General features: G+C 35.2%; 4 protein-coding genes across 7 annotated transcripts; 2 read left to right on the top strand and 2 right to left on the bottom strand.

The window, feature by feature from the left end:
• The first annotated feature begins 33860 nt into the window (after positions 1-33860).
• LOC110648592 (uncharacterized) lies at positions 33861-35234 on the top strand. The gene is made up of 2 exons (XM_021802876.2): positions 33861-34819; positions 34929-35234. The coding sequence occupies exons 1-2, from the start codon at positions 33914-33916 to the stop codon at positions 35082-35084; spliced, it is 1062 nt and encodes a 353-aa protein (XP_021658568.2). The 5' UTR covers positions 33861-33913; the 3' UTR covers positions 35085-35234.
• Positions 35235-39544: 4310 nt separating this feature from the next.
• Positions 39545-44777, top strand: LOC110648594 (transcription factor bHLH79). Its single transcript, XM_021802878.2, has 6 exons — positions 39545-40168; positions 40447-40650; positions 41838-41903; positions 42120-42188; positions 42289-42366; positions 44475-44777. Exons 1-6 carry the CDS (start codon positions 39872-39874, stop codon positions 44541-44543), a joined length of 783 nt encoding a protein of 260 aa, XP_021658570.2. The 5' UTR covers positions 39545-39871; the 3' UTR covers positions 44544-44777.
• Positions 44778-46518: 1741 nt separating this feature from the next.
• Positions 46519-54268, bottom strand: LOC110648593 (transcription factor bHLH81). 4 transcript variants are annotated; one of them, XR_002493602.2, is made up of 6 exons: positions 53610-54268; positions 53216-53359; positions 53044-53109; positions 51815-51893; positions 47189-47257; positions 46519-46984 (listed from the first exon to the last, which is right to left on the bottom strand). XR_002493602.2 is itself a non-coding variant. In XM_021802877.2 (5 exons), the coding sequence occupies exons 1-5, from the start codon at positions 54078-54080 to the stop codon at positions 46937-46939; spliced, it is 798 nt and encodes a 265-aa protein (XP_021658569.2). In that variant the 5' UTR covers positions 54081-54266; the 3' UTR covers positions 46519-46936. The 4 variants fall into 4 exon arrangements, 2 of the variants coding, with proteins under 2 accessions (XP_021658569.2, XP_057994842.1); XR_002493603.2 differs by having other exon boundaries at positions 51815-51878; positions 53610-54267; XM_021802877.2 differs by lacking the exon at positions 51815-51893 and having other exon boundaries at positions 53610-54266.
• A 13248-nt stretch (positions 54269-67516) lies between these two features.
• LOC131174624 (uncharacterized) lies at positions 67517-68580 on the bottom strand. The gene is made up of 2 exons (XM_058138378.1): positions 68166-68580; positions 67517-68061 (listed from the first exon to the last, which is right to left on the bottom strand). Exons 1-2 carry the CDS (start codon positions 68578-68580, stop codon positions 67517-67519), a joined length of 960 nt encoding a protein of 319 aa, XP_057994361.1.
• Positions 68581-72089: the final 3509 nt, after the last annotated feature.

Here is a 72089-nt window from a genome sequence, read left to right as displayed (position 1 = left end):
GAATTAGGAATATGTTAGCTGTTGGAAACTTATGGAATCGAGTAAAATTCTTGAATAAAATATTCATGGGTGATTAGAAAATTACAATTCATTTTACAATAGCCTTATAATATTATTAAGGATCGGGGGGCAAAATTTTAGAATTTTTAGAGCTTGTTTGAGTGGATTTTTGAAAAATGTCAATTATAGGGACTAAAACGTAATTTTTAAGATTTTGAGTATTGTCTGATTTGGAGGGCCGTGAGGGGCCATGTGATATTGATGAGGTGTGATTGTGGGAATTGAGAAATTAGAAGTGTTGTTTGAGCCTTTTTGCAGGTTGGGTAGGTCCCAGGTATAGGGGAAACTCTGCCGGATTTTCGGCATGAATTAGGCTGTCTATTGCCTCTTTAGAGTTTTATCTTAACTTAGTACTAATAAATTTATAATTTAATTATTAGGTGATCGAGGTCAGCTATTTTCTCAGATCCAAAGCCACAATAGTCATCTGTAATCGTGAGTAGAATATTAATTTTAATTGTAATTTCGATATTATTATATGTTCAAGCATGCCCATGCATTACTTATATGCATATATTTATGTAGTTAAACTCTAGGCACGATTTATGTTGCATTCATAACTGTTGATGTGCCATGAATGTTGTTGTGGTAATTTGGAGCAGCAGCGGCGTTGCGCATGCGTGTGATGTGGTGTGGACTATGGATAGGACGGGTAGTCACGCTGAGTAATTCCGGGACCCGATCCTTCGAGGGGTAGTCACGCTTGAGTAATTACCTGGGACCTCGATTTGGTTATTAAGTGGAAGTCCGAGCTTGAGTAATTCACGCACCAGTTGGATTTAAGAGAGTCAGATAGGGATCAGCTCCCATATGTTATGATTGATACTACAGGGTGTGTGAGTGCTCCAAGTTACCTTTTTGATGTTATGATGTGAAAATGTTGTTGATGTTGCATTTCACTCTACAGGGTGCATTAGTTTTAGATAGTTATAGAGATTATGGTTAAAATTGATATTTTATTCTCTGAGTCGAACGCTCACTCCTGTTCAAAAATTTTTCAGTGCACAGAGGAGTTATTTTACAGAGCAACTGCTTTTCTTTCTCGCAGGTTTAACGTCGATTATTTAATTGTATTATTATTCTTTAAATTTGTAATTTAGGACTCGCATGTGCTAGTAGTAGCATTAAGCCTGTCAGGGACTGTATGAATTCAAGTTTGCGTATTAATAAATGAAAAGAAAAATTTTATGAGTTTTAAATGGTTATGAATGAGGTAACAGGGTTGAGCTGGGCTCCCCAAATTTTTGTTTCTGATAATTATTGGGCTAAGTTGGCCCGAATTAAAATTATAACAGTTTAATTTAAATTATTTTATATGCATATTGGGCCTAAATTGTGGGCCTGGTCATGGGTTGAGGAATAGTTAGGCTTACTATGGGCCTCGGGGGCTTTAGGCTGGCCTAGGTCCTAGTGCATGTCTGGCCCAGAGGTTGGGTCGTGACAAAGTTAGTATCAGAGCTTAGGCTCTAGATTCATGGGAAATAATATACTTGAGAGTGTAAAAGGAGTCTTGTTAGGATGTTACGTGCGGAGTATAGGATTCTGTTTATCTTTTTTTGTAATTCTTTGTTTCTAGATTCTGCGTTATACCTTGGGAAATATAAAAGTGCCTCAGTTTGTGTCTTAATTTTCGTGGAGTATATAGAAATGTGAAATAGAGTTGGCAGACATGTTGAGGTCTACCATGAGGATACGTACTCTAAGAAATGCTATGTTTCATGCGTAGGGGTTTAAATGGTGTGCCCATTTCTGCAAGGCACGAGTACATAAAGGTGAGTCTTGAAAGTACAATGTTGCCTAGATAAGGATGAGGATATCATCGCTAGCAATCATCGATGGATGACCCAATGTAATGAGTTTATGATAATAGAAGATTCGAGAGAGATAAGAAATTAGGAGGCCTAGTCGGTCCGGACGTATCGTAGTAACTATACAATGTTCTCGATGTCTGCTCTGTAAGTCGCAGACATGCATCGACATGAGATTATTGTGTAGAGTCGCGTGCATCCCCGTGGTGCTCCATAATGAGGGTGTTTATCGATGGCCTCTGCTTTGGTACAAAGAATACCGCAATGCAGTTCTATATCTGTAGAGGAGTTGGGAACTCCTGGTTAAGAGTCTAGAGCTAGAATATTGAAAGGTCACAGTTGGGTGATAACTAGAGTCAGTGACTCAGTTACCCCATCATGAGCTAGAGTTACAGTAAAAGTTGCCATCAGACCAGAGGTTTCGGACTAGTTGCAAAGTAAAGGTGACACCTATAGAGTGAGACCGTCTAGTCTTCGGTATGGGATTTTGGATGGTTGTTGCAGAATGACAGACGTTTTGCTTAGAACTTAGTGAGAATAGGATACCTTGTGTGTATTAGCAAGGTGTAAAGTGCAACCCTACTACCTAGGGAAGGTCAAAACTATGAATTGATGATTCACAGAGATATGATATGATAGGAGAGTCATTAATTTGACATGGTTTGGGCAAGGTGGTAAATATAGTACCTTTGTTGCAGCAAGTTAGGGTGTAGTCCTATCTTTTCAGAAGAGATCGAAAGTTATTACTAATAATGGTGACCAACCAAATAGTACACTGATGGGACTGTAGAGTGTGGTAGAGAGTAGTTAGCTCAGGTATCCCGCAAAGGATACAAGTTTCATTATAGGAATCATATATAATCAGATCACGATGGATGTAAATCCTTTGAATTGGATGACGGGTTTGGGTGCCCGGAATCTTAAGTTTTGGCAAATTGAGTAAACATGGAAAATAATAATAATAATAATAATAATAATAATAATAATAATAATAATAATAATAATAATAATAATAATAATAATAACAAATAAATAAAATTACAGCAGAATCAGTTCTCGAGGTAGTAAGGGTATTATGTAAGCTAAAGGATAAGAATAGAGAGCATACAATAAAAGTATGACTGTAATTTCCTGAGTTCCTTTCTGACTTCATATTGTTCAAACAGTAGTATAATCTAATTATAATAGTGTTAAAAGTAATAAATTAGCGAAGATAAATCACAGAAGGCTAGTAGATAGAGAAAGTGCAGAATGAAGGCTTGGACAATTGGTGCCAGATGCAATATAATCTAAATGCTAGTGGGAGTACTAGCTAGAGTGGTCAAAGGACCAACCGAGTAACACGGATATGTGATAACGTGGTAGAGACTCGGAAGATATAGTTAGTAGGTACAAATTGTTATGTTAGGAAGAAGAATGGAACCAGGGATAGAATAGTCAAGTTCTATTTTGGGTAAGACAAAGGAAATAAATGAAAGGACAACCTAAAGAGCGCATAATAAAAGGAACAAAGTTAAGATATAGGATAGGCTAAGTGTTATTCTTGGCAAGGAGAATGACAAGGATGGAGAACCCAAAATGGGACCACATTAGTGAGAATAGTGATGGAGGTATGGAATACAATAATAATGAGTAAATGCTAGAAGGTGTGCGATGGTATTGCGGACTATCTAATTAGGTATAGAAAGAGAAGTTATTAAGCAGTAAGTTGAATAAAAGTCAGTCTAAGGGATCAAATAAGTATGATGAGAGGAAAAGAATGATAGATAATGATACATATGCTTAGTTTAGACTTTTGAGATAGTGAGAAGGTAGTTAGACGTTCGTTATGAATGTCAGGCAAACATTGTTAGTGTGATCAACAAAATCACCTTGTAGTGAAGCAATAACGACAAGACAATAGTAGGGGTAGAACGAAAAGTGACAAGTCTGGGTGGTTATAAATCACTAGAAAGTTTAAGGATCAAATTAATGATCATAGATAAGGGTGGAATTAGTGTTGGAAGAATTTATTAGTGAGAGAAATCTTTCAGGAATCAACAAAAGTTAAGGGCACAATATAAATGATGATAGATATGAATCAAAGGTCGAGTATAAGTAAAGTTAATAAATTATAAAATATTATATCAGAAGGATAATGGTACAGTAAAGGGTTCATGCAGATGATATCTTATAGGTAGAGCACAATTGGAGAACACCTCACCAAATTATGATCAAAACTAGGTAAAAATTGGGTTCAAAGATTGGGGCACCAAGCTGTCCCAAAACCAAAATATTCTAAAATTTGCAAAGCTAACTTGGGATGCATTAGACATGCATGTAATGAGTTCTTGGCAGCAATTGAGATTGGTATTGAGGTATTCTATTTGTGTTTTTTCAGTAGAAAAAGAAGTTGGAATGGACAAGGAGAAGTAGGTAACAAGGAAGGAGAATTATTGAAGGTTTGTGCACAACTAACCTTTTCTTCGTTTTTAAACTTGTAAATTGCTTGGAATGTGTTAAATTGAATGAGTTTGCTTTGAACAAGTTTACTTTGACTGAAATATGATTTTTCTCTTGCATTTAAGAAATTTGGGTGCTGCCACCTTTATATGGATATTATGATGAATTTAAATGTGTTTATTGGTTTATAAATGTGATTGTTGAGTGGAAAATTTTTGAAAACTGTTTTGAAATCACAGTTAGCATGACAGTCCCTTTCAGAACTCTCCAGTAGTAGTGGTTACTTGGGATTGATAATTGATAGTGATTATGTCTCCCATTAATAACGGTTAGTGGGGTGAGACTACATGAGTACTCATTAGCTAGCTAGCCCTTCCCTCATTAATAACATTTAATGAGGTTGAGATTGCTTTGTCGTGGTGTACAACACGGCACTGATCGTGAAATTTTGTGTCATGGCCTAAACTGTGTGTTGATATTGGCAACACTAATGCTTTGTGAATTATGATTTATGAAGTGTGATTTCTCATTTGAAATGTTATTCCAATAAATGGCCTTTATGGACTTAGAACTATTGTGAAGTTTTTATGCTTAAGAAAAATGTGATTTGTTATGGTTTGACAAATTGTGTCTTACCTTATTAGTTTGTGCACCACTGAGTGATATACTCAGCGATAGCTTCTTTATGCTGTCGCAGGTAAGGGAAAGGAGAAAGCTGCCGAGTAAGAGACTTGAAAGCAGCATTTTGGTATTGTTTATGGGTATTTACGTTAGGTATACCCTTGTGATTCCTTTGGATATATTTTGTACCTATATGTATGGATGTACGGACATTGAGCAGTTTGTATTTAAAAGCATTGCATTGCTATCACATTTTGAGTTTGTAACTATTTTGTATTTTACTTTGAGACTTATGAAAATGTAACTCTTACCATATTTAGTCTATCATTATTTCCAATGAATGTTTACATGGAATTTTAACTATTCTCATGCAGTTTTCTGCAAAAGAATTGATAAGATAAAAAGCTATGGTTTGTTTTAAAATCCTTTGTAGCATAACTAATGGGTTATCGATAGGTGGAGTTCGGTAATTTATTAGGTATGCTACTGGAACATGTTGTGCCTTACAAGGGATAAGGTGTGACATAGAAAGGTTGTAGTTTCTGTAATCAGAATCATCAGAGTCATTGTCTCCAAAAAAACCTTTATACCATGGACCATGTCCTTCAGGAGATGGTGGGGCAGCACTCTCAATGGCTTCTCGTGCTTCGGTATCCATGGGGTCCTGGGAAACTTGCCAAAGAGGATTGGTCCAATCAATGGGTTCACTATCCAAGGAATGGATGGGGCCAATAGAGGTACAGTTCACATGTGAAGGAACAAGAGGCTGGTAATTATTAATTTCATAGAGGTAATTTCCCAGCTGTCGCCTAAGTGGTCCCATAACATTTTTATTGGTTATAATACCATCATAAGTCCTCCATTCGTATTCTGAGTTTTTTCACTATAAGAGTCCATCGGGCCTTCTGAAAAAGGGCCTATGCATAATGAACATGGACCTGATTGTGCGCTGAGTTCTTATGGGCCTTTCATCTATACCATGTGTGTTTATGATCCTTCTGAGATTGTATTGCCATGCAGTTATGGGCTTAAACCATTCAAGAAATCTTGAAAGGAGGGTCCTGTGATTTGTATTGAGGGTGTACTGATACAATGCCAATAGAGGGAATTCTATGGCGGCAAAATATAGGACCGTCATACACCAGATAAACCATAGCTCTTCAAGGAGAAGATCCTTTTCAGGGTGGAGAATAAAATATGTGAGGAAAGAACTGTCTGGATGAAAGTGAGAGATTGTAGGAATCAGTCCTCTGAGGGTGTTCATAAGACTCTAGTAGTGAAACAGGTGATTTCTGGAGAATTTTATGATTTATGGAATCGGCATGTTTGCAGAGCAGCCTGGTGGAAAACTATCAGGGGTTGGGATAAGAAATCGAGGAGTGTTAGCTGAAGAGGATGAAGCCATTAGTATTAAGGGACAAGAGAAATGAGTGTTTATGGGATGGAGATCTTTAGGTCTTGATAGTAGATCAGGTATCAGGTTGTGTTTCCCTTTGATGTGTTGGACTGTGAATTTATATTTTGCAAACCAGTCTTTTAGCCTTAGCAATTATGGTTTTGGAAGAGCCTAGTTCTTAAAGTCCAGAATTCTCGGGAATGATGAACTGTCCATGAGAACAGTAAAGTGGTGTCCGATAAGATGAAACTCAAACCGTTTGATTCCATTTTTCACGGCTAGGATCTCCTTGTAGACAGAATGGTAATGCTTTTGAGAATTCACCACTTGCATGGCCACAGATATATTTTTCCCCTTGTATTTCTTCAATCAAGATAGCACCCCAATGGGTGTCATTAGCATCTGTCTGAATGATGTGATGTCCCATGCTTGGAATCTTAAGAGGTGGCAGATTATGAGCCACTTTTTTGAGAGCCTTGGCTGCTTTTGTCTGATCCAGACCCTAAGGTGCTGCAGTCTTCTTTAGCATCTTTGAAAGCTGACTGACATGTGTAGCAACATAAGGAAGAAACTTCCTATTGTAATTGACAATTCCCAAAAACTACTGTAGTTGCTTTGTTGTCAAGTTTTTGTCTGGGAATTTCAATAATTCTTCTGCTATGTGTGGACCTGGTTGATACTTTCCTTCTTTAAAGTGCATTCCAAGAAAGTCAATGTCAGTCTGGGCTAAAGAACTCTTCTTTTCAAACAACATTATCCCGTAAGATTCCTCTATGGATTGGAAAGTTGACAATAGCTCCTTGTGGGCTTTTACATCCTTTGAGAACATAAGGATGTCATCAATATATATAAGGGCACTGTAGAGTATGGGTTCAAATATTCTAGTCATGGTCTTTTGGAAAATGGATGGAGCAGTCTTAAGACCAAAAGGGAGAACAGTCCACTGATACTGGGCTGTGGGTATGCAGAAAGTAGTTTTGGGCCTGTCTATGGGCTGAATGCCTAACTGCCAGAAGCCCGCCTTGAGATCAAATTTGGAAAATATGTGGGCTTCATTAAGCTGAGTAAATAAGGCATCAGGTTTCGACAAAGGAAACTTATTGTCTTGAAGAAAGTGGTTGAGAGGCTTATAATCAATCGCGAGCCTTTTCTTGCCCCTTAACTTCTCAGACCTCTTTTCTACGTAAAAGGCCTGGCAAGCCCACGGTGAAGCAGTAGGCTCAATTAAGCCCTGTTGGAGAAGTTGCTTACATTCTTCTTGGGCTAGCACCAAGTCCATAGGATTCATTCCTTGGTGAGAGGATTTAGTAGGATTGACATCCTCATTTAACTTGAATGGCAAGTGGACAAAGAACTCTGAGTTTTTCCATAATGGCAGAGGATGGTGGAAATATGAATGGGAGTCAGCACAGGATTTGAGGAGTTCCTTGTGCTTTTGAAAATCTGACGAGGCATCTATCAAGGAGTACAGCTTAGGGATGTTGGTAAAAGGTTGGAACTGTCTTTTATACTTCAATCCTTTTGGGAGGATCTTCAAATGTTTAGCTTGTTGGTATAAATCAAACCCAATCAATAGATCCTTATCAGGAAGATCAGAACCAATGATCTTGGTCCAAAGAATACAAGTTGGGAAGAACTGAATACCAATTGGGTGCTTGGTAATTAGGTTTGTCTTGAAAATATTTCCATCTGTAGCCTTGAAGTACTCCGTATGTGGAATCCAGCTTGTTGGAGGGAGAATGGCAGGGTTCATCATGCTCTTATGGGCTCCCGTATCTAGAAACCCAATGACATTAATAGGTCGCTCATTTTTGCTGGGCAGAATGTGTAAAGAGATCAAAGGTATAGGAACAATGTTTGGGCCATAAGTAGAGTGGTTGGACTAGATGTTCTAGGCTAGGTAAAAGGGGTAATGGGCCTCATAGTCAGACTCTGAGTCTTCAGAGGATGGGGACTAAAGTTGGTCAAAGTCAACATCATCTGTTCCAAGGGCAAATATTGTTTCTTCATTTGGCCCGTCCTGTTCTGAGAATAGGGATTCAATGTCATCATCATTCAGGGATGTGTGGGAGGCCTGCTAAATATGCTGTATGAGCTTAACTGCCTTATTTGGATTTTTGGGACAATTCTTTGTATAGTGCCTCTATTGCCACAAATATAACATCGATTAGACTTTCTAGTACCCTGTCATTTCTTCCGGAAATATTGAACTGGTTTCTTTCCCTGACGATGCTTAGAAGAATATTTTGAATTTAGATGACTTAGATACTTTTGTCGATGACTCTTCTTTTTCGTTTTACACACACAATTTTTCTCTTTGCATTTGATAGCCAAATGGGACTTCTGACAAACATGTTTCAAGGTTTTACTGTTATTAATAATGTCCCTGAACAACTTTTGCCGTTCACACATCTTTTCTAAGCAGGCTAGTGTCAATTGATGGATTTCACCAATTGAGATAGTGTTCATATCTATTCTGGTTGCTGCAAGAGACTGATGTAACTTTGGTTACAATTCTTCTGGAAGAGAGGCAATGCATGTGTGACGGAGATTAATGTCATTAAATCCATTAAGGAGATAATAACGTTGGACCATTCTCTGATAATGTCTTTCAATATCAGCTCTTTCAATCGAACAACAACGCATGTTAAAAAACTCCTGGCATAGTTGTTTATTATAAAAGGAGGCATCTCCTAAAAATTTACAGAAAAAGGCATTAACTGTTTGCGGAATAGTCAAGTGGCAAAACTGGGCTTGTTGGTAGTCTCCAAGGGAGGCAAACCAATCTTAGAGGGATCCAATTGCTCTTGAAATGAATTCTTTTAGAACAACATGCGAATCAGCTTCCTCTCTGAGCATTTGGACGTCTAACCAAGCTTTGAACTCAGCAAAGCAGTCTCTCCATTTCGATGGAGAGATGTCATCCAAAGTGAACCGCGGACCAGAGCTCAGTTTAGACTGCTGCCGGGTAATTGGGAGCTCAAAATTTAATTCTACTGGCTCATCATCTGGAACTTCCACTTGGGGTTCCCGAGCAGGAGTTGCTATAAATGGGTTTTGTATTTTTTGTGGAGAGAATAGGCTATAAGGAGCAGGTGTTTCAGTTGGTCTATGAAGATCTGCTTCAACTTGGGCTAACTGCTTCTTTAACCTTTTTATCTTTGCTTCTTTATGATTAAACTCCACCCCAAACTTTCTTTGTTCAATTAAGGATCGAAGATCCTTATCTAATTGAGTAATTTTGGCTTGTAAATCCTTGTACATGTTCTGGGCAAACAAGGTGAAAGAATCCACCTTTTGATCAAGAATGTGAGTCCTGGTAAGGACCTGATCAATCTTAGAGTCAATACGCTGCAGTGTTTTCTTCTGTACTGCTGCATTTTTTGTTTGCCAGTTTGTAGACCCTTATTTTGTGATGAGTATGTGCATTGAGGCCGTGGGAAACCCGATGATGAAAAATTATATGACTGTAAGATGTAATTGGAGGCATGGAGCTGAATTATTAATTCCGTGGCATGATCTTGAAAAAATAAAAATAATAATAAAGTTTTGGGGAACTTAATTTAATTAAATTTAAATAAAATTTTATTTTGTTTAAATTTAATATGGGTAGTTCTTAAATGGATCTAATTAAGTTTAATTGGGCTCTATGGGCCTAAGAAAGCCTAGTTAGGAATTTTAAATGGGACCCATTTAATTATTTTCTAAAAATTAAAATAACAAAATATCTCTCTCCTCCTTGGCCCCACTCTCTTCCTCATTCCCTATTGGTGCCTTCCATTTTTTCCTGTCTTCCTATTGGTTGAAACACCTCACCCATATCCCAGTCTTATTCAAATTCTGCAATCGTAGTTGTTTAAGTCATCTAAACTTTATCACCCTAAGACTCCAAATCCTACCACACCTCTTCCTCATTCCCTATTGGTGCCTTCCATTTTTTCCTGTCTTCCTATTGGTTGAAACACCTCACCCATATCCCAGTCTTATTCGAATTCTGCAATCGTAGTTGTTTAAGTCATCTAAACTTTATCACCCTAAGACTCCAAATCCTACCACACCTCTTCCTCATTCCCTATTGGTGCCTTCCATTTTTTCCTGTCTTCCTATTGGTTGAAACACCTCACCCATATCCCAGTCTTATTCGAATTCTGCAATTGTAGTTGTTTAAGTCATTTAAACTTTATCATCCTAAGACTCCAAACCCTATCACACCTCTCTCTCAAAACCCTATAAATACCCTACTAGAGAAGAGAAGAAGGGGAGGATGGGAGGAAAGAAGTAGAGAAAATTCAGAGCTATAAGAAATTTAGAGATATTTAAGACTCTTTGAGTTCTTCCTTATTATTTTTTTTTTCTTCAAGAAGATTTTCATACAAGATTTCTGGAAGGTCAGTTTTTATTGTTTTCTTTTCAAGATCTATGCCACACAATATTTTAATTCTATGCTCTTTGTCTTCAATTTATTTTATATGTTCATATAGATCATGTAATCATGTTTAATTTGAGGGGATACACAACTCTGCACATATTTAGTTTCTATCTCTCGTACTTTTATTATTTTTCTTTATTTTCTTTATTTTTTTATTTACAAACAAAATTGGTAAGTAGCCCTAAGGTAAGTACCAAAGAGGGCATTTGCGCGGAGCTTATATGGAGCTAAACGGGAGTAAGCGTGGATATCATTGCCATACTAGAAGAGAAGACCCTTTTTAAGGGTAGCTTGCCCTAATGGCAACCGCATTTACCAACAAGTAAGTAGCTCTAAACTTCTAATAACCATTGGCATGAAATTGTAGTAATAATAGAACTTTCATTGGGTAAATTAAAAAATAACTTTGTTTTTAATTTAACTGACTTTTGTATGTAATTAATTTAAATAAATACTTTGTAAATTAAAATTATTCTTGTTTGTAAATTAAACTAATATTGGCATGTAAAATAAATTTAATTTAATACTTGGTAATTGTAAAATAAATTTGCTTGATAGGAATCTTTATTAGGTTGTGATTGTTTAGGCCTTATGTGATATTAAAATAAATTACACATGTACATAATTAACTTAGTTCAATTATCCTTAGGGTAACGTGGTAAAAATTAATTAATTAGGTTAAATAGAAACATAGGATTATTTAAAATTGAATTTATTTATAAATTAAATTCTCAATAATAAATTAATTTAGTCATCTGGTAAATATCATTTAAATAATTAGCAACCCCATAGATAGGAATTACTTGTGAATGAAAATTGTGTGTAAACAACAACCCTTTTGTGAATTACTTATGTGTGTAGGATTAGAATTGCTTTGTTTAGGATAAAGTTTAATAAAGGAATAATAAACAAGACTTTTAGAAACATTAGTAGATGACTAGCACTCGAATTAACGGGGTTAGAACAAGCGTAAGGGGTGCCTAACACCTTCCCCTTACGTACCCACTATCCCGAACCTAGACATTGGGCTATGGTAATGACTGCCAGGAAACTCGCAAGGAGTAAGTTGCCATCCATGACCCTCGGAAGAAACATCGAATATGTCCGGTTATTACCCGTGGCGACTCTGTCTATCTATGCCTTCGTGGCATAAATCCTTAGTACCGTGGTAGTGTTATGGGAAGACAGATTTACCAGTGGTTTGATTCTATTAGGATTGTATGAAGTGCATGTCTAGGAAATCTTTGTCTAAGGAGGTGGTACTTAAGTGAGACCATTGTGACTCCACCATCTTTCCTGGGCATTACCTGGTGCATTTTATATAATTCTAATAGATGATATTTCGCCTCACGCCCCCCCCTCCTACAGTTTGGCGACTCCACTGGGGATTAAATGGATAGTTACTCCAACATGTTTCTATTAGTCTAATATTATTCCTCTGTTAAACTTTTTGCATTGCACTACACTATCACACGGATCACTCTTACCCTTTTTAGCCCCGTTAGTACTAGCCAAAGAAACCATAGCTCTACTCGAGCTATGACGAATTGGTGAATGCTAGCACCCCATGCCTGTACCTTCGAGTATATAAAAGAGCCATAGCTCTGGCCGTTGTGCTTAATGGACAAGCTCTCGCATGGGTGACCCTTTTCCTACCCAATGAAGTCCATGAGCCATAGATTTCAACCCTAGGTACCCCGTAGATTTTTGTTGTGCTGGATTCGTATCCTTACTGTTCAAACCATAAGTTCTAGTGGTAGTTGAGATGAACCTAGGCCTATGCATAAACCCAATGCATGTATAGGCCCAAGTCCATTTCAAAACCCATGTTAAGCAAGAGGATGCTTACTTATGGTTAAACTTTAAGGATATAAATCCTTTGTTTGTGAGGGAAGGATCGTCCTGGACCACCCCCTGTTGGTGTGTCCAGTGTACCAGAGCCTAGGATAGAATTTTTTCTTACCATGCACGTGAGAGTTGAAGGTATAAGGGGGCGAAGATTCAGTTATGGAGACATTCTTTTCGATTTATCATTTAGTCTTTGGTCCGATTTTAGTTCGGTTTATACAGTTCAGTTTTGGTTGATTTGGTCGATAGTACTGCAGTTCGGTTTTGGCTTTGTAAAGGCAAAGGTAAAAATGAAAGTGCATATTCATGCATTCATGCATTGCATTTGTACATAGCATAAGATGTTAAAACCTTGTATTTTTTTTCTCTTGTAGTAAACATAGCTTTAGAACACATCAGGAAGACTTCTAATCAGGTCACTTGGGTTAGGGAGGGAAAGAGATTGGTAAGAGTTACACCTGCACAAGCTAAAATGGAAGACACTAAGGTCATGTTTAAACAGATGCTTGAAGAAGCTTTGAATGCCAAGATGGCTGAGCTTGAAGGAAAAATCATGGCCAACTTTGAGAAGAAGTTAGAGATGTGTGGGCCTAGTGATGTTCAGGTGAAAAGGCCTGAAGAAGAGACTAGTAAAAAGAAGGCCTTTGATGACGTTTGGGATGAAGAAGATTATCTCCAAGACAAGGCCAAAAAGAAAGAAAAGGGGACAAGTGAGGAGATTAGAGTTGTTACTGAGATGATGGAAAAACTTCAGGCTAGTGTGAAAAAGCAAGCTAAATTTACTGGAATGGGGCTGTTAGATGCAGATGACTTTGACATCCAGTTGGATGGAAATCTACCTGAAAAATTCAAGATGCCTGATTTGGCTAAATTCGATGGTACTGGTGACCCAAAAACCCACCTCAGGTCTTATCTTATAGTCATGAAAGCAACTGGTTTGACTAAGAACCAAGTCACTCAGTTTTTTTCTATGTCACTAGAAGGGGTTGCATCTTCATGGTATCATGGGCTAGAAGCCACTGTGAGAAAAGATTGGGAGGAGCTAGTTAGGAGATTTGTGCAATAATACTCCTATAATACAGCTTTAGATGTTACCCTGAGAGACTTAGAGACCACTAGGCAAAAACCAAATGAAACCTTTTCAGAGTATCTATTGAGATGGAGGAAAAAGGCCATGAAGATGACCAATAGGCCTACTGAAAAGGATCAAGTGCGATTGGTAGTGAAAAGTTTGCAGCCTAGTTATTATGAGAAACTTTGTTATTATCCCTTGGCTACCTTTGAACAGCTATATGATGCTGGGGTATTAGTGGAGGATGTATTGAATAATGAAAAGAAGAGTTATCAGCCCAAGAGGGGAGGATACCAGTCAGCTGGCAACATTACTGGAGAAAACAAAGTCATTGAGGTTCAAACCATGTCCCGCACCCCTAGAAAGTTCTCTCAATTCAACCAACCTCTATCTAAAGTCTTCGAACGACTCAAAGCTCAGGGTCTCCTCGAACCCTTGGCACCTAGACCACCACCAAACCCACTGCCACCCAATTACAATGCTAACCTATATTGCCAATTCCATCAAACTCATGGCCATGACACTGATAGATGTTTTCGGCTAAAACACGAAGTTCAGGACTTGATCGATGCTAAGAAAATAGCTGACCCAGAAAATTGACCCAACACACGCACCAACCCAATGCCCAACCATAATGTTCCACCTCCACCAGGACTTTACATGATTTCCACCACCTCAATTGACCCTGACCAAATTCTCAACCTTATCCAACCTATCCAAAAGCTTGATGAACCTCGATCTGTAATGACAATTGATATTTGGGATAGTTCCAGTGATGAGGAAGGTTTGTTAGATGTTTGGGTTGACTCTGATGGAGAGGAAAAGAGTAGGGTGAGCCACATGACCAAGAGTGGTGGATATTATCCTGATCCACCCATGGAGAAGGACAACATGAGAGGGAAAGCCAAGGTGTTGGCTGAAGAGGACACAGATGAAGAGGATGATCAGTTCCTTAGGCAATTGAAGAGGACTCAGGCTAGTGTAACGGTCTGGGAATTGCTATTGGCATCAGAAAAACACACAACCTCACTGACCAAGGCCCTGAGTGTACTCAAGGTCTCCACGGAGATAACTCCAGAAGAGATTGCCAAAGTTGTGCTTATAGAAGATGGGGGTCATATTACTTTCTCTGATCATGATCTCCCAGCTGAGGGGAGAAACCATAGTAGGGCTCTGTTCGTGACCGCCGAGGTTAGAGGGTGGAAAGTGCCTTATGTGATGATAGATGATGGGTCAGCCATCAACGTATGCCCTCTGAAGATTCTGCCAAAATTACGAATTTCTATGTCTGAACTAACTGGTTACGACCGTTATCGTGGCCTATGATGATTCAAAGAGAAACGTGATAGGGGTATTCAAGACTATGGTTAAGGTGGGGCTGTAGAGACCGGGTTGAGTTCTTGTGCTAAACATCCCCATGACATTCTCCTTCCTGTTGGGTAGAATCTGGTTCCATCCCTTAGGTGGAGTCCCCTCTACACTCCACCAAAAGATCAAGATCCCGTATCAAGATGGTATAATCACCGTCAATGCTGAAAGAGATGGGGAAGTAGCTATGCTGCAAGTGGATGGTTCGGTACCACTATTGTCTGGTTTCCAAGTTGCTAGGATCTATGAAGACTGGATGGACCCTAGGGTGGCCACTATGATGAAAGAAATGAAGTTTTTTCCTGGCATGGGTTTGGGAAAACGAGCTAATGGCTTAGTGACTTTTCCAGAAATAAAGGGGTAAATCACTAGATATGGGCTGGGCTATCAGCAAACTGAAGATGAAGAGGAACTCAAGCCCACCAAGTTTATCAGGGAGGGCGCAATTGCATGGACTGATGACCAGGAGCTGCCGTATGTTGAGGAATTAGAACAAGAGGTCAATGTCATCAAGTTAAGGTCTGCTTGGAAGCCAAGCACTTGGACCTACACCCTTAAGTTTGAGTCTGTCTTTTGTAATGCTCATAATAGTGATACTGATATTGTTATTTCTGATGTACTTGATGATGATTTTGAGGCAAAAATAAATAATATGACTAGTCCTTTTGCTTATTTGTTTGATGTTCTTCCTAATGGCTACACGCATAGCATTCATAATCATTTAGAATCTATTTCTGTTAATGCATTAAAATCAATCTCTATTAATTTGGGTACACCAGATGATCCTAAAGACATTAAGTTAGCTGAAGATTTAACCCAAAAAGAAAGAGATAAATTTGTAGCCTTATTAATAAAGTACCAAGAAGCATTTGCCTGGTCTTATAAAGATATGCCGGGAATTGATCGAGACATAGTACAACACAAGATCCCCACAGACCCTAACATGAGGCCAGTAAAACAAAAGAAACGTCGGCTTAGGCCAGAATGGGAAGAAAAGATAGCTCAAGAGGTGAAAAAGCTTATTGAGGCTGATTTTATTGAGTAATTGAGTATCCCGAGTGGTTAGCCAACATTGTGCCAGTCCCCAAGAAGGATGGGCGAGTTCGGATGTGTGTAGATTATAGGGACCTGAATAAGGCTACTCCTAAGGATGATTTCCCATTGCCTCACATCGATGTGCTTGTTGTGATCTTGCGCTTGCATGGCCATGTACTCTTTCATGGATGGTTTTTTGGGATATAATCAGATCCTCATGGATTTGATAGATAAAGCAAAGACAGCTTTTATCACTGAATGGGGGACTTATTGTTATAAGGTCATGCCTTTTGGGCTAAAAAAATGCTGGTGCAACTTATCAGAGAATGGATACTATGTTGTTTCATGACATGATGCACAAAGAAGTTGAAGTATATGTGGATGACATGGTAGTAAAATCCCCAACTAGGGAGAGACATTTTGAGGCATTAGAGAAGTTCTTTCAGAGAGTCATCAAGTATAAATTGAGACTGAACCCTAGCAAGTGTGTGTTTGGGGTCACTTCAGGCAAACTGTTAGGGCATATGATAAGTAGGAAAGGGATTGAGGTTGACCCAGATAAGGTGAAGGCAATCCAGGAGATGCCAGAAACAGAAAAAGAGATTAGAGGTTTCTTAGGCAAATTACAGTACATCAGTAGGTTCATAGCTAGGCTCACAACTACCTGTGAACCAATTTTTAAGCTACTAAGAAAGAATCAGCCAATGGTGTGGAATGAGCAATGTCAAGAGGCATTTGAAAAGATAAAGCAGTACCTGAGCAATCCACCAATTTTGTCACCACCCATACCTAGCATCCCTCTAATCCTCTACCTATCAGTGGAAAACATGGCCCTGGGGGCAATGTTGGCACAAGAAGTAGAGAATCTGGAGAGAGCCATCTATTACATCAGTAAGAAACTCCTTGCTTATGAGGAGAATTATTCACTTATAGAAAGAACCTGTCTGGCTGTAGTATGGGCAACTAAGAAGTTAGGCATTACTTTCAGACTCATCGAGTTATTGTAGTATCCCGGATGGATCCTTTAAAGTACTTATTTGAAGTACCGACGCTACTTGGAAAATTGGCCAAATGGTTGGTCTTACTGTCTGAATTTGATATTGTGTATGAGACTCAAAAAACCATTAAAGGGCGTGTAGTGGCCGAATTTCTTTCTGAAAATCCAGTTAATGAAGGGGAAGAAGTCGAAACAGCCTTCCCGGATGAGAGTCTCAAGCTAGTAGAGGTCCAGCCATGGAAAATGTACTTTGATGGGGCCATGAATAAGAGCGGAGCCGGTATAGGGGTAGTTTTGGAAGCACCGAATGGAGAACAATTGTTAATATCAAAAAGGCTATGTTTCCCAACCACTAATAATATTGCAAAATATGAGGCTTGCATTTGTGGCCTGGAGGCATTAATAGCTGTTGGGGCTAAAAAAGTGGAGGTGTTCGGAGATTCAATGCTAGTGGTTTCCCATGTTAAAGGTGAATGGGAATTGAAAGAAGAAAAGTTGAGGCCATACCTGGAGTATGCTAAGAAACTATTATTTAGCTTTGAGGAAGTGACAATGAAGCACATGCCTAGAGCTCAGAACCAGATAGCTGATGCTCTAGCCACGCTGGCATCCTTATGGGAGAAGGGTGATCAGAAGCTGACCCAGCCAGTTATCTTGATGAGGAGTAGAATCCCATGCTATGAAGGGTTAATAATAGCACATTTAGATCTAGAAGATGAGATGAAATGGTATGAGGACATAAGAAGATATTTAGAGGTAAGAGAATACCCACAGTCAGCCAATAGTAGGGATAGAGCTACAATTCGTAGATTAGCCACTCAGTTCACTTTGGCTGGGGGGCAACTCTACAAAAGGTTCTTCGAAGGACTATTGCTCTTGTGTGTGACGAAAAAGCAGTCTGAGCAGATAATGGAGGAAGTACATGCAGGAGTGTGTGGTCCTCACATGAACGGAAGGGTATTAGCAGGCAAAATTTTAAGATTGGGCTATTACTGGTCTACCATGGATACTGACTGCGCTAAATTTGTGAAAAGATGCCATGAGTGCCAAATCCATGGGAATTTGAATCACCTACCGTCCAGTGAACTCTACAGCATGACTTCACCGTGGCCATTCTCAATATGGGGCATAGACATTATTGGGAAGATTTCTCCCACGGCTTCTAATGGCCATAGATTTATCACTGTGGCAATTGACTATTTCACCAAGTGGGTTGAAGCTGAATCTTATAAAGTAGTAGGGGCTAAGCAGATAAGTAAGTTTGTGCGAAAGAACTTGATTTGCAGGTTTGGGGTACCCTATGAGATAGTATCAGATAACGGCAACCAGTTCAAAGGTGATTTCTTAGAATTAATTACCGAATTCAAGATTAAGCATCACAAGTCCTCACCATACAGGCCACAGACTAATGGAGCAGTAGAAGCAGCAAATAAGAATGTGAAAACCATTCTGAGAAAAATGGTTGAAACCTATAAGGATTGGCCTGAGAAACTCCCTTATGCTCTTTGGGGTTATCGCACTACTACAAGAACATCCACAGGGGCAACTCCATTCTCTTTAGTGTATGGGACTGAGGCAGTGCTACCCATTGAGCTAGAGGTCAAATCCTTGAGAGTGATGCTAGAAGCTAAGATTCCGAAAAATGAGTGGGCCCAGAAAAGATATGAAGGACTAGCTTTGATTGATGAGAAGAGGATGCGAGCCTTGTATCATATGCAGGCTTATCAAAGGAAGATAGCAAGGGCCTTTAATAAGAAGGTGAAGCCAAGAAAGATCAAAGAGGGAGACATGGTTTTGAAACAAGCTCGGCCCATCCCTTTTGATCCAAGAGGAAAGTTTAAGCCAAACTGGGATGGTCCATACACAGTCAAAAAGATCTTGTTAGGAGGTGCTGTAAGAATATCAGACCTGGATGGGAATGAATTTCAAGAACCAGTCAACTTAGACAAGCTCAAACGGTACTTTGTGTGAGATAGGCCCGCTAGGCTGAAAATTTACAAAAGACGGTCTAGGCAAAAATAAGGGTCAAAGAAAAAAAAAAGAAAAGAAAAGAAAAAAAAATGCTAGATTGAAAACCTGCAAAAGGCAGTCTAGGCAAAAGGAGAGATGAGAGAAGATTTGGATGGAAAACCTAAAAAGGCCATTCGACAGGTTATAAAGCTTATTTCTAACTTTGGAAGGTTAGAAATTTGGCAAAACTAAATGTAAGAGGGAGTGATGGTGTACCTGAATAAATAAGGAAATTTTTATTGCATTGACTAGGAATGGGTTTTATTTAATTATGATCGTGAATGTTTGTGTCTTGAGGGATACATCAAATGATTAAGTAATTGAACTGCGTTGTTTTGATTTAATTTATGTCTTCTGAGCATGACAAGATAGGTACTTGATATGAATGTCCTGGTAATTGTCTAATTTCAAAAAAAAAAAAAAAAAAAAAAAAAGGGAGCTTGCTAGGTGGAAAACCCGGAAGGGCCACTTAGGCAAAAGTTAGAGCAAGCCCGCTGAGATGAAAATCCGAAAGGACATTTCAGGCAAAAGTTAGGGCACAGAGAATGGAGTTCATGGAAGAGAAATGAGTCAAGGCAGAAACCATGGGGGGAGAGAAGAAAAAGAAAAATCAGAGGGAAATTGTATTGTGACCTTAAGGAAGTCTTTTTTGGTGAACAATTCTTCTAAAAAACTTTGAGGCTATAAGAAAGTTTTTGCAAAAAGAGGTCCCCAGAGGACTAAGTTTTTTTAGAATCTCTAGCAAAATCAGCATGTCCATGATAGGAAGCAGCATACAAAAAGCACAAAAATCACAAAAAGAGTTTTGAGACCTAGTCATCTCAATTTTTTCAAATCATGAAATAGATATTTTTTGGTAAGTCCTTAGACGTTGTTTAGGGCGCACGACATAGTTGTGTAAGGCATAGAAGAACATGCATCAACATGTCATCTGTAGGTGTGTAAGGCGTAGAATAACATGCATCACCACAGTTTCAAGTGTCGAACTACGAGGGGGTCTGATTCTTCCTCAGGATAGCGAGGGGGATACGTAGGTAGTTTAGGACCGCGGTCCTAAATACGAACCGACAATATTTCATGACAGATATTTTTTGGTAAGTCCTTAGACGTTGTTTAGGGCATATGGCATAGTTGTGTAAGGCGTAGAAGAACACGCATTAACATGTCACCTGTAGGTGTGTAAGGCGTAGAAGAATATGCATCACCACAGTTTCAAGTGTTGAACTACGAGTGGGTCTGATTCTTCCTCAGGATAATGAGGGGGATACGTAGGTAGTTTAGGACTGCGGTCCTAAATACGAATCCACAATATTTCAAATCACATAGTTATCACTGTTATGAGACCGTAGCTAGTCTCATGACGCAGAGTATATTGACAGAGCAAGATACACTCATTTTTTACATGACACAGTTATTACTGTTATGAGACCGTAGCTAGTCTCATAATATAGAGTATGTCGACCGAGCAAGATATACTTAATTCTCATAGCCAATGTTTCATAGTTATTAGAAATTTGAGTTTCACTTTGACGAAACTTGAGCAATGCTTTCGCATTGATTTCAACTTTCGCCAAAGTGGGGGGCAAACTGTAGACCCTTATTTTGTGATGAGTATATGCATTGAGGCCGTGGGAAACCCGATGATGAAAAATTATATGACTATAAGATGTAATTGGAGGCATGGAGCTGAATTATTAATTCCGTGGCATGATCTTGAAAAAATAAAAATAATAATAAAGTTTTGGGGAACTTAATTTAATTAAATTTAAATAAAATTTTATTTTGTTTAAATTTAATATGGGTAGTTCTTAAATGGATCTAATTAAGTTTAATTGGGCTCTATGGGCCTAAGAAAGCCTAGTTAGGAATTTTAAATGGGACCCATTTAATTATTTTCTAAAAATTAAAATAACAAAATATCTCTTTCCTCCTTGGCCCCACTCTCTTCCTCATTCCCTATTGGTGCCTTCCATTTTTTCCTGTCTTCCTATTGGTTGAAACACCTCACCCATATCCCAGTCTTATTCAAATTCTGCAATCGTAGTTATTTAAGTCATCTAAACTTTATCACCCTAAGACTCCAAATCCTACCACACCTCTTCCTCATTCCCTATTGGTGCCTTCCATTTTTTCCTGTCTTCCTATTGGTTGAAACACCTCACCCATATCCCAGTCTTATTCGACTCGCAATTGTAGTTGTTTAAGTCATCTAAACTTTATCATCCTAAGACTCCAAACCCTATCACACCTCTCTCTCAAAACCCTATAAATACCCTACTAGAGAAGAGAAGAAGGGGAGGATGGGAGGAAAGAAGTAGAGAAAATTCAGAGCTATAAGAAATTTAGAGATATTTAAGACTCTTTGAGTTCTTCCTTATTATTTTTTTTTTCTTCAAGAAGATTTTCATACAAGATTTCTGGAAGGTCAGTTTTTATTGTTTTCTTTTCAAGATCTATGCCACACAATATTTTAATTCTATGCTCTTTGTCTTCAATTTATTTTATATGTTCATATAGATCATGTAATCATGTTTAATTTGAGGGGATACACAACTCTGTACATATTTAGTTTCTATCTCTCGTACTTTTATTATTTTTCTTTATTTTCTTTGTTTTTTTATTTACAAACAAAATTGGTAAGTAGCCCTAAGGTAAGTACCAAAGAGGGCATTTCTTGTGAGCTTATATGGAGCTAAACGGGAGTAAGCCAGGGATATCATTGCCATACTAGAAGAGAAGACCCTTTTTTAAGGGTAGCTTGCCCTAATGGCAACTGCATTTACCAACAAGTAAGTAGCTCTAAACTTCTCGAATAACCATTGGCATGAAATTGTAGTAATAATAGAACTTTCATTTGGTAAATTAAAAATTAACTTTGTTTTTAATTTAACTGACTTTTGCATGTAATTAATTTAAATAAATACTTTGTAAATTAAAATTAATCTTGTTTGTAAATTAAACTAATATTGGCATGTAAAATAAATTTAATTTAATACTTGGTAATTGTAAAATAAATTTGCATGTTAGAAATCTTTATTAGGTTGTGATTGTTTGGGACTTATGTGATATTAGAATAAATTACACATGTACATAATTAACTTAGTTCAATTATCCTTAGGGTAACTTGGTGAAAATTAATTAATTAGGTTAAATAGAAACATAGGGTTATTTGAAATTGAATTTGTTTGTAAATTAAATTCCCAATAATAAATTAATTTTAGTCATCTGGTAAATATCATTTAAATAATTAGCAACCCCATAGATAGGAATTACTTGTGCATGAAAATTGTGTGTAAACAACAACCCTTTTTGTGAATTACTTGCGTGTGTAGGATTAGAATTGCATTTTTTAGGATAAAGTTTAATAAAGGAATAATAAACAAGACTTCTAGAAACATTAGTAGAGGACTGGCACTCGAATTAACGAGGTTAGACCAGGCGTAAGGGGTGCCTAACACCTTCCCCTTACGTACCCACTATCCCGAACCTAGACATTGGGCTATGGTAATGACGGTTGTGGAAACTCTGCAAGGAGTAAGTTGCCATCCATGACCCTCGGAAGAAACACTGAATATGTCCCGGTTATTACTCGGGTGGCGACTCCTGTCTATCTATGCCTTCGTGGCATAAATCCTTAGTACCGTGGTAGTGTTATGGGAAGACGGTACTTACCAGTGGTTTGATTCTATTAGGATTGTATGAAGTGCATGTCTAGGAAATGCTGTCTAAGGAGGTGGTACTTAAGTGAGACCATTGTGACTCCACCATCTTTCCTGGGCATTACCTGGTGCATTTTATATAATTCTAATAGATGATATTTCGCCTCACGCCCCCCCTCCTACACAGTTTAAGACTTCTTCTACCTGAGTTATAGGGACTAGTTGGCCATCAGCATCAACTTTAGTAGATTGTATAAAAGGTCTCGTGGAGATCTTTGTCTGTTGATATGTTTGTTGTGCCAATGGAGGAAAGTCTACCTCATATGAAGTGGGAGAGAACATCATACATGGCTGCACGACTAGTAGTGCGGGAGGTGGAGTGGATTTCAAGACAGGAAAAGAGGGACGAGAAAGTCCCTCCTTTCTGAGTATCTCCAATGCAAGCTCATAGATAGGAAGAGATTTCTTTTGCTTAGTTTCTTCATGAATTCCTATCCAGGGACCACTTTTTGGATGCTCTTGTCTGAAAGGCTACATAGGCTTGCAAGAGACTCTGCTATGTTTCTTTAGTTTCTTCCAATTCTTCTTAGAAAGAGGATGATCATACTCATTTTCCCAAAAGTTTTCACAACAGTCACAATCAGGATCACACATTCCTGATCCTGGGAGATCCCAGGGGCAATGGGATAAACATAATGGTTGTCAGAAGTGAATATCTTGATGGGAAAATACTTCTTTTCTTTTGCTAATGGTTGGATCATCATGGTTTGAAATACAAGTAATGAACTTGTAGAGTGTCTTGGAGGTTGAAATGTAGTTTGCACCATTCCATTTGCATTCCTTCTGAAAGAGGATTCAGTGATCTGGATGGGCTACGAAGTGGTATGTAGCTTGTCATAGTTGGTTAGCCAGACCTTTGGAATGAGTTGTTCAATCTCGTTCCTTGGGAGTTGTTTTGGAATTTGGACAATCGTAGGAGTCGTCTTAGTATCAGCCAATACTAGCAGGGCATCATTGGATACAGAGGCATGTGAAAGATCTATAGCATGATCTTGCAGTCGGTAAATGATCTAGTGATGAAGAGTAGCCATCATAGATGACGCTACTTGCTCAGCTCCAGTGAGTTGTACTTATACTTTCAAAGTAATATAGAGATGTAGATTTCTCAAAGAGAGATTGTAGTTAGGGAAAAACGTAAGTACTACACTCCCAGCATGTAGTGTAGTTAAGCATGTCCCTATTACAGCGTGTTCATACTGCAAGAAACGAGTATCCAGTAATGAGACTCTGGCAGTTACGAGAAGTCCTCTTCTGCAGTGAAGGCTAAGGATAAGTCTGACGGCTCCAAAATAAAGATGAGAGTATCCTTCTTATCTCCATTTAGTGATTAATGGAGGAGGAATCTCTAAGGTGACATATTGCTCAGTAGTGGAGCTCTGGAGTGAACATTGGTCCATCTTAGAAGCTTGGACATATTCTTTGGGAAGAGATCTTCTATTAGAAATGAGAGATCGAATACTTCTTGTAAGAGAACTAGAACGTCTGTAGATATTGTATGGACTAAGCAGTGGAAGAAGAAACTCTCCAACTTAAGCATCCTCAGGTAGAGTAGCTATTTCTACAAGTTTGTCTATACGAGAGGATAAAGTTCTTCGTAGAGGTGATGAGAATGAAAGAGAAAAAGTTAAGTTTACGATTTCTGCAGGGGTTGGTTGTTCAACTATAGTTTGTATGGCTGGAGTAGGTGTGTGGCAAGACATATTTAAAAAAGTTTCTCCTTACTCTCCTTTGAATAATGTATTATACATGTATTTCTAGGACTCTGATACCAAAATAATCAATATTTCAACATTTATTAGGTTATGTTTATATCTTAGTAATATTTTTAAATTTTATGTGAAAATATTAAAAAAATTTAAATTTTAAATGTTTTTATTTTTAAAAATAATAATTATCTTCTTAATATTTATGAAGTATTAATTATATATTAAAAATAAAAAAAAGTAAACATATCATTTTATAAATTTCTTATATTACTAATAAATAAAAAGATAATAGTTAAATAATATTTTATTCATTGACTAAAAAAATTTAAAATTTAAAATATGAAATTTGAAATTTTAAAAAATTTTTAATTTAAAAATTTTTAAATTGTCCCATTCATTAATTCAACGGATTATTGATTCAAACACCAAGTCATCTAATTTTTTACATAATAACTCTTTATCTGATTTAATAAAAGAAGTGCCTTAATTTTATGTTCGGATTACTGATTCATCCAATCAACTCGTTAAATCAATCTGAATTTTATAATACTTCTTTTAATACATCGCAATTTTTTTTTATAAATATTTCAGTTATTTGGATATCACATGCAAAAGATGAATAATGTGGCTGAACAAATGCAAACAATAAATGTCGATATTATAAATGTTTATATTCATAAGTTTTAATAAGCATTTTATAGGTATAGGATTTCACTTCCTGGGAAAATTTTTTGAGAATTTTTTTTTTTGCATATTTTGAGAATTTTTTTGATTGCATGTCACTTTCTTTTCAGTATTGTCCCCACACTTTCATTACATTAACATGCATGCAACCATAAAAATTCAAAAGATTTTTATTAGGTTGAATAAATAAATGCAAACATTTAGAAGCATTTTGAACACACCGTTAGAAATAAATTAAATCGTTATAGATACATGATTAGAAAATATGTGTACCTAAAAATACGCTTGTATCTATTATTTCCTATGAATAATGAAAAACGGAACTGAAAGGGTAGGTTCACAACTCTCAATATCCACAACCTTCAAGTTCTATATGAATTCTATCTGATGTTAAATGGGGTTATCAGAATATATATATATATATATATATATAGGAGTGACAGTTGGGGCCTCTTCTTTAGTGGGCTTATGGATAGCCTGACCCATTACAGGCTTGCCCAATCACGTGACCCAATCCATTTAGATATTGTCAATTACTAAATTTATTATTTGATATCATTATTTAATCTGTTAATGAACCTAACAATTGATTAATGCTAATCCATATCCAGATACAAATAAATAATTCAACAATCTCCCACTTGGATAGCAGTAATCAATTTATTAAACTAAAAGTACAGATTAATAAAATACAAAATAATATCCAATAACAAGTAAGCAATTTAACCTATAAAATCTAGTTAATGTAATGGCAAACAAAATAACATTGAATCCGATAGGGAAAACAATATTATATATATGTGCCAACAAAATCTCAAAAATAAGAAACTGAATTTAAATGGAATATGTGACAAGATATGTCCAAAAACAATGGTCTAAGCATTCCATACAAATGCTAACCCAAGTGTAACATAAAACAGACTCTCACTAAACTAAAGCATCATCAAAAGTTTTCACTACACCCATATGCGCAACATGCTTCTGAAAAACACTAATGGGCAAAGTTTTGGTTAACGGATCCGCAATCATTCGGTCCGTAGTAATATGTTCAATCCGTGTCTATGATTCACGAATCTTCTGTCAAACAAATAGGAATTTGACATCAAAATGTTTAGTTTGACTAGAATTCTTGTGATTTTAAGAGAAGCAAACAGCAAGAGCATTGTCGCAATAAATGGTCAAGGGCCTTGAGATGCTCTCAATAACAAGCATACCAGAAATCAATTTCTTTAACCAAACAGCTTGATAAGTGGCCTCATAACAAGCAACATACTCCGCTTCCATAATGGAGGTAGCGGTAAGTGTCTGTTTGGCACTTTTCCAAGAAATAGCTCCTCCAGACATCATGAAGATGTAACCAGAAGTAGATTTTCTATCATCTACACAGCCTACAAAGTCAGAGTTAGAGTACCCAATGACTTTTAGATTGCCAAATCTTTTGTAAGTCAATATATAATTCTTAGTACCCTGCAAATATCTCATAACTTTCTTTGCAGCTTTCCTGTAATTCCATCCAGGATTACTCAAGTATCTACCAAGGACACTAATAGCAAATGCTATATTAGAATGAGTGCATACTTGAGCATACATCAAGGTCCCAACTGCAGAACTATATGGAATCTTTTCCATTTCAGTCCTTTCCTTGTCATCCTGAGGACACTGAGCTTTAGAGAGTTTCTCACTTGAAAGAATAGGTGCAATAGAAGATGAGCAAGTGTGCATGTTAAATCTCTTACGAACTCGATCAATATAAGTTCCTTGAGACAAACCCAATATGCCTCGTGACCTATCATAGTGAATCTGAATACCCAGAACATATGTGGCCTCACCAAGATCTTTCATGTCAAAATGACTAGAAAGCATGTATTTTGTCTCATTCAAGAGATTGATGCTATTACTAGCAAGAAGAATGTCATCAACATACAACACTAGAATAATGAAATGGCTCCCACTCACCTTCTGAAAGATGCATTGATCTTAAGCATTCTCCTCAAAACCAAGAGAAGTCAAAAATTGATCAAACTTCAGATACCATTGTCTAGAAGCCTGTTTCAACCCATAAATGGATCTTTTCAACTTACACACTAAGTGTTCTTTTCCAGCTTCTATGAAATCGTTAGGTTAAACTATACACATCTTCATACAAGTCCCCATTTAAGAAAGCTATTTTAACATCCATCTGGTGGAGTTCTAAGTCATAATGAGCAACTAAAGCCATAACCATACAAAAGGCATCTTTAGTGGACACTGGGGAAAATGTTTATGTATAATCTATACCTTCCCTCTGATTATAACTTTTTGCTACTAGCCTGGCCTTATACCTTTCTACTTCACCTTTGACTCCACGTTTGGTCTTAAAGACCCATTTACAACCTACAGCTTTACAACCATCTAGTAATTCAACAAGATCCCAGACTTAATTGTGATATATAGAAGATAGTTCATCCTGCATGGCTCTCATCCATTCTAAAGAATTAGGACCATGTATAGCCTCCTGATAAGAAATAGGATCAGAAATATCAGCACCATCAAACTCGTGTTCCTGTAAATAAACCATATAATCATTTGATATAACTGGTCTACGGATCCTTTGAGATCTCTTCAAAGGTACAACTTCGTCAATTGTATCAGGCCCCTCAGCATCTACAACCGGTGGTTCTAAATTGACATCAACAGGATTCTGAACTTCATCATTGCCCTCAGGAGGATTAAAATCTACTAAGGAAGGCAGCAATGGCACAGGAAAGACAACAGTCTCATCTCTAAGATTGACAACACGAGGTATTTGACTCCCATTATCCATCTCATCCTCAAAATAAACTGCACAATCTGATTCAATCACTCTAGTAGAATGAGTTGGACAATAAAATTTACTATCTCTAGAACTTGTACAATAGCCAATAAAGAAACCACTAACAAATTTAGCATCTAGCTTTCTGATCTGAGGGTTATATGGCCTCAACTCTGCCTTACAACCCCATACATGAAAATGTCTCAAACTGAGCTTATTACCAAACATTAACTCACAGGGAGTCTTAGGCACTAATTTACTAGGAACTTGATTAAGAATGTGCACAGCAGTTTTCAAAGCATCACCCCATAAAAATTCTGGTAAAGAAGAATGACTAAGCATACATCTCACCATGTCCATCAAAGAATGATTTCGCCTCTCTGCAACTTCATTTTGTTGTGGAGTCCTAAGCATGGTGCACTGTGCCTCAATCTCACATTCTTGTAAATACAAAGCAAAAATACCAGGATTTCTACCAGTCTCAGTATACTTGCCATAATACTCACCACCCCTTCCCAGTTTTCAGTTCAACTGCAGCCTTAAATGCTTTAAAGGCATCCAAGGAACTAGACTTCTCATAAAGAAGATCAATCCAACCATATCTAGAATAGTCATCAATAAAAGTGATGTAGTATTTAAAACCTCCCATAGCAATAGGAGAAATGGGTCAATAGATATCTATATGAATCACATTCAACACATCTTCACTCCTAATTGCCCCTTTGTTTCTGGCTCTAGCATGAAATTTTCTCTTAATGCAATCAACACATGTATTAAAGTCAGAGAAATCCAGACTATACAAGACACCTTGTTTAACCATCCTTTCTAATCTTTCCCTAGAAATGTGACCCAAACGTTTGTGTCATAACATTGAAGAGTTCTCATTAACTCTTTGACATTTGTGCCCAATAACAACATTGATAAGAACATCAACAAATTGAAAAGGAACTGAATTTAAATCAAACATGTATAAACCATTGCATAAAATAGCGGAACCAACAATATCATATTTAAAATAAATAACAATTTTTCCATTGCCCTGAAGAAACACATAACCACACTTATCAAAAATAGAACTGGAAATTAAATTTCTCCTTGAAGAAAGAACATAAATAATATCATTTAATTCCAACACATGTCTAGAAAATAAATTTAAAGAAACAGTCCCTATGAGTTCTACTACTACTGCAACTCCATTTAATCCTAAAATAGTCTTCTCCTTTTCACTTGGCTTCCTCACGTTTTTGAACCCCTTCCTTCTCGTGCTTCTTCTTAAGCTTAAAACAGTCCTCTAACTTATGGCCAAGCTTCTTGCAATAGTTGCACTTGCCTTTGAAGGGCTTCTTCTTAACTGTTAAATTATAATCATGCTTACCACTATTCTTATTCTCAAATTTAGCTTTAGGTTTCTTGTCCTTCTGAAATTTCTCATTAGTCTGGCTACTAGACCCTTTAAAAATATAATTAACAGAAGAAGTATTCCTTTTCCTCATAGATTCCTCTTCTTGGCACACAATGGCTATCAACTGATCAACTGTCCACTCCCCTTGTTGGGAGTTGTAAGAAGTCTTGAGAATTTTGAATTGGGGTGGAAGAGATTCAAGAATGTGCCAGACCAGAAAACTTTCTCCCTAATTAAGATAAAAAAAACTTGAGCTTGTTGAAATAACTTATAAGTGTCATAATGTGTTCCCGTACACCACTGACACCATCATATTGGGTGAGCTCCAGCAAAGAAAGATAATGACTCTTTTGAGCCTTGTCAAACTTTTTAAACTTTTCAGCAACAGCCTGCAGAAATTCCTTAGCAGTCTCCTTATCAGAAATACCTTGTCTTATGGACTTATCTATAGTATACTTCATCACCATTAAGCAAACCTTATTAGAATTTTGCCACTTCTCATGATAAGTCTTTTTAGCAATAGTGGATTTATTAGTAAGTTCAGCAGGCGCATCAACCCTTAAGACTAAATCCAGTTGGGCTATTGCTAGGTACATGCTCAAAGACTCTTTTCAGTCATCAAAATTGGAGCCATTCAGAGTTTTCACAGTAGAAAATTGCATAGAAATAGCAGCTGGAATAAAACAATAGAGAAAACATGAATTATATATATAACATAATCATAAAACTAAAGTTTCCTTTCAGATCCAGCTAAGTAAGCAATTATAAACAAAACTCTTATTTATTATAATCCCACCTAAGGGTCCCGGACTGCAATAAAATAAAAAAAAAACTCATTGAACTCATCAAATATATATATATATATTTAACACTTTTATACCGATAGAGTATTAAAAAAAATATTAAAGATAATTAACAAATAATGTTACAACTAACAATAACTTATTATATTAATAGTGTTATACCGATAGATATATCCACTATTAATATAATCTAAATAACTCTTGAAATCTATGGAACAAATTTTTAAACAAATTAACAAAACAATTTTATGACTAGTCTCACGATAGGTGAGCTCATAATCATAAAAGTGTTTACCATAATCAGAATTTCTATGGACATTATATTATGAACATAGTAATAATATTACTGCTCATGAATATATTTTCAATATGTCTGAACATAATTAGTCCAACAAAATCAACAACTATTAATAAACACACAATATTACCATAATTAATAAACACATGATCAAACAGAATTATAAATATTTTATGCTTTTGACTTTTGTTAAATTAATTATATGTGACAGTATGCAGGTTTTATATGAGTTATGAAATTCAATCATAATCACTATACGAATATATTATGTACTATTTTGAAAACCAACATATAAATATGTGAATTTTGAAATTCAATATATATATATATATATATATATATATATATATATATATATATATATATATATATATATATATATATATATATATATATAATGTAAAAGAAAAACTGTTTATCAAATGCTTGTCGAGACTAATATTCAAACATATAACAATGAAATTAATCCAAAAAAAAAAATGTAATCCCGAACTAGGCTCTGATACCAATTGTTAGAAATAAATTAAATCGTTATAGATTACATGATTATAGAATATATGTACTTGGAAATACGTTTGTATCCATGATTTCCTATGAACAATAAAGAACGGAAGTGAAAAGATAGGTTCACAACTCTCAATATCCACAGCTTTCAAGTTCTATATAAATTCTATCTTATGTTAAATGGAGTTATCATAATATATATATATATATATATATAGGAGTGAGAGTTGGAGCCTCTTTCTTAGTGGGCTTATGGACAGCCTAACCCATTACAGGCTTGCCCAATCATATGACCCAATCCATACTAAACTTATTATTTAATATCATTATTTAATCTGTCAATGAGCCTAATAATTGATTAATGCTAATCCACATCCAAATACAAATAAATAATTCAACACACACAAGTACACATGACATGTAAATTTAACATGAATAATCTACCATGTAAAATAGGTCGACAAATTTTTTTAAATTCAGCAATTGATGCAGTATTTTCAGATATCATCACCAAAATCAATAGAAAAGCCTTTAAAGGAATGAAATATTCTTCTAAAATATTTTTAATTAACCTAAATATTTTGAAGAGTGTACATTTCTTTAAAGACTCTATAAAAGATAATACCAATGACAAGTTTTTCCAATATCACAAGAAATCAAAACTCAATATCCCACTAAATTCAACAATTTCATAAACTCAATTTTTTTTTCTTAGAATAAGTTGAAATAACTTATTTTCAATTTATTTCTTAAAATCCTTTTAAAATGAGGATTCAAAGCGGTTTGAAAAAAATTACTAAATTTGTAATTTTTTTCTAAAAAAAATGGTAAACACTTACTAATACTAAAAAAAAAGGATATCAGTGATAGATTGACGGATCTGTTGCTAATTTATTATAAAAATATAGATTAACGATAGATCAACAACGAATTCATTGCTGAAATCCATGAGCATCAAGGTTTTCAACAATAATCATAATCTGTTATTAATTTGTAACTAATTCAAAAAATTAACTTTTATCGATGAATTTTAGTCTGTTACTAAATATTAGTGACAAATTAGTGAAGTACCAGCAATAAATTCATTGCTAATCAACATTTTTGTGATAGAAGTTTGATCTGTCACTAAATCCGCTTCTGATAGCCTGATACATATGTTTTCTTGTACTGTAACTTGATAAGTTTTTCAATAATCTTTTCATCAGAATATTTTAAAGACCTGGCGGTTATGAGCCTCCAAATTGCCTGATTTGCATGTACTGTGTATCCACCTTCGGTTCATCTAAATGTCTAATTTGCAAGTGTTTTCTAAATATCCATTACCCGATGCTTCATTCTTTCAGTTTGAACAACTGACCACAATGCTTGTACTTTATTTTCACTTCATTATTTTGCTATAATTTAGTAAAATGCACGGTGAAATATTTAATTTCAGTTTTTTGCCACCTTAGATCGGTTGAGTAGGAGTTGAAGCTTTATTTTTATCATCCTCCAAATTAATAATAATTGATTGAGAGTGTCAGTCTCAATTTGGATAAAAAAATGGGTTTCCCCTGCTAATTTTCACCTTTCCCTTATTGGTTCATGGACGTTTAGATGAACATCTGCTTGATTTTTTTTTTTTGTGTAAATAAAAATTAACTTAAATAAAAAATTAATTAAGAAATTGAGAGAGTGAGAATGACTGAGAGTTAAAAGAATTAGGAGAGTGGGAATTATGTAGAAAGGGAGAGCTGAAAATTTGAGAAACTGGAAATTATGTAAAATTAAGAGAGTTGATAGAATATGAAATGAATTGAAATTGATTGTATTTATAAGAATTTTTTTATTCATGCCTTCGAATTTTTAGTTGTTATTTAACTGTTATTAAGAGTAAAATGGACATTTTCTTTACATTTTCTTTAAATAAAAAAGTAAAAAAATTAATTTAATAAATTTTTAAAGAAGACCGTTGTGCTTAATAGAAAGTGTCACGTGGTACTTTTAGCGGATGTCACATAATGCATATTGATTGAGCCATTTGACGAAAAGTCATATTTATTTTTATTTTATTTATTTAATTTATTTTAAATGAAACTACCAAATTAAGTTATTAATTTTAATTCGATCTGATTCATCAAAAGAAAGAAAATATTGAAATTGACTCTCTTTATTTATAATTTTAGGCCGGTTCGATCTCAAGAATCAATGATCTTTCAAGGTGATTCTTATCTCAAACCGCCGATGGCGGGTCCCTCTCTTACTATATATAGTGTAAAAAAAAAGGTGACAATTCTAAAAAATCTTGATTTATAGGTGAGCATGTGATTAGCTTGTCAATCAAAGTTCACAAGAGGAATATTTATTTTTCTTGTAAATCTTTTATTTTTAACGTGATAACTCAGAATATCACTCGAAAATGTGATAAACAACTCTCTTTGTTGTCGTTTTCTTCTTTCATTTGTGTTATTAATATAATAAGCTAAACGAACTAATTCATAAATTAATAGAAAACAATAGAGATGATTATGATAATATATAATTTGAACATATCAATTTTAATTAAATATAATTTATAATAAATAAAAGGTGAGAGTTAGAATAATTTAAATATAAAAAATAATTAAAAAAATTAAAGAGTTAAGGAAATTAAATTATAGTGATTAATTAATTAATTTTATTAAAAAAAATTAAATAATAATTTAATTAATATTAATAAAAAAAATAATGAAGGGATAAATAATTTAATAAATTAAAAATAAATATATTAAATAGTATATTTTTAAATTAAAATAATTAAATGATTTATTTTAATAAAATATATAAACGGGAGATTTTTTTTTTTTGAAATAAAACGGAGATTGAGAAAGAAAATTATGCAAGTTATCTCTGAACACATTAAGTCAATGGTCAAAGCCTCCATCTCGTCCGCCTCCAGCGCATGTTAGCAAAAGACAACATCAGATCTAACCACACAGGTCTCCATCCACTGAATCCCATCTCCCATAACTACACCAGACAGGCACAAAGCCAAATACTTTTCACCCCATCTTCTTCATCTCCGTATTCCTCATCCCCCTCACCTGCAACACACTCCAAAAATAGTACTATGGCACACCAAACCACCCGCAGGCGCATCTTAGCATCCCCAGAACCGCCTCCCAATCCGTCATCCATGGATCCCACCCTCAAAAATCTCACCAAACCCACCTCAAGCCACCCGACTACCAAAAACCCAGATCACATAATTCCTTCTAAACCTTTCTACATGTCAAACCCCTTGTCAAAACTCAACCCAAATCGTAAACCTAGTACAATTACCCAGAAACCCACCAAGAATCCACCCCCTCCTTGTGTAGACACCCATTTGCAAGCTAAATCCTTGACTCTTTCAGCTGATTTTGATGGCTCCAGGCTTTCAATCATCAAGCCAAAGCACCAGTACCCAAAAAAAATGGAATCAATAGCGGATAAAGAGAGCAGAGTCGAAGCAACAAAGGAAGGTTCTAATGAGAAGATCAAGAAAGTATCATCTATAGGGTCGGTGGACAAGAAGAAATTTCAAGAAATTCTAGTGAAAGAAAAGAAGAATGATAATAAGGAAGTTAAGGATCTAATTGAAGGGCTTGATATTAAGAGGATGACAATTTCATTAGGTGGTGGCAGAAGAAGATCCTTCTGTGGCTCACAAGTGGAGTTGGCTGATTTTCTAGCTCATAATGGGGCTAAAGTTGTCTCAGTTGATATGCCACCATTTATGCAGATCCATGCTGTTGATTGTGCAAGAAAGACTCATGACAGTCTTGAAAAGTTCACCTCCAAGACCCTTGCACTCACTCTTAAGAAGGTAATTATATTAATTACATTGCGATTAGTGAATATTTTATTTCTCTTGCTGGTTTTGTGAGTTTGTTCACTTATAATTAATGAATATCTGTTTTCTCTATCTTCTGCAGGAATTTGATGGGGTTTATGGGCCGGCATGGCACTGCATTGTGGGGACAAGTTTTGGATCCTTCGTGACTCACTCAGTTGGAGGGTTTCTGTATTTCTCAATGGATCAAAAGTTGTACGTTCTCTTGTTTAAAACTACAGTACAAAGAGCAGAGTAAATCATTCAACTGGATGATTTGGAAGTTGAAGCCTTTCTAGAATAGATAGGTTAGTGAAGCTAAAAGACAAAAGCAGTTGTTGTCCCTTTTGCAACTTGTATATTGTTTTTGCTTAGGAAAAGCAGTATATGATATGAAAATTTCACCTTTTCTTCTGTTCAAGAACATCCCTTTTTTCAGTGGTCTAACTTTTCAAGACATCGTTTGGTAACCCAACTGGGTTCTAGGAATATAGAGAGACACATTGGCTAGCCCACATTGCTACCTTTACTTTATTTTGTGCAATACTTCTTGTTTGATCCTCTTATTTCTCTTCTTTTAATGATTAAAAACAATAATAATTGGCTTTTCTTTAATGGGGTGGTCTTGGGATCACCTGGCTTTGGACCTACCTAGAGCTATGCATTAATGGAATGAAGGGATGGCGGATAGTGAACTCTGTTTCTAAGATCTCTTTTAGAGTTACTGTGTCATTCCATTCATGACAAATTGCTACGGCTTGGAATCTGGCGTTCTGTAGTTGGGACCAGAGTCCAGACTTGCAGGACTCTTTAGAGGGCAGTTACCCTGTCACTAGACCATTAATTTCAATGTTTCACTCAAGAGAGTGGGGTAACTTATACTGCAAAGTCAGTTTAAGATATGATGATTGTCTCATTAGAGGGTCCATGGTATTTAACAGAGAACGCAATGTCCATTTCTTTGACCGAGTACTTGCAAATTGTAGTGTTCTTGTTCTCCATTTTTTTTAGCAAGATATAAGGTTTTTTTAAGGTGCATTGATCAGGGTATTCTCCGTCTCGTTTCATGGTTGATGGAAGATTATATCATCCTCGGTCTAATGGTGTCCTGATTAGTTGCTGCACAATACAGTAAATCTCTGTTTTTGCCTAGTGGAAGGTAGGCTGTTTACATTAGAATTGTGGGATTCACCAAACCAATTATGATCAATAATATGCAAATAATCACTTGCCAATTAGTTCAATCATTGATCAAACAACTCCATTAATGAAAGGAAAACCGAAAAAGTTGGACTCATATTTAACTCTACTCGTCTTAAAATTGTCTTCATTAATTAGTTTGATTACTCTTTTTATATTTGTTAAAAGTGCAAGAATAAAAAAGTTTCAAATTTAAGTCTTACAATTAGCAATTCACTCAGATTAAAAGAAAATTTAATTAATTAGAATCATACATGCTAAACTGGGAAGGTAGTGTAATGGCATTCCCTCCAAGCAATTGTCACAAGCTTAGTGACTTCAACCCCAAAACCTGAAATTTGCAATAGCTCTCGCTGGGGGTGTGACGCAATTGTGGCTGTAGTATCACACAGACTCGCACATTGAGGCATTGCAAGTGGGGGTTTGCTTTAAACCTTGTTTGGTCAAAAAGTGGCATTCATATGATACACATGAAATAAATTTTAATTAAGATCTGTGTATGATTGATGACTTGTGAAGGAAACATCATCAAACACTTTTTGCCAGTTCTTGGGTCCTCCCATCTTATTTCCTTGCCCCTGGAGGAATGGGGCCTTCGGGGTTCCATTCTTTCAAGAAGTGGGGGCATTTGTCTCCATTTTTGAAATTTTTGTCCCTAATAAAATGGATCAAGGCATGTTGTCTTCGCACTTCTTTGGGTAATTATCCATCAGGATTTGGCTCATCGCAACATTAGACTGATACCATATGAAAAATTTTTAAATACACTTTTACGAATGGAATTAAAATATCCTTTAAATTCTAATCAATAAATCATCATGTAAATATAATTAAAGTTCATATTCTTTAATTTAAAAATCATAAAGATATATTAATTCAACTCTATAAAATTGAAGTATGTCATGAAATTATCATAATTTTTTTTTTTATAAAATTCAAAAGTAAATAACATATTAAGCTTTTTTTTTTTCTTAGCACAGATGGAACTCCAACACAATTCCATTAGACATTAAGAGGACCACCCCATGTCTCACAATCATCACATTTTCTTTGCTCCGTTTTACGCTACATTAACTGCCCATTGAATTACAAAAATGATTCTGTTTCTAGAAGAATTTATTTGGAATTTTATATCATTAATCTCTGGAATTATTATATTTAGAGTCAGATTTTACTAAATTTTGTAGAATTTCTAAATGAAATTTAAATTAGTTATGCTCAATATCCACTTAAAGTTCAATTTATTCAAATTAATTGACTCTGCAAGTAAATTATATTTTAATCATTAGAATGCTAAAAATGAAATTTTATTTAGGAATAAAATAGATTTTACTTTTATAATAAAATCAAGAAAAAAATAACTATTTATTTATTTATCAAAAGATTTGGGCTCACAATTGTGGTCAATAAGATTAGAAATTAGGTAAACTTTAATAATTATTCTTAAATTTATATGGTTATAACACTACAGTTCTTAAACTTTAAAACGTAACATAAAACCTCCTAAACTTTTAAAGTTTGTACAGTAAAATCCCTTAAACTTTTAATTACTTATTTTTCAGTTGAAAACTGATGTGAACAGCTCCTACATGACTCTTAGTCAATATTTCTCTCTCCTCTCTTATTCAAATTGTAAAATTATTCTCTCTGCATTTGAAAAATCATTTTGTTTATAATGAGAAAAAGGATTCAATTTACACATAACTTGAGAGATAAAAGATAAATATTGACTAAGCTCCATGTTAAAACTATTCAAGTCAGCGCCTAACTGAAAAACTGACAATTAGAAGTTAGATGGATTTTACTGTACAAAATTTGAAAGTTGAAAAGGTTTTATGTTACATTTTTGAATTGAGGGACTATAATATTATACTAGATAAGTTCAGGTAGAGGTGGCCACGGTTCAGGAACCGCCGGTTACGATTTATGAACCGTCGGTTTAAGTTCAATGAAATTATGAACCTGAACCAAACTGCCAGGGGACGGTTTGGAAGATGGTTTCTGAACCGCCGGTTTCGGTTCGAGTCTCGGTGTAAAACGGTTTGAAAGGCGGTTCGAAAAAGAACGGTTCAAGACAGTTTAGAGAACGGTTTAGAAGCGGTTTTATGGATGGTTTAAGGGTAGCTTAGAAAAAAAAAATTAGAGAAAAATTTTATTGATTCAAAATTTAAGTTATATTTGTAAAAATATTTTAATTTTTCTTAGAAATCTTTCAATCAAAATAAAATAAGAAAAAAAAAGAAAGAAAATTATTTATGTTTAAGAAAAATTTAATAAATAAAGACTTGAACCTGATTAAAAAACTAGAGATAAAATTAATTTTTTTTAAAGAAATTAGCAAAAAGTGTATGAATTTAATTTTGTCTAAATATTCCTTTAGTATTTAGAGGAATAAAAATTGTTAGTTCTATTACTTACCTTTTTTTAAAAATTATATAATAATTGATAATTAAAAAGTATAAAAGAGAAAAAAAAATAAAATAGAGAGTATTGGAAATTTGATGAGGATTTAAAGTAATAACAAAGCAATTGAGATAGTATTGAAAATTTCAGCAAGTATATAAAATAATAAAGTAGGAAAATTGAGAGAGTATTGGAAATAAAAATGAGTGTAGAAAATAATTATTAGAGAATTTGAGAAAAATTGAAAAATATGAAGAATTGAAGAAAATGAGAGAATAATTGTGTAGAGAATTAATGATATATATAAATGAATTAGGAGTGAGGTAACATATTTATTAAATTTTTTTATATTTAAATCACCGGTTTAATCCGATTCGAAATCATCAGTTCAATCCGGTTTGGAACCACCAGTTCACGTTCTTAAAAAGTATGAATCTGAATTAAACTGCAAAAAGACGGTTTCAGTCCGGTTCGAAGTAGGTTCCGGTTTTGACTGGTTTTAGTCCGATTTTGACTGAACTGATTTCGATTTGATTCCGGTTCAAAATCAGACCATGGCCAACCCTAAGTTCAGGGACGATTGTCAAAATTTATCAATTAAAAATCTCCCTCAACTCAAAGTAAAGAATTAAATTTTAACAAGCCGCCGCATTTATAATTAAAATTATTTAAAAAATAAAAAATAATATTAAATTATATATATAATATTAAAATTTTGATTTAATACATATATTTTAATTTTATTTTTGAGGAATTAAAATTAAATTAAATTAATAAAATAAATTTATTCAATTTTTATATTTATCATTTGTTTAGATTCATAATTCGTAATTATGTAATAAAAATAAGAGAAATTAAAGAGAAAAAATAAAAAAAAATTAATTTTTTATATTAGTTAGATAAATTATTAAAATAAAAGAAAGAGGAAAAATAACATCTAAATAATTTTAGTATAAATAATATATTTATTTTCATATTTTTTATTTCATTAAAAAAAATTTAAATTAATTAAGAGAATTTGAAAAATAGAATTTTATTTTCATTTTTTTTAATATTTTCTCTATTATGGTCAATTCAAAAAAAAGTTTTTTTTCTTTTTTTTTTTTTTTTTGGGGGGAGGGGGGTATTGTTCGGTTTCGATCATAAACCGTACCCGACCTATCGCGGATAAAATGCGCCGTTGGCGGTAATGCGCCCACCTTCTCCATCCTCGAGTGAAAAATATCACTCTGTGCCGCTGCCTCGCTTCTCTGCTAATCATATCTTCAATAACCCATCATCTAAACCTCAACTCACTGGCTCACTCAAAATTCCTTAAAACCCAGTAAGCGAAAAAAAAAAAGAAAAAAGCTGAATTTGTGCCTCTATAATTCAGAGTCGTCAATTCGGGTCTCGAATTCCCAGGCCCGCCTTCTCGAATGAGCTCGAACTCAGGAGAAGAGTATGGATCCTCCATTGATAAATGACACCTCCTCATCTGCAGCCAATATATCTTCTTACACTTTGGCGGAGATTTGGCAGTTTCCGGCTATTAATGGAGATGCGGCCGTTGGTGGGTTGGGACTCCGAATGGGGAATTTGGGTGGAAGGTCTGGGGAACGAGATGGGTCGGTGGAGGAATCGACGGTGACGGAGCAGAGTATTGGTGGAGGCGGTGGGAATGGAAGGAAGAGGAGAGATTTGAGCTCGGAGGATGAATCATCTAAGATGGTTTCGACTACAAGCAGTGGCAATGAATTGGTAGGTTCTTTATAAAATTCACCGTCTTTGGCTCTTTCTTTTTTTTTTTCCAGCTGACTTTCCATTTGATTTCTGGGAAATTAGAGGAATAGAAGAGAATATTTTTTTTCCTCTGGCTCGAAATGGTAAATTTTCAAAATTTGTTCAGTGACTGAAGAAGAATATGAAAAAAGAGTGTGTGTTTGGATAATCTTCAACTTTATATTTCTGATAAAAAAAAAACTTTAACTTTATAAGTCAAAATTTGCTATAGTGATTCATCTTAATATTTGTGACAGAATAATTCAAATGGTAAGCGGATGAAAGTATCAGGATCCAGAAATGAGCATGTTAATTCAAATGTTGAAATAGAAGCAAGTTCTGTTGCCAAGGACAAGCCGGCTGATCAAAACAGTAAACCATCTGAGCTGCCTAAGCAAGACTACATTCACGTGAGAGCAAGAAGGGGTCAAGCAACTGATAGCCACAGTCTAGCAGAGAGAGTAATTCACTTGAAACCTCTTAAAATTGCAATTTATTTGTTTCTCAGTTCGTAAAATAATGAACAAGGGCTTCATATGGTGAATTGCATTCGGTTAAATAAATTCGGTTTTTTTTTTTTTTTTTGTTCATTAATCTTAGGGATCACCATTAAATCTTATCCAACAGGGAATTCTTCCTTGCAGGTTTGGATGCACAAGGGGGGCATTGGGCCACCGGGAATTTTTTAAAATATAGGGGTATATTGGTTATTGCAAGTAAAAATATTAAATTTAGAAAAAAAATTAAAAGCAGCAGCCCATTAATCCAACAACTATTTTGCTTCTAACTCCTTTAATTTTGAGAAGTTTTCTATTCTACGTAGATTTTTGGTAAATCATTAATAAATATGGAAATTTAGGAAATTGTTTCAATTTTCATATTATAGTTTCAATTCTCAATTCAAATGTGTTGTTAACTTTGAGTTTATACTTATATTGATGAAACATTTTTATATTGATGAAACATTTTTGCAAGTATTGACAGTGAAGTTATTATACAGTACTTTCAATAAATAAATAATAAAAAAAAAGATTATTGTAATATAGTTGTAATTCATTGCTTTTTGCAATAATAATTTTATCAATTTATAAATGTTTTCATTTTATATATGTTTATTTTTAAAGGTGATATAAATTTTTAATTGGGCTCTCCTCTAACTAAAATTTTTGTGTCCTTCACTGCTTCCTTGCTAAAGGTAGTGGGGTGGGTTTAGGCCACCTATTCTGATCTAATTCCGCGTCACTTTAAAAAGTACAGTTTTTATATTGTAATTTTGACATATAAATTGTGAAAATGTGTTTTTCTTTGAATATATATCATTTATTTCTCAATTTTATTAAAATCCCAGAAATACTAATAGTAATATATGAAATGTGTTTTTCCTTGAATATATATTTTCAGATAGGAATTTATTAGTATATAACATTGGGATTGTTAATATTTATAAAATTATAAACAAGAAAATAGGACACTTGTCCCTACTACACATCCATTCTGCACTTCCTTTTCCCTGCCTTGTTCTCGTCCCTGATTTCCTAACCATCCAGGGATTGGTATTGAAAAGGCTCCGTGTCCACCATTCCCCATCTTCTAATATTCAATTCATTCTTGAGACATGCTGCTCACCACATACCCTTTCCGTTGGCAGGCTAGGAGAGCAAAGATAAGTGAGAGGATGAAGATACTCCAGGATTTGGTCCCTGGGTGTAATAAGGTACTCTCTTGTTGGTTTTATCTCTGTCTTGTGACTGTACTGTGTGTGTAAGTTTTGTAAAATTTAGCCTTGGAAGATGTCTGTTGAATCTGATGTCTCTATGCTATATTATATTTCATGTTTTATGTGTTGCTATTGAAATTAATCTGTTATATACATTTGTTAAGTTTCTGATTCAGTCTCATTTCACTTGGACTATTTTCTTTGCACAACCAGGTTATTGGTAAAGCACTTGTTCTTGATGAGATAATCAACTACATCCTGTCATTGCAGCAGCAGGTTGAGGTAGTGTGTCCTTGTCTCTGTTGTCACTTTATGACAATTCAATTTGCCTATTCTGTTAAAGCTGATCTGGATCTATGCCATTTTAACCTGATTTGTGTAGTTCCTGTCAATGAAGCTAGAAGCAGTTAATTCAAGAATGAACATGAACCCCACAATTGAAGGTTTTCACGTAAAAGATGTAAGTTCATTATGCTGATTGGGATACTTGAGAATTTCATCAGCATAGAAGCTATTCAACTATGTAGTGGGCTTAGCTTCTGTTTGATTCTCCATAATTATAATGACTGCTAAGAAAATAAGAGTGTATTTGATGCTGCTAAAAGTTGAATTCAGTTTATTAACATTTGTCATTTTTGGCTGGCAACTTGGATTAGATTTCTAGAAAATATGGATAACGAGTATGACGATGGTATATCTTTTTCTTCTTCTTCTTTTCTTTCTTCTTTTTTTTTTTTTTTTTTTTTTTTTTTTTGTCTAATTAGGATCACACCATTTTTAAAGCACTGATGAGTCTACTGGGGAAAACTGGCATTGATTTAGGTGTTCTCTGCAGAAAATTTCCTATCTTAATATTTCTTTGCGAAAGATACTTGAACTTCTCCTACACCTGGAACACTGATTTTTTTTTTTCAGCACCACATGCATTCCGACAAGATTCATTAGCTCACACATTGTAGATGTGAACAAATTTGCAGCATCATTATTAATTTTTTTGACTAGGCTAACAACAGATATTTGTGATGAAGTATTTCATAAAAAAAGGGGCCCAAGGAATTGACAAACTCTCATCATTATTGCCCCCATTTTCTGGAATGGAGGTTGTGACTTTATATATTAATCAATGCTCTAACCTTAAGGCTCAGTGAACCTTTTCCTGAATATTTACTATGCACATCTCATATTTGTTGGCAATTTGAAAGTTTAGTAAAAGCCAGACTTTTGCCTTGAGTGATTCAAATTTATGAGGAAGTGCTTACCTGGAACAACTGCTAGTTATGAAGTGTACATGTGTGTGTGTGTGTGTGTGCGCGTGAGAGAGAGAGAGAGAGAGAGATTATAGACATTTTCAATTTTCAAATATGATTGAATTGTTAGTAAAAACATGGCAGCATGTCTCAAGCTTCCAATTTCTCTGTACTTATTTACATAAATAATTTTTGGTAGGGTGGGTACTGAATTGTTCTTTCTATAAATTATTATTCAGTAGCAGAATGAATATATATATGATACATCCACAAATTCAAGGTTTAGATATTTTAAGCATTGCTTCTTATTGTAATTATAATCTTTTGATTACAAAATATTTATGTTTTTCTAATCTTTTGATTACAAAATATTTACCTTTTTCTTAGTTACTTCATTAGCTTATATACTTGCAATAAATCAAAATGCAATTTAAGATGCCAGTGGCCAGCAGGTGTGCTCTTTATTTTCCAATTGTCAACATCATATCTAGCACTTCTGCAAGTTATTATCTGACCTCACTGATATTTGCATTTCTCTACCTTCTTGTAGATTTGTTCAGGTTTTTCTTTTATTATAAATTTCCATATATACTATCTTCTCAGTATTCTTTCTTCATTTTACAATTTTTTTAACCGTTTCAGATTGTTCATGCCATGATACAAATGACACTTGAAAATTTCTTATTTTACTCTTGTGCCATTTATCCTTAAGATTCAGAACAGAAATACACTTCATTTGTTGCATAGATTGGCCATAATCAGGTGATGCTTGTTTTCCCACATTGGTTTGGGATAAAATGCTTGTGCTACATATAGGATTTGGGCAAACCTCCTCCCCTTGATCTAGCTTTTGGGATAGAGTTAGGTCCAGTCTATTTCTCTACATGGTATTAAAACCTATCTGCTTTAATATTGGACTACGTGCAAATGTGTTTGCCTGCAAACTTTATGTTTCAGATGTTCATACCTGAGCGTGAAGGAGTGAGTTATCTCACATTAGTTTGGGATAAGATGCTTGTGCTATATATATATATATATATATATATATATATCCTAAGTAATCATCCTCCCCTTGAACTAGCTTCTAGGATGGAGTTAAGCTTGATTTATTTTATTTACAATGCTAGATTGCACATCTATTTGCCACTTCGAAAGTCTGGGTGGATGAAATGCTTTATTCGAAGCCTTGTATGTTCAATTATCTTACATAGAACATGGATTAAAAACCTTTTTACCCCTTCTTTTAATAAGTCAGATTATTCATGTACTGGAAGACAATCTTGATATTATTGTTTCCAACCAGTCAAATTTCTTGTTGTAGCTTGGCGCACAGCCGCTCGATGCTACCGGAATGATGTTTGGGCCTCAAGCAGCGAGAGATTATGCTTAAGCATATCCTAACCAGAATGGTTGAATATGCAGATAGGCAGAAGTTGTGAATGGACAACTCAATCAACTAGCAAGTTTTCTTCTTTTTCTTTCCTTTAAGATAACTTGAATAGGTTTCTGCATCCACTGCACAAATATGTTTCCTACGCAAGTGACTCTGATTGAAGTTCTAATCTCACTTCATTTGTAGAAATTGCATCTGATCTTTATATATATGTAGTGTATCGTTTGACTATTCCTTTCTCTTCTATATTAGGTTCCCTTCTCATAATTCTCCTAGAGTTGATTTAGTTCTCAAAACTGTACCAAAAAAGATTAGGCTTTGTAAAATTTCATTCTAAGTATCATAATTGTCAGAACTGGATTGATCCGTTTGGTTGGATCGATTTAATTGGAACCTGACCATTGACTGGTCTGATTTATGCTAAAAAGTTCTTTTTTTTTTCTTTTGAACCGAGGTTAATCCTATCGTTATGGCTGATAATAGGATTCGAGCCCAGACTAATTGAAGGAATTTGAATGTAGTTGTCATTATTTTGATATTGCTAATTTGATTTTGAAGATAACAAAATTTAATGAAATTATTAAGTGTGCAAAGATTTTTTTGATAAAATTTAATGAAATTATTAAGTGTGCAAAGGTTTATCTGAGCTAATGTGTTAAGTGACTCTGGATTTTGGTGTATCAAGTTAACATGGATTGTAACTGATTTTTACAACTGATTTTGTAATTGATTTGTGATTTCTCCACGAATCAATTATTATTAGTGATCTAAATGTAATTTGAGATATAATCAGTTGCTAAATCAGTCAAATCTCCTTGTACACAAGTGAACATGAATAAAAATAGCATGGGTTTCTCATGTGGTAATGGAAATCGCAGGTAAAGGAATGAGGTTTGTCCGACACCTCCGCATATTCACCAGCTTCTCCTCCAAACCTACCATTTTATCACCTGACCATATATCATAGCATTTTGTAGCATTTTGTACTGCATATGGAAACAGATATCATCTACCCATGTAATCTCTTTGAATATAAAGAGAAGAAATAATCAACACACTTGGCGAAAGTAACTATAATGAAATCATTGTACAGATATTCATCAAAACAAATAGAGGATAAAAAGGTCTTCCATCTGCAATATTTATAGTTCATTGGTAGCATTTATAATTATGCTTGTAATATTATAATTGCACACTAACTTGGGATTTCTCAGTTCTAAGCTAAATTAATTGAGCTTCAGTATATCAATGCCATTCTCTGCACAATTGTTAATGCAAAGTCTAAAGAACTGTTCAAGTGAACAATCATTGAAGAGTGAGAGAGAACAAAAAAGTCTCACAAGCTTGATACAAAGCAAATCAATATCTTTGTTATGATTACATACAAAGCCTGTTTCCAATACTAATTGAGTATGAATATTTAATATACTGAAAAATACTCAGAACAAACAATTACCAGTGCAACAATGCTACAGAATATGTGTATATATATGTGTATATGAGTGGTTATATATACACATAATATCAATGACTTTGGACTAAATTTAAAAATTCACTGGAGACAAACTTAAAATTTTAGTGCGATAAAATATTTATTAAAGTGAAATATCTAAAGAAATAGATGGTTGGTGGAGTAAGATCACTTATGAAGCAAATTTAAAAATTCAATGGGGCAAACCTATAATTTAGTGGAGCAAAATATTATTAAAGTGAAATCTCTAAAGAAATGGGTAGTGTTACTGGGGTAAGAACACTTTGAAAGTAAATTTAAAAATTCAATGAGAGCGAATCTTAAATTTTAGAGGCAAAATACTACTAAAATAATATATCTAAAAAAAAAAAGTGGGGCCAATGGATCCACCGGTAGTAATACTCACCTGAAATACTTGATCTGTTGCCAGATAACAACACAGACTACTAAGAATAATCACCACAAACTGCAATTCTATGCTAGATAAAGTAACGGGAAACCTGTTTGAATCAGTGGACAAAGAATTTATTGATCAAATAACTTCTTGATAATGTAGAGAGATTAACAAAATACAGATTTCTAAATATATCACATGATATGAAAAACAAATATAAATGAATATAGAAGCATGATAAGTACTACCTTGAAAAATATATTATTGTGTACAATATTTTACAACTACAAAGATACCAAGTGAACTTCAGAGAAGAATTTTTCCAAGATGAAGCAGTAAGCCTGGATCATGGACCTTATAATTATGTAACCCTCCTAACAGGTTTTCATCTACTTGTTGCAGAAGGGTGTGACCCAGAAGATGGGAATATTGTAAAAACATGATGGATTTTCAATGAACTGCAGCAAAGCACTTCAAAAATCTGATAATTACAGTAAACAGAGGGTAGCTGTAACCTTGTTGCTGTTATTCTTTAGCAATGCACGTGCATTTCCTTTGATGTTCCGTAAGCTCCTGTCACGTTTCAAGTATTCCAACAATCTCAACTAATTCACTAAATCAATTACAAATACTAACAAATCCCTACTTCGCATTCCAGTTTCCAAAAGAGAAGGAAAAAAAAAATTGGGATATGTTCATCGCTAGGGAGTCACAAAAATAGATTTAAGGCTACAAAAGTTGATTGCTTCACCAGTACCTGAAAAGAATAGGGAATACCTGAATTTGTCTTTGAAGAAACTTAACATACTCTACTGCCTCGTCCAACATATCTGCAGTGTTTGTTTGCTGCAAGTAACAAACAAAATAATCCCAAATCAAATAATGGGAACTAAAGTTTATAAAGAAAATGCTACATTCACCAAAGGTGATTATGGTAAAATAAAATGAAAATGGAAGAAAAAAAGGGTTAATGAATTTGATCGTTTTGTTTTTGTAGGATTTCAGTATGGGATTTTGCATTAAGATTCAAAGCCAAACGAAATGAAGATGAATCTTACTATTATTTTCTCAATATGGGATTTTGCATTTTGGCACAATTAAGAGATGGCATGGTACATAATGAAACACCAACTCAATTTAATTCATCTTGCTATATTCTCTAAGCCTTTGGGTTCAGAAACTACAGAACATTCTTATCCAAAATCATAACTTGTGCAATTGAAAGTTTTCCTTACAGGCAGGACATTTTTGTAAGAATCAAAATCACAACTTGTGCAATTATGTTATTGTACATACTAAACCCCAAATCAATGTAATGAAAAGTAGATTGAATTGCCAAAATAGAGAAGCTCAACCCTGATAAATTGGAGCTACATCTAAGTAAGAAGCATGAAAGAAAAACAAATGGAAGAGCCCCTAACCCCTACCCAAGAAAAAAGAGCCTAAAAGAACTAAAAATCAGACAGAAGGACCCTTTCAGACCAAGTTCGGATCAAGTCAAAGGTTTAATCACATAACATCTCCCCCCACTTGCATTAGCTCCATCTGTGATTGCACGAATAAAAAGCCATTTCATATATGACGCATACTTGCATGCTTGGATCCGGCCATTTGAATGGGTTTGTGACCAAGTGATTTTTTTTTTTTTTTGTGGGCTGGGTGGAAGTGCAGTTGAACACCTCCAGAAATTGTGACAAAAACGTAATTATTTAGAGGTGAATTGTAAACAAGTAAGATTGGATTAATAGGAAAACAAGGTTTATACCTCTAATATGTGGATTAGACGTGGCTATGATACAAAGATTCAAATAATTAATATTTGATGCTTGGTGGGATGCGTAAATGGTGATATTTTGCTTGATCAATTTGTTTTATCTGTTTGTGTGATAGTTATTCTTGAGAATGAATGTCTTTCAATTTTTGGTATTTATTTTAACAAATTTAAGATTTCATGTGTAAATAGCATTCCATATAAGTTAATAAATATTAATCATTAAAGTAAATTCAATAATACAACATACTAAATAGTCCTTTTTTATTTAATTTTTAATATACAACTGTACTTTTTCATTCTTTCAAAAGTTTTAATCCCCCATCCATACTTTTATATATTGTATGGGTAAAAGCCATAAATAAAACTGAAACATTTTGACATTTTGATATAAATTTTTGCATAAAATATGATGATGATGGTGGTAATGATGATGTACCAAGTGGCATTTGTCAAGTGGTAATTTGGGTAGCAAAACTAATTTTGACTAGATTTTGGAGCTTATAGACACTGATGCCAATCTTTCATCAACTCCAATCACTTGCCATACTAGATATTGAAGTTACAAGACAAAGGAATTGAAAAGATAAAGGAAAATATAAGAGGAATAAGTTTAAAGTATGGCCAAGAAAAGCAAGAGGTAGGGGAGGGCACCAAAAAGGAGGTTCTGCAAAATAATCTAAACAAATTGATAGATTTTTGTAGTGCCATTAAGGGTTGCAGTAGTGTAATTAGGGAACAGTCATAGGAGTTGAAGTTACTGGCAGCCTATATTTATGAGAAAACTGAGAAAGGAAAAGAAAAATTCATTGTGTCGTACTAGGTTTTAGTCAAGAGCATGAAAAATGTTGTACGTTACTTTATCAATTGCATTTGAAGAAGTAAAAAATGATATGGATTTATTATATGTTGAAGGATGCTAGATGTTGATGCTGCTCATATTGGGATGTGTTTCTGTTGAAAGTAGGGGAGAGCAGTTTTCGGTTTAAACCGAAAAACCGAACCGAACCGATTAATTCGGTTCAATAGGTTCGGTTTTAAAATTTAATCGGTTCGGTTCGATTTATAATTTTGATAATTTCGGTTAATCGGTTCGGTTCGGTTATTTTCATAAAAAAATTAAAAAAACAAACCGAACCAAAATTATTAAATATATATAGGAAATAAAAAAAAATCGAATCAAATTGAATCGAACCGAATCGAATCAAACCGAAATCAAAGAAAACCGAACCAAACCTTTAGATTTTTGAGTTTTGATTTCTAATTTTTTTTGTTTTTATGTTTTTATTATTTAGATTTAATGTTAAAAATATGAAATTTTATAAATTTCGGTTTGATCGGTTTAAAACCGAACCAAACCGAAATTCATCGGTTCGATTCGGTTCGGTTTTCTCTTCTCAATGGGTTCGGTTCAGTTTTTAAAATTTTTAATTTTCGATTTTCGGTTTTGTCAGTTCGGTTCGGTTCGGAACCGAACCGACCGTTTGCACACCCCTAGTTGAAAGGGGTTAACATGGCAAACAGATGGTAAATAAGAAGACTATCTTATTCTTATGATTTAACATTATCGACTTTTTATTATTTTATTAAATAAGTTCATTATCAGTTACAAGCAAATGAAGAGATTTCTTTTCCATTCTAATGTCACCACACCCCTTGCCAACACCTATGCACTCCCCAATAAAGGCTTGAAAATTTACATTGTCAAAAAGCTTCCTCCAAAGATGTCCATCCTCCAGCTTGGCCAAAAAGTTGGGGAAAAAGATGAAAGCATTCCCCAATGTTAAACCTATATACTTTCTAAAATTCCCTTGCAATACCTTCAAATCTCCCTTGTTCAAAATTGCAGCTTTCATATTCCTCACCATCACTAAATAAGTCCATAATTAACCGAAAAAATGAAGGGTTTTGTCTGTAGTTACAATAATATATTATAATATAAATGAAATATACCTATGAAGTCTAGCTTAACTAGAATACCTAACTGTTGATCAAATAAAAGAGTACCTAATGTACAATCAAAGAGCAAATTACAAGGGAATTAAGTCATTATAAAAGGCAAAACCTATTTCCAAATCTCCAGTTACTACAGCTTTTATAAATGGAAAAACCCATTTCCATGCCCCTGGAAGTTTCAAGTTTTGTCTATGAAGCCCCTAGTCTTCAATTGTGTTTTATTAAGCTTGTGAACTTTCCAATTTAAGGATACTAAAGACATATTTAATAGCGTATATATATAAAAAAGTGATAAATTTGTTAGTGGCAGTTCACAAAGAAAAAAAAAATTGCACTGTTTTTTTATTGTTGAAAATTATGAGGTTAGAGAAAAAAGAAAGACGATTTCCAAACCCATGGGCTTTTCAAGTAACAATGCCCCTTTTTTTTTTTAAAAAAAAAAAAAAAAAAAAAAAAACCTGCCTTTAAGTCCATCCTTAGAATCCTTAGGTTGGAAAATTCGAGAGTATAATAACACACAATTGAAGAATAATGACTCAATAGACTAATCTCAAAAAGTTCAAGGACTTTAATGAAAAGGTTTTTCCTATTATAAAAGATCATCACTTATGACATATTCATCTATAACTGGTACTCCTTTAATAAAATATATATTCAAGGAGAATTTTCTAAAGGGAAAGACTGATCATTGTTTGTAATTATTGTTGAAATCAGTGTTGTTAATGGTGCGCTTGAGGTGCAAGGTGTGCTTGAGGTGCAAGGTGCACCAAGAGCAAACCTCACCGACTCTAAAGGCAAAAGGCGAGTGCCATCACTAAGGCGTGCCTAAAATGCACTCCTCGGACCAGGCACATCACAGCAATGTACCAAGTATGTTCTTTTTTTTTTGGCCTAATCTTATATGTTATCACCCACACCAAATCATACACCAAGGAGCATAAAAGAATCAAAGTTTCTTCCTCATATCATTGTTGGTTGTCTCCAAGGTGGGAAAAAAAAAGAAGATTAAAAGAGAAGATCACATCTGCTATTCCCTCTAGGTTTCAAATTTAAACCAGCTACATAATCTCTCTCTTTCTTCCTTCTGATCTGCTTCTTGTGCTCTCTCTCTCTCTCTCTCTCTCTCTCTCTCTCTCTCTCTCACTTGGGTTTTTCTTAGTAAAAAATTTCTCTCCTCCCTCTCCCCCTCTCCCTCAACCCACTTGGGTTTATTATTATTTTTAAATTTTTCTCGGGACTTCTTTACTACATTTTCAGCAATAACAGGAACATACCATTTTTTTTTTAATTTGCTATGGCCTTCAGTATGCTAGTTAAGGAGCATCTCAAGCTTCCCCTCTCACAAGCACAGGCATTTGTGGATATACCATGCAGCTTAGGTTGTTACACTAATATCTTTGGTGTAGGAGTTAGTTTCATTTTATTAGAATTGCAAAATATTGCTATTTAAATGCTTATTAGTTTACTAGACAGAATTTGGAACATAGAATAGTTTTTAAGACATTAATATATATAACAATTGAATTTTATTTTATTTGGATCGCAAAAATATTTAACCTTTTTTTTCTATGGTTATTAATATGTTGTAGATTGGTAATTTTGATAAGTTTGGTTAAATAGATTTATATTCATGATTATTTGATTTTAATTTTTAACTTTTTTTTTTTTTGCCTCACCTCATTCAAGTGCATGCTTGCTCCTTGCACCTGGGGCCCAGCATCCCTTTGCATATTAGTGCACCTGCGCTTTTAATAACTATGATTGACATATATATTAAATTCATATACTTTAGTAAAAGTAAAATAGAACTAATTAAAGAATTATTAAGATCAAGCTTAATTTCATCTATGGTCACCATAGTTATTACTTAACTTTTGTGTTGTAACATAAATTTAGTTTGTAATATAAAAATCACTCACCTCTAATTTGTAATTCATCAAGTAAATCCATCTGATATGGTTTTACAATTTACAATAGACAACTTTTTTATATGGTTGGCAAATAAAAAAAATAGCTAAATTTCTATGGGTATTTGGCTAAGGAAACCTTGTAAAAACACTAATTATAATGATTTTTATTTACAAATTGACATTTAGTGTCTTAGAATTATTCAGATATTGGTTGTACTAGCGTGGGTTGTGGTTGAGAGGATAGATTGGTGGAATCTCCTCATAGATGTTAGAACATTTTTTGACTCCAATGCGTCGCAATGTTACATTAATATCTATTCCCTGTTAGTAGTTCAAAATTACAAGGTAAAGTGCACTCAACTAGAAATTTTCCCACTTTCTCCATTGATTCACATCATTAAGGAAGTACATTGAAAAAAAAAATTACTTAAGAAAAGAATGGGCCTCTTATGAATGTGGGCTTCTACGAATTCAAGACTATTTCTCAGTGTAAATCTTGTTAAAAGTAACATTTTTGAGAATGTAAACAGATTTTTTGTTGTTCAATTTGGTTTGGGCAGTGGGCACATTACTGTACACATACTTTTGCATATACCATTATTCCATCCTATAAATAGTGCAAACTCGTACTTAAAAATTCTCACATAAATTGATATATAAAACAAATCACAAGATATAAAATATAAAATAGTGAAATATAGAAATCCAATGAGTTCCAGAACTAAAATCTGCAATATATATACTTTTGATTGGCATATGTCTATACTATATATGTATCTGAACCAACCACCCTATAAGATTTAAACTCTAGCCATTGAAACAAGCATCAGAACAATAAATTACTAAAGGCCTAATGACAATAATTTCCCCTGTGAAAATCTGTTAAATTAGTAACTTTTTCCTAGTGAAAATCTGATTGGACCCATCATTATCTAATCTTTTGATATGCACATATCATTCCAAGTAAAAATTTTAATCAAGGACTTATAATTTACCTTATCCATGTTCGGAACTAGTTCCTGCAGCTTCCTTATTCGGTCACTGATTCGAGTTCTTCGAACCTAAATCAGAAAAAGGTTCATTTAAGCTTTATTTAGGACTAAAAGCAAACACCTTAGCTATATACTTCTAGTGTTAAAAATGTAGCAAATAAATTATTCAACTTACCCTCTCTGCAATACTCCGAGGATGTGTGGCACAGCCTCGCTTTGCACGAACCCTACAAGGCACTGAATCCTCCAAAAGCTTCTCCATGTCCATCTCTATCAAGCTAGAGACCCCACCAGGTACCTGTCCACTTTGCTCTCCCTTCTGACGAACCAGAAATCAAAATGGCCACAAATGGGAAACAAACAAATATGGAATAAAATTAGCTAAGACTTCACAAATTATCAGAAAACAAGTAAATTATTTTCCTCTCTCTCATTAAATTGAACGATAATAAGCAAGCTCAACACCATCTTTTTAAGAATCCAGCTCAAAGTTCACAAAATAGCAGATGAAAGAGAACGGAAAGACCCAGTTAAGAATCAATATTAGTAGGAAATTGATGTGTATTTACCGCCAGAGACGGATATTTAGCAGAAGGGTGATGCAAGTCGACCTCTCTAGCCCTTTTACCGGATGGAGACACATCCATACTCGGCGATATGTACTCGTAATTCGAAGGAATTCCAAAGCTAGAAAAGTACCCATCACTCCCGAGGCCAGAGTTACCAATAATATCAGCGGGAGAGCTGTTTTGCCTCTTAAAGCCAGTCGGTTCAAACAAATTCCCAGGCTCAACCGAAGACGAAGAGGAACCAAAAGGCACTGAATTTCTAGTTGAAGTAGTATTAGATGCGAGTAGCTGAGTCAAAGTCTGGTTGGGCTTCAATAGTTCCTCCTCTTCTTCGTCTTCAAGAAGTGCTTCTAACCAAGTGGCAGGAGCTGAGCGAAAGCGGGCAAGCCCACCTCGATTCAGTTCACCACCACCGCCACCACCACCACCACCAGCTCCTCCGCCGCTAGAGTCGGAAGGTGTCGGTTGCATCTGCTTCAAAGCGAATACAGTTGAGAAACTCTGCTGTTCGTTTAAAGCAAGAAACAGAAAGAAAACCTTTTCCTTTTCTGTATATGTTTTCAGTTTTCTCTTTGGTAAGAGCAAGAAACAGAAAGAAAATCTTTTCCTTTTCTGTATATGTTTTCTCTTTGGTAAGCCTAGATACTTCCCTTTCCTTTTTTAAATTTATATACATGGAACAGCTGCAACACCTGCGTACCTAAACCCATCCGATTCTCAAAGATGGACCGTCGGATGAAAACAAGATAATCACGGTATTAAAATAAAGGGTGATTAATCGAGGATAAGGTACGCATTAAGAGGAAAGAGAAAGGGTGACAGAAAGTAGTTGTGGCCCGTGTAAGCTTGAGAGAGAGCTGCAACGTCATCGTTTTCTGGATTTGATTTTCTGTAGAGTCTTGACGGTTAAAAACTTCAAGGGGCAGTTGGAGGGCGGGTGTTGAGAGCGTGGAAGCACGGTCCAATGAGGAGGAAGGAGAGTGGTGTGGAGAATGATAAAGCGCGTGGGAAAAGAGAGCGTGGAGGTGAGAAAGCGGGTATAGATGGGCGTGTAAGGATTGCTTTATGTGGCAAATTTAAGGAGAGAGGTGACCACACAAATGCACATATAAAGAAAAAGTTTGGGGTAAAGGACGATGTCGACAACTGGGCTTATTTATTTATTTATTTTTTTTTTATTTTAACCTCTTTTTAATTAATGTGTTGGCAGTGGAAATTGGGGCCACCGTTTCCTTTGGTTAAAAAAGCTTCGGTTGGTTTTGGAATTTTACTTTTGTGAAGTATATTATTTAAAATAATAATAATAATAATAATAATAATAATAATATTATTATTATTATTATTATTATTATTATTATTATTATTTAAATTTTTAAATAACAAGCAAATAAATTATTTTGCACAATTCAAAAGGAAAAAATAAAATTCCATTCATACCAACTCGACTAACATATTGAGTTATATATGACGTTTTATTTGCCATCCATGTTTACAATAAATATATTTAATTAAAGCTTAAGAGGCACTAGCTTTTATATAAATATTAAAAGAATTAAAATAATTAGTTAAATTTTAATTTATAAAGCAATTAATTAATTGTATTTAGCATTATAAATGATCAACCCTATGAAATTGAAAATTTAAGTACAATTCTACCCCTCAGTGAATTGCCGAAGGGCAATATAATTTTTTTATATATATAATTTGATAAAATAAATTGAAAATTTAAAATATGAACATTTCATTAATTTATTTATGTAAATTAAAAAAAATAATGTACGTACTGAATTTAAATTTATGATTGTATATTCATTTTTATTTTTTATTATATTGATTTTATTTATTTTTTTTATATATGTAACAACCCAAAAATAAAAAAATAAAATAAAAAAAAATAAATTAATTAATTAATTAAAAATTAAATTAAACATTTAAAATTTAAAATTTTTCCAGGAATGAATCTGGACAACATATCTATCAAGATTCATTCCCAGAAATTCAAAAAAAAAAAAAAAAACAGCCCCCCCTTAAAAAACTCTTTCCTGTCACTCTCCCTCTCCCTCCCCTTTCTTCTGGCCAGTGAGCCTCCAACCACTATGGCCGGCCGGCGAGGGGTCCCCCCCACCCTGGGCGATGCTAGCGAGCTGCCAGCTAGTTGAGCAGCGCCGGCAGCGGCGCAAATGGAAGAGTTTTCCTCATCAACGCGTGCACAGTGAGCAGCAACTTTCTGACGCGATTTCGGCTTCATCCAACGTTCGATCGAGAAGATTCAAGTGGCGTTGGAAAGCTTGTTCTGAGAGCTTTCTTTTGATACCAATTTTACAGCAAATGGAGGTTGGATGAGTGAGATATGGAGGAGAGAAGTTTCGGATTTTTCAAGCTTTTGGGTCAGATCTAGGACGATCCGACCATTGGATTGACGATCCGAGACCACCTATGGACTGAGGGAGAGGAGAGGAACATGATGATATGATCAGATTCGGCAAATGTCGCCGGCAACCGCGCGGCCGACCACGATGCACGGTGGCGCCGGTGAACTTTGGAGATGATTCAACTTCCAGAGGCTTCCTCATAAATTTTTGAAATTTTTGAGACACAGATAAGTTTCGAGTAAGATTATTTTCATTATCTCTCTGTCTGTGGAGCATAAATGCAGTGTTTCTTAAACATGAAAAATTGGAGAAATTCTAAGAAAAATATATGATGAAAGTAAAATTATTTAGAGATATTCTATGGTATTTGTTGAATTTTTGAGTGATTGTAGAATATTTTTAAAAAATATAGATGGAGTTTAGTTAGATTTTTAGCATGTGGGCATATAAGATTATTTGAAATTATGATATTTAAATTTTATATGATTGGTTGAAGCTTGAGGATGGAGGTTTAAATATATGAATATTGAATTGTGTTGAATTAAGAATATGTTAGTTGTTAGAAACTTATGGAATTGAGTAATATTCTTGAATAAAATATTCATGGGTGATTAGAAAATTACAATTACTTTTGCGATAGCTTTATAACTTTATTAAGGATCGCGGGGCTAAATTTTAGAATTTTTAGAGCTTGTTTGAATGGATTTTTACAAAATATCAATTATAGGGACTAAAACGTAATTTTTAAGATTTTGAGTATTGCTTGGTTTGGAGGGCCCCGAAGGGGCCATATAATGATGATGAGATATGTGTTGAGTTTAGAAGTGCTATTTGAGCCATTTTTGGCAGGTTGGGTAGGTCTTAGGTATAGGAGAAACTCTGCCGGATTTTCGGCATGAATTAGGCTATATGTTGTCTCTTTAGAGTTTTATTTTGACTTAGTACTAAAAAATTTATAATATAATTATTTAGGTGATCGATGTCAGTTATTTTCTTCCATCCAGCAGCCACAATAGTTCTCAGTATACTGTAATAAAATATTAATTTTAATTGTAATTTCGATATTATTATATGTTTAAGCATGCCTATGCATCACCTATAAATATATATATCTATGTAGTTAAATACTAGGCATGATTTATGTTGCATTTTAAACTGATAAAGTGTTATGGATGTTGTTTGTGGTAATTTGAAGCAGTGTGTGTGCATGGCGTGTGTGTGGTATGGTATTGGATATGAATAGGACGGGTAGACACAGCTTAAGAGACACTCGCTGGGACCCGGTCCTTCGGGGTGGATACGGCTTGAGAGACACTCGCTGGGACCCCGCATTTGGTTTATTAAGTGAAAGTCCAGCTTGAGAGACACTCGCTGGCAGATGTTAGATTAAGAGGGCTGCATAAGGGATCAACTCCCATATATGTATTGTTTGACAGTGTTGGGTGTGTGAGTACTCTAAATTGCCTTTTTGCTATTATGATATGAATTGTATGAAAATTATGAGAATGTTGCAGATCACTCCACAGGGTGCATTAGCTTTAGATAGCTATAGAGATTATGATTAAAATCGATATTTTACTCTCTGAGTCGAACGCTCACTCCTGTTCACCTTATTTTTTCAGGATACGGAATGAGACCTTTTTTAGAATAACTTGTTCCTTTCCTCGCAGGTTATGAAAAAAAAATTAAAATTACTTAACTATATTATTGTTATCTAAATTTGTAATTTAGAACTCCTCATATACCAGTAGTAGCATTAATCCTGTCAGGGAGTGCATGAATTTAAGTTTTTGTATTAACAAATGAAAATTTTTTATGAGTTTTAAATAGATTATAAATGATGTAACAGGGTTGAGCGAGGCTCCCCTAATTTTAGTTTCTGATAATTACTGGGTTAAGCTAGCCCAAAATAAAATTATAACAGTTTAATTTAAATTATTTTATATACATATTGGGCCTAAATTGTGGGCCTGGTCATGGGTTTGAGAACAGTAAGGATTACTACGGGCTTCGGGGGCTTTATGCCTGCCCAGGTCCTAGTGCCGATCCGGCCCATAGGTTGAGTAGTGAAAAATGTGGTATCAAAGCTTAGGCTCCAGATTCATGGGAAGTACATGTCTAAAGCTTTAAGAATAGTCCAATTAGGTGTTCACATGCGGAGTATAAGATTCTGTTTTGTTTCCTTCTATAAATCCTTGTTTCTAGATTCTGCGTTATTCCTCGGTTAGTATAAGAGTGCTTCATTTAACACCTCAATTTTGTGAAGTACATGGTGACATGAAATAGATTTAGCAGACGTATTGAGGTCTACCATGAAAACACATACTCCAATAAATACTATATTTTTGTCAGTATGGGTTTAAGTGGTATGCCCATTTTGTGCAAGGCAAGAGTACATAAAGGTGAGTCTTAAAAATACAGTTGCCTTAGTCAGAATAAGTTTATGATAATAATATATTCGAGAGAGATAAGAAATTAAGAGATCTAGTCTGTCAGGACGTATCATAGTAACTATGCAATGTTCTCGATATTTGTGCTGTAAGCTGCAGATTACAGTACTAACATAGGATTATTGTGTAAAGCTGCGTGCATCCCCGTAGTGCTCCATAATGAGGGTGTTTGTGGATGGCCTTTGTTTTGGTACAATTATGCCAAAATAGAGTTCTATATCTGCAGAGGAGTTGGGAACTCCTAGTTAGGGATCTAGAGTTAGAATATTGAAAGGTCACAGTTGGTTGATAACTAGAGTCAGTGACTTGGTTACCTTAGCATGAGCTAGAGTTACATCAAGAGTTACCATCAGACCAGAGGTTGTGGATTAGTTGCAAAGTAAAGGTGACATCTATAAAGTGAGACCATCTGGTCTTCGATATGGAATTTTGGATGGTTTTTGCAGTATGACAAACATTTTGCTTAGAGCTTAGTGAGAATAGCATACCTTGTGTGTATCAGTAAGGTGTAAAATACAACCCTACTACCTAGAGAAGGTCGAAACTATGAATTAACGATTTACAAAGCTTTGATATGATAAGAGAGTCTTTAATTTTACATGGTTTTGGCAAGGTGGAAGATGTAGTACATTTTTCGCAATCAATTATGATGTAAAGTGGTCTTATTCTTTCAAGAGGGATAGGGGTTTATTACTAATAGTGGTGATCAACAAAATAGTGCCCTAGATGGGACTATAAAGTGTGGTAGAGAGTAGTTGGCTCGGGTATCCTGGAGAGGATACAAGTTCCATTATAGGAATCATATATAATCAGATCATGATAGATGTAAATCCTTTGAATTGGATGACAGGTTTGGGTGCTCGAAATCTTAAGTTTTGGTTAATTGAGTAAACATGAAAAAAAATAATAATAATAATAATAATACAAATAAATAAAATTGCTGCAGAATCAGTTTTCGAGGTAGTAAGGGTATTATGTAAGCTAAAGGATAAGAATAGAGATCATACAATAAAAGTATGAATACAATTTCCTGAGTTTCTTTCTAACTTCATATTGTTCAAAATAATAGTATAATCTAATTATAATAGTGTTAAGAGTAATAAATTAGTGAAGATAAATCACAGAAGACCAATGGATAAAGAAAGTGCAGAATGAAAGTTTGGAGAATTGATTGCAAATGCAATATAATCTAAATGCTAGTGGAAGTACTAGCTAGAGTGGTCAAAGGACCAAATATGAGTAGCACAGATATGTGATAACGCGGTAGAGACTCTAAAAGATATAGTTAGCAAGTACAGCTATCATGTTAGGAAGAAGAATGGAACCAGGGATAGAATAGTCAAGTTCTATTTTGGGTAAGACAAAGGAAATAAATGAAAGGATAACCTGAAGGGCGCATAATAAAAGGAACAAAGTTAAGGTATAGGGTAGGCTAAGTGTTATTCTTAGCAAGGTGAATGACAAGGATGGAGAACCCAAAATGGGACCACATTAGTGAGAATAGTGAAGTGGATAGCAATGGGGCAAGATTCTTTTAACTTGTTAACAGTATCAAGAAGATTAGGCGAGGAATACAATAATAATGAGCAAAAGCTAGAAGGTGTGCGATGGTATTGCGAACTATCTAATTAGGCAGAGAAAAAGAAGTAAGTAGTAAGTTGAATAAAAGTCAATCTAAGGGATCAAATAGGTATGATGAGAGGAAAAGAATGATAGATAATGACACATAGGCTTTAGGTTAGACTTTTGAGATAGTGAGAAGGTAGATAGAGGTTCGTTATGAATGTCAGGCAAACATTTTTAGTGTGATCAACAGAATCACTTTGCAGTGAAGTAATAACGACAGAACAACAGTAGGGGTAAAACGAAAAGTGACAAGTATGGGTGGTTATAAATCACTAGAAAGTTCAAGGATCAAATTAATGACCATAAATAAGGGTGGAATTAGTGCTGGAAGAATCTATTAGTGAGAGAAATCTTTTAGGATTCAACAAAAGTTAAGGGCGCAATATAAACGATGATAGATATGAATCATAAGTCGAATATAAGTAAAGTTAATAAATTATAAATTATTATGTCAGGAATAATAATGGTACGGTAAAGGGTTCATGCAGATGATACCTTATAGGTAGAGCACAATTGTGCTAGGAGATAATGAAATTTGAAAAGAAAGACCAAGAAACATAGGTTAAACATTATTATATGGACAATCGGGCGTAGTTGAATAGAAGAGGATATTTTTCTTTCTTTTCAAGTTTAGCTTGTGCTTTTGGTTCTAGAGGGTTATATAAGGAACAGAGACTGAGTCAAGGAGACCTAGTTATTTGGGAGTTTGGTAGGCACCGATTCATACACAATTTTCTGATATGAGAATAACAGTAAGCGCATACCTAGTGTTAAGTATGAAAGGACGATCAGAGTAATGACAGCAGTTAAATTGAGTTAGCTACTAAGGCTTACAACTGTCTTAAACTATAAGCTGGAGGAAATACTAATTGTGGATGAGTTTCAATAGATGAAATTGTTGCTAATGGGAAAAGTTGAGGCTGAAGTATCTTGTTTAGAATTAAGGCATGGCACACATTTCCCACAACCGTGTTAGTTCATATGGAACTTATAGTTTCTGGGGCTCCTATCCATCCTGGATGAGCAATTTCCTACTAAGGCTGGTAGGAAATGATAATGTTCTGATAGTTAAGTTGGAAAAGGGGATACAAAAAGAATTTTCTATGGTTAATTACACGTGTTATGTAATGTGAAGAATGTGCTAGTAGGAGTCAATCGTAAAGTTAGAATTCTCGAAGTAATAGCACTAGTAATCAAGATAAGACTAAAAAGAAAAAAGAAAGTTAAAGTTGATAATAGGATGGACATCCTTGAAGGAAAAGGTGTAAGGGTGAAATAGGACTAAGATTAAGGAATAAGTATAGCAGGTTGAAAAGATATCAACAATAGCAGAAATAGGAAAAGGAAGTGGATAAGATCCAAAGGACAGGAAGAAAGCTCAGTAAAGCTAGTTATAATGATGAGGATAAGAAGGAATAGGTATGCTAAGAACACACTAAGAGATGTTTAAAACAAGTTATTATGAGATGATAGATTAAAGGAGTAGTGGAGTGTAAGAGGGGGGGGGGGGGGTTGAGGCGAAATATTATCCATTGGAATTATATAAAATGCACCAGGTAATGCCCAGGAAAGATGGTGGAGTCACAATGGTCTCACTTAAATACCACCTCCTTAGATAGCATTTCCTAGACATGCACTTCATACAATCCTAATAGAATCAAATCACTGGTAAGTACCGTTTTCCCATAACACTATCACGGTACTAAGGATTTATGTCACGAAGGCATAGATAGACAGGAGTCGCCACCCGGGTAATAATCGGGACATATTCAGTGTTTTTTTCAAGGGTTATGGATGGCAACTTACTCCTTGCAGAGTTTCCACAATCGTCATTACCATAGCCCAATGTCTAGGTTCGGGATAATGGGTACGTAAGGGGAAGGTGTTAGGCACCCCTTACGTCTGGTCTAACCTCGTTGATTCGAGTGCCAGTCCTCTACTAATGTTTCTAGAAGTCTTGTTTATTATTCCTTTATTAAACTTTATCCTAAAAAATGCAATTCTAATCCTACACACGCAAGTAATTCACAAAAGGGTTATTGTTTACACACAATTTTCATGCACAAGTAATTCCTATCTGTGGGGTTGGTAATTATTTAAATGATATTTACCAGATGACTAAAATTAATTTATTATTGAGAATTTAATTTACAAACAAATTCAATTTCAAATAATCCTACGTTTCTATTTAACCTAATTAATTAATTTTCACCAAGTTACCCTAAGGATAATTGAACTAAGTTAATTATGTACATGTGCAATTTATTCTGATATCACATAAGGCCCAAACAATCACAACCTAATAAAGATTTCTAACATGCAAATTTATTTTACAATTACCAAGTATTAAATTAAATTTATTTACATGCCAATATTAGTTTAATTTACAAATAAGATTAATTTTAATTTACAAAGTATTTATTTAAATTAATTACATGCAAAAGTCAGTTAAATTAAAAACAAAGTTAATTTTAATTTATCAAATAAAAGTTCTATTATTACTACAATTTCATGCCAATGGTTATTCGAGAAGTTAAGAGCTACTTACCTGTTGGTAAATGCAGTTACCATTGGGGCAAGCTACACTTAAAAAAGGGTCTTCTCTTCTAATATAGCAATGATATCCCTGGCTTACTCCTATTTAGCTGCATATAATCTCCACGCAAATGCCATCTTTGTTACTTACCTTAGAGCTACTTACCAATTTTGTTTGTAATAAAAAATAAAGAAACTAAAGAAAATAAAAGAAATAAAGAAAATATTAATAACAATTTATATTGGATTCTAACTCTAGTCTCATAAAGGGTTAAGATTCCTAATTAGTTACAACTACCTAATGGTCTAAGTCTTCTAACATGATCCAAACACTTCATAACACTTCTTGAATTAAAAGAACACAGAAAAATAGATCAAATATGAATTAAAACCCAAGAAAATACAAGAACATGCATAAATATACAATTTCTAAATTCTGGCAGATTAACGGTAGTAAGAAATCTGATTTTTTAAAAATAGTTATACATGCCTAAAAATCATAAAAAAAAATTACAGAAGACAGCCCACATATCATACAAGATCATAAAATTTATAAATCAAACAAAACCCTAGCTGAATAGTCTACATAAATCGTAACTTTTCTAAGTGACAGAATCATACTACTTTTTTGTAAAATTCATAACTCATTAACCACAATAGATATGAATACAAAACCAATTGTAAAAGATTCATAAGATTCTGAAGTTAATTTTAGACACTAGATTTACACAAAAATATTAAGGAACAAGGGAGTTATGGGCTCCATAAGTCGGATATCCTGCAAATCAAATTTTACAGGAACCCTAACTTCAAACAGCCATAACTTACAAAATATTAGAGCTTTTTTTGTGATTCTTTAGCCTTAAATTAATGGAATTTTGTGTAGAACATGAATATAATTTTTACAAAATTTTTACAGATTCATAAAATAAAGAAAAATAATAAAAATACGAGAGACAGAAACTAAATATGTGCAGAGTTGTGTATCCCCTCAAATAAAACATGATTACATGATCTATATGAACATATAAAATAAATTAAAGACAAAAAGCATAGAATTAAAATATTGTGTGGCATAGATCTTGAAAAGAAAACAATAAAAACTGACCTTCCAGAAATCTTATATGAAAATCTTCTTGAAGAAAAGAAAAAATAAGGAAGAACTCAAAGAGTCATGAATATCTCTAAATTTCTTATAGCTCTGAATTTTCTCTTTCTCTTTCATCCCATCTCCCTTTCTTCCCTTCTCTAGTAGGGTATTTATAGGGTTTTGGGAGAGAGATGTGATAGGGTTTTGAGTCTTAGGATGATAAAGTTTAGATGACTTAAACAACTACGATTGCAGAATTCGAATAAGACTGGGATATGAGTGAGGTGTTTCAACCAATAGGAAGACAGGAAAAATGGAAGGCACCAATAGGGAGTGAGGAAGAGGTGTGGTAGGGTTTGGAGTTCTAGTGTGATAAAGTTCAAATAACTTAAATGACTAGGATTGATGAATTTGGATGAGACTGGAATATAGGTGAGATGTTCCAACTAATAGAAAGAGAGGGAAAGGGGGTGACACCAATAGGGAGTGAGGAAGAGAGTGGGGCCAAGGAGGAGAGAGTTATTTGTTATTTTAATTTTCAGAAAATAATTAAATGAGTCCCATTTAAAATTCCTAACTAGGCTTTCTTAGGCCCATGGAGTCCAATTAAACTTAATTAGATCCATTTAAGAACTACCGATATTAAATTTAAACAAAATAAAATTTTATTTAAATTTAATTAAATTAATTTCCCCAAAACTTTATTATTATTTTTTTTTCAAGATCATACCATGGAATTAATAATTCAGCTCCATGCCTCTAATTACATCTTATAGTCATATAATTTTTCAGCATCGGGTTTCCCACGGCCTAAATGCACATACTCATCACAAAATAAGGGTCTACAGTTTGCCCCCCACTTTGGCGAAAGTTGAAATCAATGCGAAAGCATTACTCAAGTTTCGTCAAAGTGAAACTCAAATTTCTAATAACTATGAAACATTGGCTACGAGGATCAAGTATATCTTGCTCGATCGACATACTCTATGTTATGAAACTAGCTACGGTCTCATAACAGTAATAACTGTGTCATGTGAAAAATGAGTGTATCTTGCTCTGTCGATACACTCTGCGTCATGAGACTAGTTACGGTCTCATAACAGTGATAATTGTGTCATGTGAAAATTGAGTGCATCTTGCTCTGTCGATACACTCTGTGTCATGAGACTAGCTACGGTCTCATGACAATGGCAACTGTGTGATTTGAAATGTTGTGGATTCGTATTTAGGACCGCAGTCCTAAACTACCTACGTATCCCCCTCATTATCCTGAGGAAGAATCAGACCCACTCATAGTTCGACACTTGAAACTGTGGTGATGCATGTTCTTTTACGCCTTACACACCTACAGGTGACATGTTGATGCGTGTTCTTCTACGCTTTACACAACTATGTCATATGCCCTAAACAATGTCTAAGGACTTACCAAAAAATATCTGTCATGAAATATAATGGGTTCGTATTTAGGACCGCAGTCCTAAACTACCTACGTATCCCCCTCGCTATCCTGAGGAAGAATCAGACCCCCTCTTAATTCGACAATTGAAACTGTGGTGATGCATGTTATTCTACGCCTTATACACCTACAGGTGACATGTTGATGCATGCTCTTCTATGCCTTACACAACTATGTCATGCGCCCTAAACAACGTCTAAGGATTTATCAAAAAATATCTGTCATGAAATGTTGTGGGTTCGTATTTAAGACCGCGGTCCTAAACTACCTACGTATCCCCCTCGCTATCCTGAGAAAGAATCAGACTCCCTCGTAGTTCGACAATTGAAACTGTGGTGATACATGTTATTCTACGCCTTACACACCCACAGGTGACATGTTGATGCATGTTCTTCTATGTCTTACACAACTATGTCATGCACCCTAAACAACGTCTAAGGACTTACCAAAATATCTAATTCATGATTTGAAAAAAAATTAGGATGACTTGGTCTTAAAATTCTGTCTGATTTTTATGTTTCCTGTATGCTACTTCCTATCATGGGCATGCTGATTTTACTAGAGATTCTAAAAAAAACTTAGTCCTCTAGAGGACCTTTTTTTGCAAAAACTTTCTTATAGCCTCAAAGTTTTTTAGAAGAATTATTCACCAAAAAAGACTTCCTTAAGGTCACAATACAATTTCCCTCTTATTTTTCTTTTTCTTCTTTCCCCCTATGGTTTCTGTCTTGACTCATTTCTCTTCCATGAACTCCATTCTCTGTGCCCTAACTTTTGCCTGAAACGTCCTTTTGGATTTTCATCTCAGCGGGCTTGCTCTAACTTTTGCCTAAGCAGCCCTTCCAAGTTTTCCACCAAGCAAGCTCCCTTTTTTTTTTTTTAGATAATTATCTGGGCATTCATATCAAGTACCTATCTTGTCATACTCAGAAGGCATAGATTAAATCAAAAAAATGCAGTTCAATTACTTAATCATTTGATGTATTTCTCAAGACACAAATATTTGTGATCATAATTAAATAAAATCCATTCCTAGTTAATGCAATAAAAAAATTCTTTATTTATTCAGGTACACCATTACTCCCTCTTACATTTAGTTTTGCCAAATTTCTAACCTTCCAAAGTTAGAAATAAGTTTTATAACCTGCTGAATGACCTTTTCAGGTTTTCTATCCAGATCTTCTCTCATCTCTCCTTTTGCCTAGACCGCCTTTCGCAAGTTTTCAATCTAGTATTTTTTTTTTTGACCCTTACTTTTGCCTAGACCGTCTTTTGTAAGTTTACAGCCTAGCAGGCCTATCTCACACAAAGTACCATTTAAGCTTATCTAAGTTGATTGGTTCTTGAAATTCATTCCCATCCAGGTCTGATATTCTTACAGCACCTCCTGATAAGATCTTTTTGACTACATATGGACCATCCCAGTTTGGCTTAAACTTTCCTCTTGGATCAAAAGGGATGGGCCGAGCTTGTTTCAAAACCATGTCTCCCTCTTTGATCTTTCTTGGCTTCACCTTCTTATTAAAGGCCCTTGCTATCTTCCTTTGATAAGCCTGCATATGATACAAGGCTCGCATCCTCTTCTCATTAATCAAAGCTAGTTCTTCATATCTTTTCTGGGCCCACTCATTTTCTGGAACCTTAGCTTCTAGTATCACTCTCAAGGATTTGACCTCTAGCTCAATGGGTAGCACTGCTTCAGTCCCATACACTAAAAAGAATGGAGTTGCCCCTGTGGATGTTCTTGTAGTAGTGCGATAACCCCAAAGAGCATAAGGGAGTTTCTCAGGCCAATCCTTATAGGTTTCAACCATTTTTCTCAAAATGGTTTTCACATTCTTATTTGCTGCTTCTACTGCTCCATTAGTCTGTGGCCTGTATGGTGAGGACTTGTGATGCTTAATCTTGAATTTGGTAATTAATTCTAAGAAATCACCTTTGAACTGGCTGCCGTTATCTGATACTATCTCATGGGGTACCCCAAACCTGCAAATCAAGTTCTTTCGCACAAACTTACTTATCTGCTTGGCCCCTACTACTTTATAAGATTCAGCTTCAACCCACTTGGTGAAATAGTCAATTGCCACAATGATAAATCTATGGCCATTAGAAGCCGTGGGAGAAATCTTCCCAATAATGTCTATGCCCCATATTGAGAATGGCCACGGTGAAGTCATACCGTAGAGTTCACTGGACGATAAGTGATTCAAATTCCTATGGATTTGGCACTCATGGCATCTTTTCACAAATTTAGCGCAGTCAGTATCCATGGTAGACCAGTAATAGCCCAATCTTAAAATTTTGCCCGCTAATGCCCTTCCGTTCATGTGAGGACCACACACTCCTGCATGTACTTCCTCCATTATCTGTTCAGACTGCTATTTTGTCACACACAAGAGCAATAGTCCTTCGAAGAACCTTTTGTAGAGTTGCCCCCCAACCAAAGTGAACTGAGTGGCTAATCTATGAATTGTAGCTCTATCCCTACTATTGGCAGACTGTGGGTATTCTCTTACCTCTAAATATCTTCTTATGTCCTCATACCATTTCATCTCATCTTCTAGATCTAAATGTGCTATTATTAACCCTTCATAGCATGGGATTCTACTCCTTATCAGGATAATTGGCTGGGTTAGCTTCTGATCACCCTTCTCCCATAAAGATGCCAGCGTGGCTAGAGCATCAGCCATCTGGTTCTGAGCTCTAGGCATGTGCTTCATTGTCACTTCCTCAAAGCTAAATAATAGTTTCTTAGCATACTCCAAGTATGGCCTCAACTTTTCTTCTTTCAATTCCCATTCACCTTTAACATGGGAAACCACTAGCATTGCATCTCCGAACACCTCCACTTTTTTAGCCCCAACAGCTATTAATGCCTCTAGGCCACAAATGCAAGCCTCATATTCTGCAATATTATTAGTGGCTGGGAAACATAACCTTTTTGACATTAACAATTATTCTCCATTCGGTGCTTCCAAAACTACCCCTATACCGACTCCGCTCTTATTCATGGCCCCATTAAAGTACATTTCCATGGCTGGACCTCTACTAGCTTGAGACTCTCATCCGGGAAGGCTGTTTCGACTCTTTCCTCTTCATTAACTGGATTTTCAAAAAGAAATTTGGCCACTACACCCCCTTTGATGGTTTTTCGAGTCTCATACACAATATCAAATTCAGACAGTAGGACCAACCATTTGGCCAATTTTCCAACTAGCGTCGGTACTTCAAATAGGTATTTTAAAGGATCCATCCGGGATACTACAATAACTCGGTGGGTCTGAAAGTAATGCCTTAACTTCTTAGTTGCCCATACTACAGCTAGACAGGTTCTTTCTATTAGTGAATAATTCTCCTCATTAGCAAGGAGTTTCTTACTAATGTAATAGATGGCTCTCTCCAGATTCTCTACTTCTTGTGCCAACATTGCCCCCAGGGCCATGTTTTCCACTGATAGGTAGAGGATTAGAGGGATGCTAGGGATGGGTGGTGACAAAATTGGTGGATTACTCAGGTACTGCTTTATCTTTTCAAACGCCTCTTGACATTGCTCATTCCACACCACTGGCTGATTCTTTCTTAGTAGCTTAAAAATTGGTTCACAGGTAGTTGTGAGCCTAGCTATGAACCTACTGATGTACTGTAATTTTCATAAGAAACCTCTAATCTCTTTTTCTATTCTAGGGGCTGGCATCTCCTGGATTGCCTTCACCTTATCTGTGTCAACCTCGATCCCTTTCCTACTGATCATATGCCCTAATAGTTTGCCTGAAGTGACCACAAACACACACTTGCTAGGGTTCAGTCTCAATTTATACTTGATGACCCTCTGAAAGAACTTCTCTAATGCCTCAAAATGTCTCTACCTAGTTGGGGGTTTTACTACCATGTCATCCATATATACTTCAACTTCTTTGTGCATCATGTCATGAAACAACATAGTAGCCATTCTCTGATAAGTAGCACCAGCATTTTTTAGCCCAAAAGGCATGACCTTATAACAATAAGTCCCTCATTCAGTGATAAAAGTTGTCTTTGCTTTATTGATCAAATCCATGAGGATCTGATTATATCCCGAAAAACCATCCATGAAAGAGTACATGGCCATGCAAGCAGCACTGTCAACAAGCACATCGATGTGAGGCAATAGGAAATCATCCTTAGGAGTAGCCTTATTCAGGTCCCTATAATCTACACACATCTGAACTTTCCCATCCTTCTTAGGGACTGGCATAATGTTGGCTAACCACTCGGGATACTCAATTACTTCAATGAAATCAGTCTCAATGAGCTTTTTCACCTCTTGAGCTATCTTTTCTTCCCATTCTGGCCTAAGCCGACGCTTCTTTTATTTTACTGGCCTCATGTTAGGGTCTGTGGGGATCTTGTGTTGTACTATGTCTCGATCAATTCCCAGCATATCTTTATAAGACCAGGCAAATGCTTCTTGGTACTTTATTAATAAGGCTACAAATTTATCTCTTTCTTTTTGGGTTAAATCTTCAGCTAACTTAATATCTTTAGGATTATCCGGTGTACCCAAATTAATAGAGATTGATTTTAATGCATTAACAGAAACAGATTCTAAATGATTATGAATGCCATCCGTGTAGCCATTAGGATGAACATCAAACAGGTAAGCAAAAGGACTAGTCATATTATTTATTTTTGCCTCAAAATCGTCATCAAGTACATCAGAAATAATAATATCAGTATCACTACTGTGAGCATTACAAAAGACAGACTCAAACTTAGGGGTGTAGGTCTAAGTGCTTGGCTTCCATGCAGACCTTAACTTGATGGCACTGACCTCTTGTTCCAATTCCTCAACATGCGGCAGCTTTTGGTCATCAGTCCATGCAACTACGCCCTCCCTGATAAACTTGGTGGGCTTGAGTCCCTCTTCATCTTCAGTTGGCTAATAGCCCAGCATATCTAGTGATCTGCCCCTTTATTTCTGGAAAAGTCACTAAGCCATTGCTCGTTTTCCCAGACCCATGCCAGGAAAAAACTTCATCTCTTACATCGTAGTGGCCACCCTAGGGTCCATCCAGTCTCCATAGATCCCAGCAACTTGGAAACCAGATAATAGTGGTACCGAACCATCCACTTGCAGCATAGCTACTTCCCCATCTCTTTCAACATTGACGGTGATTATACCATCTTGGTGCGGGATCTTGATCTTTTGGTGGAGTGTAGAGGGGACTTCACCTAAGGGATGGAACCAGATTCTACCCAACAATAAGGAGAATGTCATGGAGATGTCTAGCACAGTAAACTCAACTTCAGTTTTTATAGGCCCCACCTTAACCATAGTCTTGAATACCCCTATCACGCTTCTCTTTGAATCATCATAGGCTCTGATAACCAGATCAGAACCAGTTAGTTCAGACATAGAAATTCCTAATTTTGGCAGAATCTTCAAAGGGCATAAGTTGATAGCTGACCCATTATCTATCATCACACAAGGCACTTTCCACCCTCCAACCTTGGCGGTCACAAACAGAGCCCTGCTATGGTTTCTCCCTCAGCTGGGAGATCATGATCAGAGAAAGTAATATGACCCTCATCTTCTATAAGCACAACTTTGGCAATCTCTTCTGGAGTTATCTCCGCGGAGACCTTGAGTACACTTAGGGCCTTGGTCAGCGCGGTTTTGTGTTTTCTGATGCCAATAATAATTCCCAGACCGTTACGCTAGCCTCAGTCCTTTTCAATTGCCTAAGGAACTGATCATCCTCTTCATCTGTGTCCTCTTCAGCCAACACCTTGGCTTTCCCTCTCACATCGTCCTTCTCCATGGGTGGATCAGGATAATATCTATCACTCTTAGTCATGTGGCTCACCCTACTCTTTTCCTCTCTGTCGGAGTCAACCCAAACATCTAACAAACCTTCCTCATCACTGGAACTATCCTAGATATTGATTGTCATCACAGATCGAGGTTCATCAAGCTTTTGGATAGGTTGGATAAGGTTGAGAATTTGGTCAAGGTCAATTGAGGTGGTGGAAATCATGTAAAGTCCTGGTGGAAGTGGAACATTATGTTGGGCATTGGGTTGGTGCGTGTGTTGGGTCGATTTTCTGGGTTAGCTATTTTCTTAGCATCGATCAGGTCCTAAACTTCGTGTTTTAGCCGAAAACATCTATCAGTGTCATGGCCATGAGTTTGATGGAATTGGCAGTATAGGTTAGCATTGTAATTGGGTGGCAGTGGGTTTAGTGGTGGTCTAGGTGCCAAGGGTTGGAGGAGACCCCGAGCTTTGAGTCGCTCGAAGACTTTAGATAGGGGTTGGTTGAACTGAGAGAACTTTCTAGGGTTGCGGGACACAGTTTGAACCTCAATGACTTCGTTTTCCTCGGTAATGTTGCCAGCTGACTGGTATCCTCCCCTCTTAGGCTGATAATTCTTCCTTTCATTATTCAATACATCCTCCACTAATACCCCAGCATCATATAGCTATTCAAAGGTAGCCAAGAGATAATAACAAAGTTTCTCATAACAACTAGGCTGTAGACTTTTCACTACCAATCGCACTTAATCCTTTTCAGCAGGCCTATTAGTCATCTTCATGGCCTTTTTCCTCCATCTCAATAGATACTTTGAAAAGGTTTCATTTGGTTTTTGCCTAGTGGTCTCTAAGTCTCTCAGGATAACATCTAAAGTTGTATTATAGGAGTATTGTTGCACAAATCTCCTAACTAGCTCCTCCCAATCTTTTCTCACAGTGGCTTCTAGCCCATGATACCATGAAGATGCAACCCCTTCTAGTGACATAGAAAAGAACTGAGTGACTTGGTTCTTAGTCAAACCAGTTGTTTTCATGACTATCAGATAAGACTTGAGGTAGGTTTTTGGGTCACCAGTACCATCGAATTTAGGCAAATCAGGCATCTTGAATTTTTCGAGTAGATTTCCATCCATCTAGATGTCAAAGTCATCTGCATCTA

Source organism: Hevea brasiliensis, chromosome 16 (assembly GCF_030052815.1).
Source record: "Hevea brasiliensis isolate MT/VB/25A 57/8 chromosome 16, ASM3005281v1, whole genome shotgun sequence".
NCBI lineage: Eukaryota > Viridiplantae > Streptophyta > Magnoliopsida > Malpighiales > Euphorbiaceae > Hevea > Hevea brasiliensis.
This window is presented reverse-complemented; position numbering and strand designations above follow the sequence as displayed.

Coding starts and splice junctions, on each gene's coding strand:
- LOC110648592 (XM_021802876.2), top strand. CDS start 33,914: ATGTTAGCAAAAGACAACATCAGATCTAACCACACAGGTCTCCATCCA. Junction 34,820..34,928: donor TTGCACTCACTCTTAAGAAG/GTAATTATATTA, acceptor TATCTTCTGCAG/GAATTTGATGGGGTTTATGG.
- LOC110648594 (XM_021802878.2), top strand. CDS start 39,872: ATGGATCCTCCATTGATAAATGACACCTCCTCATCTGCAGCCAATATA. Junction 40,651..41,837: donor GCCACAGTCTAGCAGAGAGA/GTAATTCACTTG, acceptor TTCCGTTGGCAG/GCTAGGAGAGCAAAGATAAG. Junction 42,189..42,288: donor CATTGCAGCAGCAGGTTGAG/GTAGTGTGTCCT, acceptor TGATTTGTGTAG/TTCCTGTCAATGAAGCTAGA.
- LOC110648593 (XM_021802877.2), bottom strand. CDS start 54,080: ATGCAACCGACACCTTCCGACTCTAGCGGCGGAGGAGCTGGTGGTGGT. Junction 53,360..53,609: donor CTAAATATCCGTCTCTGGCG/GTAAATACACAT, acceptor CTGGTTCGTCAG/AAGGGAGAGCAAAGTGGACA. Junction 47,258..53,043: donor TAGTTCCGAACATGGATAAG/GTAAATTATAAG, acceptor TGTTACTTGCAG/CAAACAAACACTGCAGATAT.
- LOC131174624 (XM_058138378.1), bottom strand. CDS start 68,580: ATGGCCCTGGGGGCAATGTTGGCACAAGAAGTAGAGAATCTGGAGAGA. Junction 68,062..68,165: donor AGAGGTCCAGCCATGGAAAT/GTACTTTAATGG, acceptor TATGTTTCCCAG/CCACTAATAATATTGCAGAA.